The 62,414-nt window shown below is 44.6% G+C and overlaps 7 non-coding genes across 7 annotated transcripts; 3 read left to right on the top strand and 4 right to left on the bottom strand.

The window, feature by feature from the left end:
- Positions 1 to 10,182: 10,182 nt before the first annotated feature.
- TRNAW-CCA (transfer RNA tryptophan (anticodon CCA)) lies at positions 10,183 to 10,254 on the bottom strand. Its single transcript has one exon. It is a non-coding gene; the product is annotated as a tRNA-Trp (tRNA).
- A 21,283-nt stretch (positions 10,255 to 31,537) lies between these two features.
- TRNAR-UCU (transfer RNA arginine (anticodon UCU)) lies at positions 31,538 to 31,626 on the top strand. Its single transcript is given in 2 exon segments — positions 31,538 to 31,574; positions 31,591 to 31,626. It is a non-coding gene; the product is annotated as a tRNA-Arg (tRNA).
- A 670-nt stretch (positions 31,627 to 32,296) lies between these two features.
- On the bottom strand, positions 32,297 to 32,368 carry TRNAW-CCA (transfer RNA tryptophan (anticodon CCA)). Its single transcript has one exon. It is a non-coding gene; the product is annotated as a tRNA-Trp (tRNA).
- An 8,846-nt stretch (positions 32,369 to 41,214) lies between these two features.
- Positions 41,215 to 41,303, top strand: TRNAR-UCU (transfer RNA arginine (anticodon UCU)). The gene is given in 2 exon segments: positions 41,215 to 41,251; positions 41,268 to 41,303. It is a non-coding gene; the product is annotated as a tRNA-Arg (tRNA).
- Positions 41,304 to 41,973: 670 nt separating this feature from the next.
- Positions 41,974 to 42,045, bottom strand: TRNAW-CCA (transfer RNA tryptophan (anticodon CCA)). The gene has a single exon. It is a non-coding gene; the product is annotated as a tRNA-Trp (tRNA).
- An 8,845-nt stretch (positions 42,046 to 50,890) lies between these two features.
- Positions 50,891 to 50,979, top strand: TRNAR-UCU (transfer RNA arginine (anticodon UCU)). Its single transcript is given in 2 exon segments — positions 50,891 to 50,927; positions 50,944 to 50,979. It is a non-coding gene; the product is annotated as a tRNA-Arg (tRNA).
- Positions 50,980 to 51,648: 669 nt separating this feature from the next.
- Positions 51,649 to 51,720, bottom strand: TRNAW-CCA (transfer RNA tryptophan (anticodon CCA)). The gene has a single exon. It is a non-coding gene; the product is annotated as a tRNA-Trp (tRNA).
- Between the last annotated feature and the right edge of the window lie 10,694 nt (positions 51,721 to 62,414).

The following is a 62,414-nucleotide window of genomic DNA, read 5'->3' as shown; positions in this document are numbered from 1 at the left end:
TCTGTGGAGAGCCTTGGAAATCTGAAAGAAAAATTTGGCAACTGGAGATCAGAGCCATTGTGGGTTCCCCTGGCTCCGGTTCTGGGCCGCCCCCCCCCTTTTTGGAGGCAGTCACCAGGATGGGTTTGAACCAGGGGATTTTCTTGCTGTTGGTTCTGGGATGAGATGGTGGGCAGCGGTAGCTCAGTCTCCACATCTCCCCAGTCTGGATTTGCATCCCTAGGGACCCATTTTTCTTTGGGAGGAGTTCCCCCCTCTCTGAAGGAGAAGATCCTTTTCCTAGGATCCTCTGAGGATCCCTCTCCCTCAAATTGGAAGATCTGTACCTCCTCCTCAAACTGAGTCTGTTTGGGTCTTTTGTTTCTCCTACCCCCCCTCTGCTCCTTAGGAGGCAGACTTTCAGGGGCAAGAGATTTTGTTTCCGGTTCCTGGGTTTCCAGGGGCTGTTTACAAGTGAGGAAGGAAGCTTCCTCCAAGGCTTTACACCCCCCTTCCCTTTGTGCCTCCTCCCTGGGAACCAGTGAGTTATCGGGGTGCTGCCCCCGTCATTGTTCTGGGGCACCAGGTCCAGAGTTGGGTGCGTTCTGCGCCGGCATGCCGATCTGAGGGTTCTGCTGAGCCCTCAGTATGTGACCCAGATCCCGCGCCATGTTTTGAACCTGGCGCTCTAACTGGGAAACCCGCTCAGGCTGATACGGGGCCCTGTTTTCTCCCCTGGGCTGATCCCGGGAAGGGTAGCTGTCCCTCCTCTGGTAATACCCCGGGTTGGGAAGATTTGGGTACCCCTCCACCCTTGGCCTCCCCTCTCCCGGATTAGGTTGTCTGGGCTCAGAGAATTGGGGAAAGAAGGATGGATGATTTTGGGGTTGGAAATTGGGTGGATACCTGGGGAAAAAGTTCTGCCCAGGATTTGGAGAATTTCTGCCCTCCTGTGGGAAGTTGGGAGGGAAGTTCCCTGGGTTAGGTGCTTGGCTGGATCCCCCCCCTTGGGCTGGAGGAGTCCACACATAACCCAGGATGGGTCGATTTCCCTTGTAACGGGGACTTACATAATCAGGAGAGCGAGGGACCCCATTTGTGGGGCTGCCTCCTTGGCTCCCTGTCTGTGACTGACCCGAGGACCTTCTGGGCCTAGCATTATTAGGTGCAGGTAGGTTTTTAGGCCCCCCCATCTCCAAATCCAAAACGGGGGTGACCTTTACCTCTGCCACCTTGGCAGCAGCAGGGGTGCTGTTGGCTTTGGGGTTTTTCTGGGCATTACTTTTGCTATCTATCGGTATCTGCACCTCATAGATCCGGGTAGCCTGTTCAATGACCCAGTCTAAAGATCTTTTCTCGTGAAAATCCCTCACGAGCTGGGTCATGATATATTTGGGCAAGGCATGGAAAAACGTATTAATAAATTCCCTGCTATCCGTGCGCACCCTTCTTGTGGTCTGTGCAAAAGCACGCTTTAACTCCTGCACAAATTCTTGTGGGGCCTGATCCTCCCCACATTGCAAATTGTAGGCTGCCTTGCGAGCCTCTTGAGGATTTCTGTGAACAGAAAAAATGTTCGAAGATGGCCGCCTAATAGGTGGACCATCTTAAATGATTTTGGTCCTCCAGCCCCGCAAAGAAACTGGAGTATTCCGGGGAGAAGGTTCACTTTACATATTGAATACAGCTTTGGCTGTCCTTCAAATGGAAAGTCTCCATCATTTGTTCAAACAACTCTAAGTGCTCCCAAACAGAATACTTAGCGTTCTTATGGTAAGGCGTGATGACGCTCCTGATCGCCTTAATCTGCTTTAAGGGGTCCTTAAGCAAGGCCCTTTTTGCCTTATTGACCTTTTTGGTTTGGGTAACCCTTGTCCATTCGTCCTCGGACTCAGAGGCACTGCTCCCAGAGGTTCCCGTCTGTTCTTCCAGGTTTTCCCGGATTCTGCGAGCCTGGGAATGGCTGGCAGAATGTGGGGACCTGGTCTCCTGTGTCCTGCGCAGTTCAGAGGAGTCTTCAGATTCCTCCTTGCTGCCAGGATTTGATGGGTACCCCCTCCACTGACCTAACTGGGCAGAGGTTTTCAGGATGCCCTTAATGGGCCTACTCTCCTGGGGTTCCCCACTGAACTGTACTGTACTTGGGTGCCCATACCCGGATGCCCACCCCTCCATTCCTGAGTGGTACTGGCCTATGAGCCCCATACTTTTAGCTGGATAGTAATCTGCCATCCCTGTGGCCCTGTGCTCATGTGCGCCCGGGGACATGGGGGTGGTAGAGTCCAGGGACTGGGAGAGATGAAGGCCCCTGGTGTTAGGGCTCCTGAGATTATGGTCAGGAGTCTCTCTTTCCCAGCGGACCTCATCTCTATCCGCCCCTGCTCCCTGTTGCAATGCAAGAGCCTGCATTTGTGCTTTCAGTTCCTCAGTCAAGGCCTTACTAGACTCTATCAGTCTCTCCTGCATCGCTACCTGTTGTTGGAGCCTATCATTGTGTTGACAGAGGGCCTCATTTTCCCTCTGTGCTTCCTGGTTGGTCCTGGAGAACTGGGCCAGTCCTTGCTGCAGGAGGTTTACCTCCTGAGTCCCATCCCTACCGGCCTGCTCCTTTCTTGCCAGAGCATCTTCCACCCTTCTGGTGTGCTCTACCAAGTTCTGGTTTTCTTTTTGGAGGTCACCCAGCCCCTGGAGGGCCAGGTGATTTTCTTCCATTTTCCTTTTTAAATGGCAGACTTCCTGGCCTATGGTGTCTCTTTCCTGACTGAGAGCCTGCATCTGTGCTGCCAGGTCGTCCCTTTGCCTTTGGAAGGCACCAGCTTTCTGGCGCTCCTGATCAAACTCTGCCTGGGTATCCAGGTCTTTCAGAATTAGTTTGTTGCTCTCTGCCTTCACTCTATCTAGGTGGCCTTGCAGGGTGACTACCTGCTCAGCACATACCCTGTTGAAGTCCAGTTGTTGCTCCAGCTTTTTCTGGCTTTGCAGTAGGGAGTCCAAACCTTCTTGGTGTTCCTTCTGCAAGGCCAGAAATCTGGTATCCTGTTCTGACTTTTCCTTTTGCAGCACATCCATATCCTCCTTTATTTTAGTGATGTACTGCCTGGTCTCATTTTCTGACTCCTGGCTCCTGTGCAGCCTTTGCTCAGAAGAGTCCAGATCAGATTGGGCCTTCTCTAACGCCATCTGTTGTCTTTTTGCCAGATCATGGCCTTCAGCACATTTATTCTGTATGGCTCCCATATATAAATATAAATATGCCGCTATCCTAACAATCTTGTCGTGTTCATCTTTGGCCTTAGGAGCCATATATAGTTCACTCAGGGCCACATGTAATGGACCCTGATCTCTCCATAAGTCTGACCCTGTTTCAGTGACCTGTCGCGTGATGGCCTGCAACCAGGCATCCTGGCCCTGCTCAGCCCATTCACCTCTCACAAATAGTTTATGTAAGAAGTGCTCTCTGGCTATTTTCATATCTACCAAGGTCGTCATTCTAGAGATTGGTCTCTGTCCTGACTTACAGAAGTTTGTATTTTATTTTTGCAGAACAGAACTTTTCTTGGAGTGTCCCTTTTGAGGAATGCTTCACAGCGTAATGCAGCGTGGTGATCCGACTGGATATGTGTATCTGGTCAGCTGGCACGCTGTATTAAGCTGCACAAGTGGTATTCTAACCCAAACGTCCGGCCCGAGCCCCCAATTTGTAAGAGGATTCAATTCAACACTACAGCTAAGTCAACGCCTAGTCTATAATACTGAATGAAAACACTTATTGATATATCTTTATGTCCAGTTCATGCGTTCTGGATGACTACCCCTATATAACACCCCTCTCTTGGAATCCTCCTGACCCCACTGAGCCAAGAAGTAGTTCTGTTTTGCAAGTTAAAAGGTTTATTTGATAATTTAAACAATAGATATATATATCACACTTTATAATAAATTAATAATTGAATAGCACACTTAATCTGATATGATAAAGATTAACAACGGAGAATCTGGCACCAACACGCTTCTCTATAATCAATAAGGAGTTGACATGAAATGGATAAGGTAGCACACAGGTGAATAGGAACAAAAGAAGAAGGTGGTACAGAATGCTTTATGTAAGCTCAGGTGGATGCAATATTCAATGACTGCAGTACAGAAAATACTCAATATGATTTCAACCAAACAATGTAATCACTTTTCTCTGGCTATTCACTCCCCCCCTCTTTATGCAATGCAAGGAAATGGGAGGAAAGCACACAGTTCTCAGAAATGCAATCAATGTAATTCAGTTCAATCCCCCCCAAGCACGCTTAAAGAAAACAGATAGGAGTTTTGAAAACACAGGCCCAAATGCTTTTATATGTGCTAGCAATGGATGAGAAATATGCTGGAAATGCTTTTAATTCCCTTTCAGAGGTTCAGGGTGAGTGGTATCTAGTTAATATTAGTCCAGGCTCACTCTTGCAATGATTCAGGAATGATTAGCAGGTTAAACGAATTTCTTTCAGAGGAAAGCAAAAGCAGCTATCTTTTTGCAAGTGGAGAAATTTGCAAATCGCGGTAAAATTCGCGAATGCGTCTGGTGCGATTACAGAGGGACTACAAGGGCTAGCAATATCGTTATGGGGTCCTAGGGAAGCCTAGGATCTCAGCTTCCAGATGAAAGTTACTGCAAGTCTCTAGCACAAACGGTCACGGAGATATGAGCGATTAAATAAAGGTCGTTTTTCAGATTTGAAATTTTAAAGTTCAAAAAGACAAGTGCCGCTTGCAACTAGAAAATGACAGGTGACAGCTTTGCAAATGACAGGTGACAGTTAGGAGACAGTTCTACTTAGATTAAGCTAGATTGAATTATATTATTTTAACTAGGAGATTGGTTCTGCACAGTTTTCTAGGTACTCACACTATATTCTTGAGTGAAATGGGCCTCGCCATGGATCTGGTCAGGTTTTAGACGGGACTCTGGTCTCTGCACTTCACAGTGATCTGGGTCTGCTCTCTCTCTGGATTCTGAAGATTGAGGGATTTAAAGTCTGGATCTTTCTGCACAGCTTTCTCTGGAGATTGATGGAGGTAAAGTATGGATTTTCCCGGCAGAGCTTCCAGCTGCAAATGGATTTGAAAGTCCCTATCTGTCCTGTCTCTCTGCTTTTATGTGTTTTGAAAATGGGTGTGTGTGAGCAGCATCACTAGCCAGCCCCTCTCCACTTGCCATTGGCCCAATTCTCCCCTCTCCCATGATTGGGGAAAGAACTGTGAGTCAGAGCGATGTCATTTTATGGCTTGCAGAGAGTCCACTCCTCCTGTCAACTTGCACACAAATCTAGATTTGATAACAAAAGACATATTTGCACAGGTAAACATTGGTTTAAAATTACATGCACACATCACATATCACAGGAGATATACCCTGTCCAAACTTTGCTCTTCCTGGGGGCTTGCATTCAGAAATGGCAATATTTTGCACTTTTAACTGATTTTGCAATTTCTGACATTAACCCAAATTTACACACATGTGCGCAAGGAGTATGGACATTAATTGATGAAGTGTCAGATTTTTCACATGCACACATTTTGAGTAATATCCTCTTTTCCGCTAAAACCCCCATGAACATGCCACCGGTTCGAAAAACCTCTTAAAATGTGGGCAGAAAAATCACAAGAATTATGGTATCATTGATAAAATTTTCACATGTCCGCTCTATGAATGATCCTTCTTTTTAAAGTTATGTTCTGGCCCCCAAAGGGGTGTGGTTTCCCCCAGCACAAGGTTGAATTTCTGGTTTTTCCAGTTCTGCCAAGCCAGCTTGCTCTCACAGGCAGTGCCCCTCCCAGCTTCTGCCAAGAGGAAGCTGTTTTACGACCTCTGTAATAAACCATCTGCCTGGGTGAAGTGGGTTGCATTGTTCAGAGCTCCTGTGTTCTGTGGGGCTCCCCTTAATTCAATTATCAGGGAGATGGCATATCCTTAGTGTGGCCAGCAAAAGGCAGATAGGCCTGGGAACACAGCTGTGACTCAAGTTTCACTCCTGATGGGGGTAGTTGCCAGGCAGAATTCAGTTCCTTAAGCCAAGTTTCAGATAAAATGTCACTTTTTGTTCCCCAGTTTAAGTCAATACATTTTTTTACATATGCAGCTAGAATGCTGATTCTAAGTTCAAAACTATGACATTTAAACAATTGCAACCTATGTGACACTCAAAGTAGGTCACTCATTTCTTTTAAACATTTAGATTTGTAGTGTCTTTCAGTCCAAATTTACTTAAACTGCTGAAATCCACAGCTAAGCCAGTCTTGTTATAAACCTTCAAGTCACTTCAGAATATAACTTTACATTGTATCCACCTCTCAGTAAGTCTTTCTTTGGCTTGCCTTGGGTTCACTTATTCAGTTTTACACAAAAAAGTAAAATCTGGTGTTGTTTTAAAACGCCGGCTTTTGGATAGTGGTGAGTATTGGTACTGCACCCCCTTTTGGGATTTAAGAAAATGAATTCCCAACAGTTATGGGTTTGCTTTTGGCAATCAGCATTGCCACTCCCGATGGTTTCAAACTACTGTGTGGGTAGTCCAATGGTGGTTTTAGGCAGTGTCCTTCTGTGCCCATAACATCGGTAAAAATGAGTGGCAGCCTATTCTTCCTGCATTTCCCTGTACATTTTCTGGGAAACTCTGGCCATCATGATGTTTTCCATGTCAGTACTGCACAGTTTTGAGGTAGGGCTCGGATGCATGGGTAAATACATCCCACAGCACGCACCCATGCAGATACAGCAGAGTGCAAACATGGGACAGTTATTGATGCTTAGGGTAGGGGGTATCACTGACGCATGAGGAAGTCCTTTTATAGGCACGGGAATAAGCATGTATCCACAATAGGACAGCTCACAGGCTGACTTGATGTGTTCAGTACTATCAGTGACACCAAATCCTCAAGATATCGATATGAGATGTTATTTATAATGCGCTTAATACCCAGAGGTTTCTAAGCACGGACCCAGGGATCGAAGCTGTGTTGCTCCGTGTCGTCTTGCTTCCAAGGCAAGCACGTTGCCCCTGAGCTATCCTCCCGAGACAACAGGAACCATGGTTTGATGTTACCGTAGGAGGCAAATCTTGTTCTGTTTTAGTAGAGAATGCGCAAGACTTCTCTGGAGCTGCAAGTAGAGTTCCTTTTACTGATTAATTGCCAGTCTCTATAGGAGAATGTGATATGTTTATACCTTTATTGTATTCAAGGCAGACACCAGTTAATATTCTGGGTCGAGATTTAATGACAAAGCTGAATATGACGATTTCTTTTACTGATAAAGGTATAGTGTGTTCCATACCAGGGATATATTATTTAAACGTGGGCAAATGTATCATTCCATTTACAGGACGGATAGCTCTGTGAAGAATGTGAGGAATGCCGTTAGAGCCAGAACTCTTTCTTTATGGGGTACCCATTTTGTTAACGTGGCTACCCAGCTTAGTGGGAAGATTAGGAGGATACCTGATGAACTTTTGTTCAGGCCACAGATCCCCATGGACGAAGAGGGGGACAGATTTTTCCCTTACAGCTTCAGGCAGCCATAGTACGAGGGGAATTGGCCATGCTCGAAGGATTTGATGACAAGGGCAGGCCATAAAAAACAGTAATTGCCTTTGGGCAAGGGTATAGATTAACTGACGTCACAGGTCTGGGAGATTCAAAATGTTTTATGTTAATGTTATGTTATGTTGATTTATACCGCACACCGCTACCACCCAGGGGCAGTCAGTCTCCAGGTGCTCTTATTGAAATACTGGGTCAGCTCGCGTAAGCGAAATGGAAAGAGATTTGCTGCTGCTGGTGGGAGGGCAATGTTCAGAAAAAATTCTGAACTTTCAGAAACGTCCTTGTTTTGAAAAATGTTTCGAAAAAGCTTTGAATTAAGAACAGGTAAACACCAGGCAAGTAGAAAGATGCATGGAAAGGTGTCATTTTAGCAAGTTAACAGAGCAGGTGATTCACTTAAGTGGATGCCAGAGGAAAGAGGCAAGAACATTCCCAGAGAGAAAAATGCAATACAAGCTTTTAACTGATCAGCAGTTGCAATAGCACAGCTGTGACTGAACCTGGTGCGAGAGGCAGGTTGACATATTGCAACACAAAAAACATAAGTCCTTGAGTCCCTCCTTTTGCTTTGCCCTTCATGGATAATGCATTCAGTGCTTTATATAGAAGTGTTTCAAACATTTCGGATTTATATGAAAGAACAATATTTTGAAGTGAAAAAGAATGAAAATTACATTATTGTAAAGTATATCATGTTCAACAACGTGAGAGCATAGAAAGTAAGAAATAGCCATCAAGGCTTTTAAGAGGTCACGTGCTTAATCATCCCATCGATATTTGAGCGCAGGATTCAAAGAGCAGAGTGGTAACTGTTCCACCATAGACCCTGCGATTCACTCAACACATGCACCGAAGTAATGGAGCCATCATAACCAACATGACTTCCAATGTTGTACTTTGCCACAAGGCTTTCCTGTATTCAGATAAACTGTAGACTTCAAGCATGCAACATTGTTTTAGTTATGTTATTTACACTTATAAAACGCATTGGTCGCCCGAGGGCATCATGGCGCTACTCCTAGAAAGTACAATGTCCACTCAATGCAGCCGAGTCAGAAAAGAAACCATTGCCATGACGATGACATGTTGGAGGATTGCTTGAAAACGCCAGGCCAGATGCGGTTATAATGTGACCTGTTCAGAAAAGCCTCTTTTGGTTTGCTCGTCGGTTCTATGTTTTACTTTAGTGAAATACTGTTGTTCAGTTCTCACCATCTATGGAAAGAGTTTCACTGCTGCTGAAGGGAGGGAAAATGCCCAGAAACATTTTCTGAACTTTCAGAATCTTCCTCTTTTTCAAAAAAATGTTTAAGGAGCTCTGAGTTAAGAACATGCAAACCGCAGGGAAGCAGGAAGATTGGATGGGACAAGGCCTTGCACGTTAATAGGGCACGTGGGTGGCCTCGGCGGTGGCTGGGGGAAAGAAGCAAGAACATTCCCAGGGAGACATACCAGAGAGAGGCTTTTAAAGGATCAGCAGTGGCAATAGTACAGCTGTGACTGCACTCTGGGCCAGGAGCCAGGCTGACCTATTACAGACCAACCACTGTGTGTCAAAGGGCCCTTCCTGGAGTTTTGCCCATCACTGATCAGCCATCAAAGCATTTCTCTTGAGATTTTCCATAGTGTAGTAGGCAGTACTCTTGATAGGAGTATCCCCAAAACAGGCAACAAAATGCCACTCCTACTGATGTCGGGAGGTGGCAGGTTGACAAAGCACTGAAGTACATGGGATGCCACGCTAAAAAACGATATCAACTTTCAACATGTTTATAAAGCATTCCTAAACACATACACCGTGTCCATCCAGGCCGTATGTTGATAATCCTGATTATTTATGCCCATGCGGGTAGTTGGCTCTGTGGCGCAATGGATAGCGCGTTGGACTTCTTAGGGTGCTGTGAAGCAATTCAAAGGTTGTGGGTGCGAGTCCCACCAGAGTCGATGTATTTTGGAAATACGTATTTCAAACTGTACATTTCGTATACATGTTTGTACCAGTTGTGTTTTAAGAGTGTTACCCCGACCGTTATCATACTCTATTTGTGCAATCGGTTTATGACTTGTTTTTACTCAAGCCTCTGTCAAATTTAACCTGTTAGTAACTTGACCGCTGAAATGGCGTGCTTATTTGGCATTTGCAAAGCGCCAAACTGTGTGGGTTGCCTTAACACTAAGTGACCATTTGCTAGAACAAAACTGCGCCACTCTGGCTTTCTAGCGGGCGGTAGTCTGCAGTACAGCATACACAGCCATCATAATGACAGGGCAGTTGCAAGTTTAAGAGGCAGCCCTGAAGGTGTCCAGTTCTTTTTTTTTTTTTTTTTTAGCAATGCAGATAAACGCGATATGTGGGTTTGCAATGTGCTGTGTGTGACTAATCGGTGGAAGGTCATAATATTTGGCCTGTAAATCAGCAGACTACTAGTGTTTGTCTGCAAAAACGACATTTTTTTGTTGTTGTTGCAGAAAATAAGAATACATTGACCTAGGTGTTCTAAAAACATAATTTAAAAATTGAATTTCTAGAAAACGTGTACCACGATTGATTTTAAAGACAGTTCGGAAGCTAACAAACTTGCAATCCTTACTTTTGAAATAGAAAAGGCTAATTGACCCCGACGTGATTTGAACACGCAACCTTCTGATCTGGAGTCAGACGTGCTACCGTTGCGCCACGAGGTCGATGCAGCAAACGGTATCGCAGTCCAATAAGTCACTATAAAGGGAGTTGCTGTTTATCTTATCGTGTCTTTTTCTACACCATGCTTGCTGTTGAGTGCTTCTGTCCTTTCTTCCTTGCAAGGATTGGAACTGTCCAGTCGATATCAAAGCCTACTCTGGTCTTAATTTGAAGACTTCATGGAAGAATCCCGAGCAGGTGATGTGGTGAAATCCATATCACCCAGGGTGGTGAGGAATACTCTAGAGTGTCACCAGAGTAATACTGCTGCTTTTTGATCTCTTCCAAAAACTTTGGAGGAGAGCGCTTTTCTGGGTTATTTTAATGCGGCAGGCAGGTAAAGCCTACCCTCTTGCCAGAAAACCGCGCCAAGTCAGTCTCAGAGATTCCCACGTGATGCCACCATCCGTGCCTGCCCCCAGCAGCCCACCTGGGCCACTGTTACTCATACACCCTCTATACCCATCTGACGCACGCATAGACTGGTCTCCAGCTCTATTTGAACACTCACCCTCTACAGTACATAATTACCACTGTAATATAAATGAATACACAGTGACGATAGTGCAGCTCTAATAAACAGAAAGGGGCGGTGTAAAGGATGTCCAGCTGGGGCAGATGAAGTGTCTGATACGCACCCCCCGAACCCTCCTCGCAGGGACATTCTCTCCTCATTGTCATCCGCCAGAGCCGCACAGTTTAAGGGACTGGAAGCTGCATGTAGCCACAGCCATATAACCTGGGCCCAAGCTTTTACACGATGGATCTCATTTTCTCTCCTTGGCGCGCTTCATAAATGCGTAAATAAATAAATAAATGCCGCAGTTCATTACCTCTGTTGCTTTGTGTTTGTTTGCTGAAGTTTGTCCCATTCTCAAAACTAAACTCACAGTGTCTTTCTTTCCTTTCATTTTCAATTCCATTCTGTGGAATAGCACAGGATCATTTCAAAAGTTATCAGCCTTTTTTACTGCATTGTCTTTGGGAGCTGTGTATTCTCTCTAGTGCTGGTGTCTCCTCTAAAAGTGATCCATGCTTTTTTTTCCTAATACAGTTATTTTCCCTGATATATTGTCAGGTTCACTTATGAGCCTCGGTTGTTTCACAGAAAAGACAAACAATTGATAGGCTGACACTTTTTATGCGTGGGGAGATTTGTTGGGCGCTGAGTCTCCAAAAGGTATGTTGAATCATGTCCCCTGCTTAAACAATCAAATGTATTCCAAACATTTCTTTCCAATACACAATAATAAGTATTTGGGTGGGCAGCTTGGTGAGTTATACTTTTGTCAACCTGTTGCAGGCACAGATGTATATTTTGGAAACAGGAGAGCCTGATTCCTCACATAAAAAGATGGCATGATCTTGGGAAAATAAACGTTTTTCTCTCTGTGCCTAAGTCAAGCAAGCAACTGCCAAAACATCCACCTAAGCTCAAACAGTACAGTGCGGAATGGGTTAAGGGTACCACAGACAAAATGTTCATGCCATGGCCACAAGGGGGATCGCTGTCAAAAGTGGTTTTGCCACACATGACCACATACTTGCACGCTGCGTACACAGGGAAGAAATTGGAGAAAAGGTTAGCTAGCCTAGAGCTTTGGAAGATGTACCAGGAGGAACGAGAAGGTACACCTCCTGAGGATTGGATGCTTAATCAGTGCAGGGAGGAAGGTGTTGATCCTTCTGCTCCCCCACTGCGCCTGAAGGAAATGGCGATAGTACAAAAGATGAAGGATTGTATCCATTAAGGGAACTAAAAGCGGCAACAGGATACAGTAATCCGGGTTACATGTCTTTAGCAGTGACGAGAGTCCAGAAAGAGAAAGGACTAAAGGAAAGGAGGAGACCTTTAAGGTCTTACAAGACAAAGAGGAGAAAATCAAATGATCAAATGAATCCTTAGATATAGAACGGGAGATTAAGAGATGGAAAGGAGAAAATGATAAAGCTGACGAGGTTACGCTCGTACAGAGCGAATGGACAGGTATTGCCCCAGATGGACAAGGATAATTTAAGATGCAATCTCCCTAGTTTAACAGCGGCTGCGGGAAAATGAATTTATGAGCTAGAAAAGATGATAGGAGGAAATAGGCTGGCTATAGGGGACATTAGGGGTTTCCTAGCAGCCATTATTGCCGAAAGAGCTGATGACATTTGGACAAGAGCAGGTTATTCGAGTGTCACGGCACAGAACACAGCTCATGACCGAGCACCAAGTAATAATTGAAGGGCGGCTGTTTGGAAAGCATTCAGGGTACAGTATACTGATACGTCAGATATGGGTGCAATTATGGAACGTAAGATGAAAGATGACAAGGATCCGCTTGCTTACATTCAGCATTTTCAGGGATGGTGGCCTTTGGAAACTCGAGAGCCGTGGGGAAAATCAGTGCCAGTATTTTACCACATTTTGTGTCAGGGATTGCCAGAACAGGTACAGAGACAGCTTAAGAAACAAGTGGGAATGGAAGCAAAGCCCTGGGCAGAAATACAGTTGACTATCGTGCATCATTGCCGATTGCTGCAGGAGAAAAATAAGAAGAAGGAGGATACTTGGAAGCTTGAGGAGGCTGAGTTAGCCCTGAAGAAATAATCAAAATATGCCATAGAAGGAGCAGTACTGACAAGCAGAGAGGGGCTAGGAACACAGCAAGCTGTGGGTATGCCTCAGGCGAATAATCAATGCCAATCGGATCAACGAGGGAATGGGTCCGTGCCGAGAGGCAGAGGAACCGGTTTCAGAGGGAGAGGTGGTTTCCAGAATAATCAGGGTGATTTTCAAAATAACCAAGGTGGGTTTCAGAATATGCAGAATGACAATCAAAATATGCAATGAGGACAAATGAGAAGACTCCCTCCTTTATGTTGGACATGTGGTATGACAGGGCACATTGCGTGAACATGTGGGAGCCAAGGGTATGTACAGAATGGGCAATTCTCAAGAGGGGGGACAGCTTATCCTCCAGCATATAGCTCACAAAATAGGGACGGGTTTTCCCAAGATCAGACAGTGTATCAAGTGCAAGTGCCGCAAACGCAGCAGGCTTTGCAACCACAGCAAGCACCAGTGAATCCACCACAAGGACAGTCACAGCACTGTAAGAGGATTCAATTCAACACTACAGCTAAGTCAATGCCTAGTCTATAATACTGAATGAAAACACTTATTGATATATCTTTATGTCCAGTTCATGCGTTCTGGATGACTACCCCTATATAACACCCCTCTCTTGGAATCCTCCTGACCCCACTGAGCCAATAAGTAGTTCTGTTTTGCAAGTTAAAAGGTTTATTTGATAATTTAAACAATAGATATATATATCACACTTTATAATAAATTAATAATTGAATAGCACACTTAATCTGATATGATAAAGATTAACAACGGAGAATCTGGCACCAACACGCTTCTCTATAATCAATAAGGAGTTGACATGAAATGGATAAGGTAGCACACAGGTGAATAGGAACAAAAGAAGAAGGTGGTACAGAATGCTTTATGTAAGCTCAGGTGGATGCAATATTCAATGAATGCAGTACAGAAAATACTCAATATGATTTCAACCAAACAATGTAATCACTTTTCTCTGGCTATTCACTCCCCCCCTCTTTATGCAATGCAAGGAAATGGGAGGAAAGCACACAGTTCTCAGAAATGCAATCAATGTAATTCAGTTCAATCCCCCCCAAGCACGCTTAAAGAAAACAGATAGGAGTTTTGAAAACACAGGCCCAAATGCTTTTATTTGTGCTAGCAATGGATGAGAAATATGCTGGAAATGCTTTTAATTCCCTTTCAGAGGTTCAGGGTGAGTGGTATCTAGTTAATATTAGTCCAGGCTCACTCTTGCAATGATTCAGGAATGATTAGCAGGTTAAACGAATTTCTTTCAGAGGAAAGCAAAAGCAGCTATCTTTTTGCAAGTGGAGAAATTTGCAAATCGCGATAAAATTCGCGAATGCGTCTGGTGCGATTACAGAGGAACTACAAGGGCTAGCAATATCATTTTGGGGTCCTAGGAAAGCCTAGAATCTCAGCTTCCAGATGAAAGTTACTGCAAACGGTCACGGAGATATGAGCGATTAAATAAAGGTCGTTTTTCAGATTTGAAATTTTAAAGTTCAAAAAGACAAGTGCCGCTTGCAACTAGAAAATGACAGGTGACAGCTTTGCAAATGACAGGTGACAGTTAGGAGACAGTTCTACTTAGATTAAGCTAGATTGAATTATATTATTTTAACTAGGAGATTGGTTCTGCACAGTTTTCTAGGTACTCACACTATATTCTTGAGTGAAATGGGTCTCGCCATGGATCTGGTCAGGTTTTAGACGGGACTCTGGTCTCTGCACTTCACAGTGATCTGGGTCTGCTCTCTCTCTGGATTCTGAAGATTGAGGGATTTAAAGTCTGGATCTTTCTGCACAGCTTTCTCTGGAGATTGATGGAGGTAAAGTATGGATTTTCCCGGCAGAGCTTCCAGCTGCAAATGGATTTGAAAGTCCCTATCTGTCCTGTCTCTCTGCTTTTATGTGTTTTGAAAATGGGTGTGTGTGAGCAGCATCACTAGCCAGCCCCTCTCCACTTGCCATTGGCCCAATTCTCCCCTCTCCCATGATTGGGGAAAGAACTGTGAGTCAGAGCGATGTCATTTTATGGCTTGCAGAGAGTCCACTCCTCCTGTCAACTTGCACACAAATCTAGATTTGATAACAAAAGACATATTTGCACAGGTAAACATTGGTTTAAAATTACATGCACACATCACATATCACAGGAGATATACCCTGTCCAAACTTTGCTCTTCCTGGGGGCTTGCATTCAGAAATGGCAATATTTTGCACTTTTAACTGATTTTGCAATTTCTGACATTAACCCCAATTTACACACATGTGCGCAAGGAGTATGGACATTAATTGATGAAGTGTCAGATTTTTCACATGCACACATTTTGAGTAATATCCTCTTTTCCGCTAAAACCCCCCTGAACATGCCACCGGTTCGAAAAACCTCTTAAAATGTGGGCAGAAAAATCACAAGAATTATGGTATCATTGATAAAATTTTCACATGTCCGCTCTATGAATGATCCTTCTTTTTAAAGTTATGTTCTGGCCCCCAAAGGGGTGTGGTTTCCCCCAGCACAAGGTTGAATTTCTGGTTTTTCCAGTTCTGCCAAGCCAGCTTGCTCTCACAGGCAGTGCCCCTCCCAGCTTCTGCCAAGAGGAAGCTGTTTTACGACCTCTGCAATAAACCATCTGCCTGGGTGAAGGGGGTTGCATTGTTCAGAGCTCCTGTGTTCTGTGGGGCTCCCCTTAATTCATTATCAGGGAGATGGCATATCCTTAGTGTGGCCAGCAAAAGGCAGATAGGCCTGGGAACACAGCTGTGACTCAAGTTTCACTCCTGATGGGGGTAGTTGCCAGGCAGAATTCAGTTCCTTAAGCCAAGTTTCAGATAAAATGTCACTTTTTGTTCCCCAGTTTAAGTCAATACATTTTTTTACATATGCAGCTAGAATGCTGATTCTAAGTTCAAAACTATGACATTTAAACAATTGCAACCTATGTGACACTCAAAGTAGGTCACTCATTTCTTTTAAACATTTAGATTTGTAGTGTCTTTCAGTCCAGATTTACTTAAACTGCTGAAATCCACAGCTAAGCCAGTCTTGTTATAAACCTTCAAGTCACTTCAGAATATAACTTTACATTGTATCCACCTCTCAGTAAGTCTTTCTTTGGCTTGCCTTGGGTTCACTTATTCAGTTTTACACAAAAAAGTAAAATCTGGTGTTGTTTTAAAACGCCGGCTTTTGGATAGTGGTGAGTACTGGTACTGCACCCCTTTTTGGGATTTAAGAAAATGAATTCCCAACAGTTATGGGTTTGCTTTTGGCAATCAGCATTGCCACTCCCGATGGTTTCAAACTACTGTGTGGGTAGTCCAATGGTGGTTTTAGGCAGTGTCCTTCTGTGTCCATAACATCGGTAAAAATGAGTGGCAGCCTATTCTTCCTGCATTTCCCTGTACATTTTCTGGGAAACTCTGGCCATCATGATGTTTTCCATGTCAGTACTGCACAGTTTTGAGGTAGGGCTTGGATGCATGGGTAAATACATCCCACAAGCCCCCCTCTTGCGAAGGCCATTCGGTTTCACTGATGGGACTCGCAAGACCTGGGATGTTTCCTCATCTTCTTCCAATAGATGGCACAGTTCAGCATCTTTTTCTCCATCCGGTCGGATCGATCGGTTCTCCTCGCCGGTCCTGATGGGAATATTGGGCGGTACCCCGGGCCCGTTGCGTCTCTGCTCCCGGTCTCCGGATCATCCTCCTTGGCCCGTCTCCAGGTTTTCTTTCTCCTAGGGCGACAAAGGAAGAGCGGCAATACCTATTCATAGACATTTTTCCACCACTGTTGAGATAGTGGGGCAGCATATGCATTTCATCATAACAAACATTACATTCTTATTTTGAAAAAAAAAACAGTATAACTAAGAGACAGTTTCATGCAAATCACAATATTTTAGAGACTAGATGTGGTATGTTTTATGGTTGGAACTGAATTAATCTGAGACAGTACCCACTAGGATTCCAGAGGATTCCTCCAGTTGTTGCAGAGTGTGCCTGGGATGGCAACATTTCAACTGGTTTATGTGGACCCACTTGTCTTCCCCCGCTGCCAAAGGACCTTTGGGGATGTGGATTTTGTAGGCCACAGGGGAGATCTTGTCGATGATCTCAAAGGGTCCCTTCCATGTAGGCAAAAATTTGCGCTGCTTGGCCTGGTTCCTTTGGAAGTTGTATAGATAGACCCGGTCTCCCACCTGATATTCCTTCCTGGAAGTTTTCAGGTCATAATGGGTCTTCATGCTATCAGCCGATCTTTCCAGATTCCGCTGAGCGTAAGCAAAAGCATGTTGGAGGTGTTTCCTTAAATTCTCCACATACTCATGAGTAGTGGAGGCATTTATCAGTGTCTGCTCTTGGGTCCTGTAGAGCAAATGCTGCGGAAGCACCATCTTGCGCCCAGTCATCAACTCAAATGGTGACATTTTGGTTGCAGATGAAGGGGTAGATCTGATGGCCATTAGGACCAGAGGTAATCGGATATCCCAACTTGGCCCAGAATCTGCCACAAACTTCTTTAATATGCTCACAATTGTCCGGTTATATCTCTCTACTGCCCCAGAAGAAGCTGGCCTGTAAGCAATATGCAGCTTTCTCTTGACCCCCAGTATCTCCCACATCTTTGTCATTACTTCACTGGTGAAGTGGCTACCTCTGTCTGACTCAATCCTTTGAGGTAGACCAAAACGGGAAAAGATGTGGTTAATCATCAAGGCAGCTGCCGTTTCTGCCTTGCAGTTTGGGGCTGGGAGACATTCCACCCACTTGGTGAACAAGCATGTGACAGTCAACATGTACTTATTCCCCCTAGCAGAGCGAATCACGGGGCCTACAAAGTCGATTTGTAAATCTGACCATGGCAGTGTCATCCCCCGCTTTTGGAGAGGCGCGCGGTGCGTGAGGGATGATGGCTGAAATTGTGCACACACGAGACACCCCTTCAAGTATTGGTCGAGGTCCTGCCCCATGTGTGGCCAGTATGCAACCTCTCTTAAGATTTCCAGTGTTGTGTGAAACCCCCTATGACCGTCGGTGGCCGCATCATGGGCGTGACTTAACATCAGGCTTCGGAATGAGGTAGGAACCACCCACTGATCGTGGCCAGCTTTGGATTTCCTTACCAGCAAACCGTCTTGGATTCGGAACATTTTTGGACATTTCATCAACACTCTTAGGTCCTCTTTCCCAATGTAATCGGTATCCGTCAGGGGAAAGTTCTCAGGGTCCTCAAGGTGCTGGTAAAATTGACCAATTATTGGATCCCCCTTCTGAGCTGTAATCAAATCAGCATCAGGGGTCTCCTTACTCCATTGTGCAATTGAAAGGTCGTTGTGAGCATTTGTCTGGGACCTAGTGATAGCAGGGACCTGGATTTCCCCCAACAGGGACTCAATCTCAATTAGATCCCCTTGGATGGCCCCGGTTTTGGCCAGCTGATCAGCTAAGTCATTTCCAGTTTTGTCTGGTCCCTCTACTTTGGAATGACCCTTGATCTTTTTCCAATAGATGGTCATCTCATTCGAGGTGACCAGATCATCAATGTTTTGAATCAACTTCCCATGTTTCAAGGGTTTGTTGTTAGCACATAACATGCCTCTGGTTTTCCAATTAACCAGGTGCTCCACGAACCCGTTCCGTACATAATCCGAATCTGTGATTGTGACCAGTTCGCGGAGTTGATGCTGGACAGCAGTGAGGATGGCCTGATGCACAGCCATCAATTCTGCCACCTGACTACTTCGGGGACCAATTTTGTATCCAGCGGAGGGTTCTGGGGACTCATTCACCCATGCATTCCCTACGCCGGCCACCAGTTCTTTCTCCCCGTTGTTGTCAACATGGTAAGAGCATCCATCCACATAGACAGTGGGCATTCCCTCACACTTGTCCTCTTCAAAGACTTTGTGTGGGGAATTAAGGTATGCCTCCATGTTGTCCTTGATTTTTAGACTTTCGTCCTCGAGACAGTTTTCTCTGGCACAATCATGCAAGTCAGCCAGACCTTGCGCAAGGTGACTCTTCTTGTTTTGGCCATATCTGACCTCCACAGGAAAGCCTTGCATTGACAGAATCCAGGAAGTAATTCGGGAATTACTCACATTTCCGGCCCGGATTCTGTCACTTTGGAGATATTGCAGAGGCTGGTGTGGAGTCTCCACTATGATGTGTTCCCCCTGGATAAACGGGCGGTAATTCTTCAATGCCCACACCGTTGCCAGGAGTGCCTTCTCACAATCGTTGAATTTTTCCTCCACAGAGGATAAAGTTTTGCTCGCATAGGAGATTACTTTATTGACCTTGTCATGCTTTTGGTATAATACTGCCGTCAAGCACGTATTAGAGAACCCTGTCTCCAGGAAGAACTCCTTGTTTCTGACAGGGTAAGCTAGGCAGGGCGCTTGTGAGAGGCTTCTTTTGAGTTGTCTTACTGCCTCGGCTTGTTCTGGACCCCATTCCCACTTGACCCCCCCCTTCAGGAGATGAATCAGGGGTCTGGTGATCTCTGCGTAGCCCTCAATGAACTTTCTTCTGTAATTAGTCAGTCCAAGGAGGCTCCTTAGTTCCCGCAGAGTTGTGGGGTCTTTCAGTTTCTGAAGTGCTTCCACTTTCTTTTCCTGGGGACAGAGACCCTGAGGAGTAATCTCATGCCCCAAAAAATTAACACGGGTTCTACACCACTGTGCTTTTTGAAAGGAAAGTTTTGCTCCGGCGGCCCTCAACTGTGTCAGAACATAACGGATCTCCGCTATGTGTTCCTCAACAGTTGCGCTTTTGATGAGGACATCATCTACATAAGCCAGGTTACCCCTCGCACCCAGGTCGGGCATGGCCTTATGTAGGAAAATATTGAACTCATTACCGGAGTTGAGGTATCCGAAAGGAGTCCGGGTCCATGTGTACTGCTGGCCCCCAAAGGTAAAAGCCAGTATGTATTGGTCCTCCCTGCTGACAGGCACAGTCCAGTATCCATTGGTCAGGTCTATTGCAGTGAATACCTGTGACCCCTGGATCTGGGCCAGCCCTTGGTCAATGTAGGGCAGAGGCCATCGGGAAGTATGGACCCGTTTGTTGAGCTCCCTAAGGTCAGCGCAGAGTCTCCACTGGCCGTTTGGCTTCAATATTCCCAGCACCGGATTATTGAAGGTGCTGTGGACTGGACGGATTATTCCCCGGGACTCAAGGTTCTTAATTATTTCAGTAAGGGACTCCATTGATGCGAGAGGCAAGCGGTATTGCTTCACAAACACAGGAGTCATGCCAGGGTCCGTGGGGATTGTTGTTGTGTGGATGTCAGTGCGACCACAGTCATATGAGTCTACCGCAAAGAGATCTTGGAAATCCAAGAAAACTTGTTTCAACTTTTGCTTTTGTTCCAGGGTCACACAGGCATCAGCTAGGTTGACTCTCTCTTCCACCATCTGCCTGAAGCCTGGAAAAACTTCTGGTTTGGCTATTTCAGCGGCCTCCTCCAGCTGGGTGGAGAAGTCCCTGGTCAGAGTGCTGATTTGGACTGGAGGCTTCAGGTGGGAAAGGCAGCCCTCATGGACCTGGAAAATCACCTCATCCCTCCTGAAGTCACAAGTCACATCTTCCTTACCATAGGGGCAGGAAGTGTACACCAGGAAGTTCCCCCCATGCCGGGTAAAAATCCTGTCTGGTGTTGTATTGTCATCACTGTCACTGTCAAAACAGTCCTTGGGGATTGGTCCTAACAGTTCATTTACTAAGTCGATGGAAAAATGTCGGTCATCAACCGCCATTCCAATAATGGTGCCTGCGGCTAGAGCAATACTCTTTAAGTCGCTGTTATCCACCTCTATTAGAATGGTGTCATGTTCTATGTTGACTAATGGAGTTGGGTTTACCCCCAACCCTTGCTGTTGGAGAGAAGCGTTTAGATGTATGTAAGCATCAGGGTTTTTCAAATGTTGTCCTCTTTTAACTTTCACTTCCAGGGAGAATTGTCGGGTCCTTTCTGGGATGGTGACCTCCTCTTTAATCTGGATTTCAACTGCATAAGGTAGCAATTGAGCTGACCTAAATGCTTTTTCTGGATCATCAAAGCCCATGGGATTATCCGCTAATCGGGACCAAGCTTTGAAGTTTATTAGGTCCAAACTAATGGCAAAGCGATTGAGAATGTCACTGCCTAAGTAAAAGGCGGCAGGGACGTCTCGCACGACCCAACAATTGTGGACTATGCTCTTGTTGCCAATGGAGATTTTGAGCATACACCTGCTTGGCAGGAGATGTTTGGAATTAGGCGCTTCCAGGTCCATTTCCCATTTGTCTATCAGTTTGAATGTGGGAATGGCTGGATCTTTTGGGAGTTGGCGGAACATGGCTTCGCTGATGAAGCTCTTACCGTTGTTCACACACACTCGAGCGAGAACAGAGTCCTTCCCATCATTTAACTGAACAGGGATGAACAACTGCTCTCCAATTTGCTGAATATCAGCCAGGCTCTGAGCTGATTTCACATCTTTCTGGACTATAGGAGTGGGAGTTTCTGATTGTGGATTAGTATAGAATCTCAGAGTGTTTCCTTCCAGCGTGGAGTACCACTTTAGACTGGAAGGAAGGTTGATTTTCAGAAATAGAGAGGACCCCCCATCACCAGTCTGTTGTCCTACTGCTATTACTGTCACGTCTGGAATTTGGCTATTCTGGAAGTGAAATTCTACTTGGTCAGATTTTTGTTCAACCATGTGGCAGGTGCCGTTTAAACTAACATGGTTGACACTCTGTTTTAATTTTATGGGTCGGCTAGTCTGGGTCCAGAGGACCTTGTTTACGCAATCTATTAGGGGTGACAACCTTCTCAGGAGGTCATTCCCTAGTAAACAAAGGGTGCCCTCTGGAGTCACAACTATGACTGGGTGTTTCAACTTGTGTCGCCCGATCTTAATGTCCAAGTCTGCAGTCCCCTCAACGGGAATTTCCTTCCCGTCAAAGTTCTGCAGTTGTCCAGGAAGAGAGGTGAGAGGAATTTGGTAATTCTCTCCCCTTCCTGCATTCAGTTCGTCAAAGGCCCTTCTGGACAGAAGGGTAGCTTGAGATCCAGTGTCCACCAGTGCCAAGATTGTACCCTGCCCCTGTACTTGTACCGGGGCATAATATCTTCCCTCCTTCTCCTCAAGGGGGCACAGATAATGTACATTTTTGGACAACTGGTGGGCTAATTTTCTGGTTTTGGACATCGCTAGCGAAGAGATTTGGGCAGAATTCTGTGGAGAGCCTTGGAAATCTGAAAGAAAAATTTGGCAACTGGAGATCAGAGCCATTGTGGGTTCCCCTGGCTCCGGTTCTGGGCCGCCCCCCCCCCTTTTTGGAGGCAGTCACCAGGATGGGTTTGAACCAGGGGATTTTCTTGCTGTTGGTTCTGGGATGAGATGGTGGGCAGCGGTAGCTCAGTCTCCACATCTCCCCAGTCTGGATTTGCATCCCTAGGGACCCATTTTTCTTTGGGAGGAGTTCCCCCCTCTCTGAAGGAGAAGATCCTTTTCCTAGGATCCTCTGAGGATCCCTCTCCCTCAAATTGGAAGATCTGTACCTCCTCCTCAAACTGAGTCTGTTTGGGTCTTTTGTTTCTCCTACCCCCCCTCTGCTCCTTAGGAGGCAGACTTTCAGGGGCAAGAGATTTTGTTTCCGGTTCCTGGGTTTCCAGGGGCTGTTTACAAGTGAGGAAGGAAGCTTCCTCCAAGGCTTTACACCCCCCTTCCCTTTGTGCCTCCTCCCTGGGAACCAGTGAGTTATCGGGGTGCTGCCCCCGTCATTGTTCTGGGGCACCAGGTCCAGAGTTGGGTGCGTTCTGCGCCAGCATGCCGATCTGAGGGTTCTGCTGAGCCCTCAGTATGTGACCCAGATCCCGCGCCATGTTTTGAACCTGGCGCTCTAACTGGGAAACCCGCTCAGGCTGATACGGGGCCCTGTTTTCTCCCCTGGGCTGATCCCGGGAAGGGTAGCTGTCCCTCCTCTGGTAATACCCCGGGTTGGGAAGATTTGGGTACCCCTCCACCCTTGGCCTCCCCTCTCCCGGATTAGGTTGTCTGGGCTCAGAGAATTGGGGAAAGAAGGATGGATGATTTTGGGGTTGGAAATTGGGTGGATACCTGGGGAAAAAGTTCTGCCCAGGATTTGGAGAATTTCTGCCCTCCTGTGGGAAGTTGGGAGGGAAGTTCCCTGGGTTAGGTGCTTGGCTGGATCCCCCCCCTTGGGCTGGAGGAGTCCACACATAACCCAGGATGGGTCGATTTCCCTTGTAACGGGGACTTACATAATCAGGAGAGCGAGGGACCCCATTTGTGGGGCTGCCTCCTTGGCTCCCTGTCTGTGACTGACCCGAGGACCTTCTGGGCCTAGCATTATTAGGTGCAGGTAGGTTTTTAGGCCCCCCCATCTCCAAATCCAAAACGGGGGTGACCTTTACCTCTGCCACCTTGGCAGCAGCAGGGGTGCTGTTGGCTTTGGGGTTTTTCTGGGCTTTACTTTTGCTATCTATCGGTTTCTGCACCTCATAGATCCGGGTAGCCTGTTCAATGACCCAGTCTAAAGATCTTTTCTCATGAAAATCCCTCACGAGCTGGGTCATGATATATTTGGGCAAGGCATGGAAAAACGTATTAATAAATTCCCTGCTATCCGTGCGCACCCTTCTTGTGGTCTGTGCAAAAGCACGCTTTAACACCTGCACAAATTCTTGTGGGGCCTGATCCTCCCCACATTGCAAATTGTAGGCTGCCTTGCGAGCCTCTTGAGGATTTCTGTGAACAGAAAAATGTTTCAAGATGGCCGCCTTATAGGTGGACCATCTTAAATGATTTTGGTCCTCCAGCCCCGCAAAGAAACTGGAGTATTCCGGGGAGAAGGTTCACTTTACATATTGAATACAGCTTTGGCTGTCCTTCAAATGGAAAGTCTCCATCATTTGTTCAAACAACTCTAAGTGCTCCCAAACAGAATACTTAGCGTTCTTATGGTAAGGCGTGATGACGCTCCTGATCGCCTTAATCTGCTTTAAGGGGTCCTTAAGCAAGGCCCTTTTTGCCTTATTGACCTTTTTGGTTTGGGTAACCCTTGTCCATTCGTCCTCGGACTCAGAGGCACTGCTCCCAGAGGTTCCCGTCTGTTCTTCCAGGTTTTCCCGGATTCTGCGAGCCTGGGAATGGCTGGCAGAATGTGGGGACCTGGTCTCCTGTGTCCTGCGCAGTTCAGAGGAGTCTTCAGATTCCTCCTTGCTGCCAGGATTTGATGGGTACCCCCTCCACTGACCTAACTGGGCAGAGGTTTTCAGGATGCCCTTAATGGGCCTACTCTCCTGGGGTTCCCCACTGAACTGTACTGTACTTGGGTGCCCATACCCGGATGCCCACCCCTCCATTCCTGAGTGGTACTGGCCTATGAGCCCCATACTTTTAGCTGGATAGTAATCTGCCATCCCTGTGGCCCTGTGCTCATGTGCGCCCGGGGACATGGGGGTGGTAGAGTCCAGGGACTGGGAGAGATGAAGGCCCCTGGTGTTAGGGCTCCTGAGGTTATGGTCAGGAGTCTCTCTTTCCCAGCGGACCTCATCTCTATCCGCCCCTGCTCCCTGTTGCAATGCAAGAGCCTGCATTTGTGCTTTCAGTTCCTCAGTCAAGGCCTTACTAGACTCTATCAGTCTCTCCTGCATCGCTACCTGTTGTTGGAGCCTATCATTGTGTTGACAGAGGGCCTCATTTTCCCTCTGTGCTTCCTGGTTGGTCCTGGAGAACTGGGCCAGTCTTTGCTGCAGGAGGTTTACCTCCTGAGTCCCATCCCTACCGGCCTGCTCCTTTCTTGCCAGAGCATCTTCCACCCTTCTGGTGTGCTCTACCAAGTTCTGGTTTTCTTTTTGGAGGTCACCCAGCCCCTGGAGGGCCAGGTGATTTTCTTCCATTTTCCTTTTTAAATGGCAGACTTCCTGGCCTATGGTGTCTCTTTCCTGACTGAGAGCCTGCATCTGTGCTGCCAGGTCGTCCCTTTGCCTTTGGAAGGCACCAGCTTTCTGGCGCTCCTGATCAAACTCTGCCTGGGTATCCAGGTCTTTCAGAATTAGTTTGTTGCTCTCTGCCTTCACTCTATCTAGGTGGCCTTGCAGGGTGACTACCTGCTCAGCACATACCCTGTTGAAGTCCAGTTGTTGCTCCAGCTTTTTCTGGCTTTGCAGTAGGGAGTCCAAACCTTCTTGGTGTTCCTTCTGCAAGGCCAGAAATCTGGTATCCTGTTCTGACTTTTCCTTTTGCAGCACATCCATATCCTCCGTTATTTTAGTGATGTACTGCCTGGTCTCATTTTCTGACTCCTGGCTCCTGTGCAGCCTTTGCTCAGAAGAGTCCAGATCAGATTGGGCCTTCTCTAACGCCATCTGTTGTCTTTTTGCCAGATCATGGCCTTCAGCACATTTATTCTGTATGGCTCCCATATATAAATATAAATATGCCGCTATCCTAACAATCTTGTCGTGTTCATCTTTGGCCTTAGGAGCCATATATAGTTCACTCAGGGCCACATGTAATGGACCCTGATCTCTCCATAAGTCTGACCCTGTTTCAGTGACCTGTCGCGTGATGGCCTGCAACCAGGCATCCTGGCCCTGCTCAGCCCATTCACCTCTCACAAATAGTTTATGTAAGAAGTGCTCTCTGGCTATTTTCATATCTACCAAGGTCGTCATTCTAGAGATTGGTCTCTGTCCTGACTTACAGAAGTTTGTATTTTATTTTTGCAGAACAGAACTTTTCTTGGAGTGTCCCTTTTGAGGAATGCTTCACAGCGTAATGCAGCGTGGTGATCCGACTGGATATGTGTATCTGGTCAGCTGGCACGCTGTATTAAGCTGCACAAGTGGTATTCTAACCCAAACGTCCGGCCCGAGCCCCCAATTTGTAAGAGGATTCAATTCAACACTACAGCTAAGTCAACGCCTAGTCTATAATACTGAATGAAAACCCTTATTGATATATCTTTATGTCCAGTTCATGCGTTCTGGATGACTACCCCTATATAACACCCCTCTCTTGGAATCCTCCTGACCCCACTGAGCCAAGAAGTAGTTCTGTTTTGCAAGTTAAAAGGTTTATTTGATAATTTAAACAATAGATATATATATCACACTTTATAATAAATTAATAATTGAATAGCACACTTAATCTGATATGATAAAGATTAACAACGGAGAATCTGGCACCAACACGCTTCTCTATAATCAATAAGGAGTTGACATGAAATGGATAAGGTAGCACACAGGTGAATAGGAACAAAAGAAGAAGGTGGTACAGAATGCTTTATGTAAGCTCAGGTGGATGCAATATTCAATGAATGCAGTACAGAAAATACTCAATATGATTTCAACCAAACAATGTAATCACTTTTCTCTGGCTATTCACTCCCCCCCTCTTTATGCAATGCAAGGAAATGGGAGGAAAGCACACAGTTCTCAGAAATGCAATCAATGTAATTCAGTTCAATCCCCCCCAAGCACGCTTAAAGAAAACAGATAGGAGTTTTGAAAACACAGGCCCAAATGCTTTTATTTGTGCTAGCAATGGATGAGAAATATGCTGGAAATGCTTTTAATTCCCTTTCAGAGGTTCAGGGTGAGTGGTATCTAGTTAATATTAGTCCAGGCTCACTCTTGCAATGATTCAGGAATGATTAGCAGGTTAAACGAATTTCTTTCAGAGGAAAGCAAAAGCAGCTATCTTTTTGCAAGTGGAGAAATTTGCAAATCGCTGTAAAATTCGCGAATGCGTCTGGTGCGATTACAGAGGAACTACAAGGGCTAGCAATATCGTTTTGGGGTCCTAGGAAAGCCTAGGATCTCAGCTTCCAGATGAAAGTTACTGCATGTCTCTAGCACAAACGGTCACGGAGATATGAGCGATTAAATAAAGGTCGTTTTTCAGATTTGAAATTTTAAAGTTCAAAAAGACAAGTGCCGCTTGCAACTAGAAAATGACAGGTGACAGCTTTGCAAATGACAGGTGACAGTTAGGAGACAGTTCTACTTAGATTAAGCTAGATTGAATTATATTATTTTAACGAGGAGATTGGTTCTGCACAGTTTTCTAGGTACTCACACTATATTCTTGAGTGAAATGGGCCTCGCCATGGATCTGGTCAGGTTTTAGACGGGACACTGGTCTCTGCACTTCACAGTGATCTGGGTCTGCTCTCTCTCTGGATTCTGAAGATTGAGGGATTTAAAGTCTGGATCTTTCTGCACAGCTTTCTCTGGAGATTGATGGAGGTAAAGTATGGATTTTCCCGGCAGAGCTTCCAGCTGCAAATGGATTTGAAAGTCCCTATCTGTCCTGTCTCTCTGCTTTTATGTGTTTTGAAAATGGGTGTGTGTGAGCAGCATCACTAGCCAGCCCCTCTCCACTTGCCATTGGCCCAATTCTCCCCTCTCCCATGATTGGGGAAAGAACTGTGAGTCAGAGCGATGTCATTTTATGGCTTGCAGAGAGTCCACTCCTCCTGTCAACTTGCACACAAATCTAGATTTGATAACAAAAGACATATTTGCACAGGTAAACATTGGTTTAAAATTACATGCACACATCACATATCACAGGAGATATACCCTGTCCAAACTTTGCTCTTCCTGGGGGCTTGCATTCAGAAATGGCAATATTTTGCACTTTTAACTGATTTTGCAATTTCTGACATTAACCCAAATTTACACACATGTGCGCAAGGAGTATGGACATTAATTGATGAAGTGTCAGATTTTTCACATGCACACATTTTGAGTAATATCCTCTTTTCCGCTAAAACCCCCCTGAACATGCCACCGGTTCGAAAAACCTCTTAAAATGTGGGCAGAAAAATCACAAGAATTATGGTATCATTGATAAAATTTTCACATGCCGCTCTATGAATGATCCTTCTTTTTAAAGTTATGTTCTGGCCCCCAAAGGGGTGTGGTTTCCCCCAGCACAAGGTTGAATTTCTGGTTTTTCCAGTTCTGCCAAGCCAGCTTGCTCTCACAGGCAGTGCCCCTCCCAGCTTCTGCCAAGAGGAAGCTGTTTTACGACCTCTGTAATAAACCATCTGCCTGGGTGAAGTGGGTTGCATTGTTCAGAGCTCCTGTGTTCTGTGGGGCTCCCCTTAATTCAATTATCAGGGAGATGGCATATCCTTAGTGTGGCCAGCAAAAGGCAGATAGGCCTGGGAACACAGCTGTGACTCAAGTTTCACTCCTGATGGGGGTAGTTGCCAGGCAGAATTCAGTTCCTTAAGCCAAGTTTCAGATAAAATGTCACTTTTTGTTCCCCAGTTTAAGTCAATACATTTTTTTACATATGCAGCTAGAATGCTGATTCTAAGTTCAAAACTATGACATTTAAACAATTGCAACCTATGTGACACTCAAAGTAGGTCACTCATTTCTTTTAAACATTTAGATTTGTAGTGTCTTTCAGTCCAAATTTACTTAAACTGCTGAAATCCACAGCTAAGCCAGTCTTGTTATAAACCTTCAAGTCACTTCAGAATATAACTTTACATTGTATCCACCTCTCAGTAAGTCTTTCTTTGGCTTGCCTTGGGTTCACTTATTCAGTTTTACACAAAAAAGTAAAATCTGGTGTTGTTTTAAAACGCCGGCTTTTGGATAGTGGTGAGTACTGGTACTGCACCCCTTTTTGGGATTTAAGAAAATGAATTCCCAACAGTTATGGGTTTGCTTTTGGCAATCAGCATTGCCACTCCCGATGGTTTCAAACTACTGTGTGGGTAGTCCAATGGTGGTTTTAGGCAGTGTCCTTCTGTGCCCATAACATCGGTAAAAATGAGTGGCAGCCTATTCTTCCTGCATTTCCCTGTACATTTTCTGGGAAACTCTGGCCATCATGATGTTTTCCATGTCAGTACTGCACAGTTTTGAGGTAGGGCTCGGATGCATGGGTAAATACATCCCACAGCACGCACCCATGCAGATACAGCAGAGTGCAAACATGGGACAGTTATTGATGCTTAGGGTAGGGGGTGTCACTGACGCATGAGGAAGTCCTTTTATAGGCACGGGAATAAGCATGTATCCACAATAGGACAGCTCACAGGCTGACTTGATGTGTTCAGTACTATCAGTGACACCAAATCCTCAAGATATCGATATGAGATGTTATTTATAATGCGCTTAATACCCAGAGGTTTCTAAGCACGGACCCAGGGATCGAAGCTGTGTTGCTCCGTGTCGTCTTGCTTCCAAGGCAAGCACGTTGCCCCTGAGCTATCCTCCCGAGACAACAAGAACCATGGTTTGATGTTACCGTAGGAGGCAAATCTTGTTCTGTTTTAGTAGAGAATGCGCAAGACTTCTCTGGAGCTGCAAGTAGAGTTCCTTTTACTGATTAATTGCCAGTCTCTATAGGAGAATGTGATATGTTTTATACCTTTATTGTATTCAAGGCAGACACCAGTTAATATTCTGGGTCGAGATTTAATGACAAAGCTGAATATGACGATTTCTTTTACTGATAAAGGTATAGTGTGTTCCATACCAGGGATATATTATTTAAACGTGGGCAAATGTATCATTCCATTTACAGGACGGATAGCTCTGTGAAGAATGTGAGGAATGCCGTTAGAGCCAGAACTCTTTCTTTATGGGGTACCCATTTTGTTAACGTGGCTACCCAGCTTAGTGGGAAGATTAGGAGGATACCTGATGAACTTTTGTTCAGGCCACAGATCCCCATGGACGAAGAGGGGGACAGATTTTTCCCTTACAGCTTCAGGCAGCCATAGTACGAGGGGAATTGGCCATGCTCGAAGGATTTGATGACAAGGGCAGGCCATAAAAAACAGTAATTGCCTTTGGGCAAGGGTATAGATTAACTGACGTCACAGGTCTGGGAGATTCAAAATGTTTTATGTTAATGTTATGTTATGTTGATTTATACCGCACACCGCTACCACCCAGGGGCAGTCAGTCTCCAGGTGCTCTTATTGAAATACTGGGTCAGCTCGCGTAAGCGAAATGGAAAGAGATTTGCTGCTGCTGGTGGGAGGGCAATGTCCAGAAAAAATTCTGAACTTTCAGAAACGTCCTTCTTTTGAAAAATGTTTCGAAAAAGCTTTGAATTAAGAACAGGTAAACACCACGCAAGTAGAAAGATGCATGGAAAGGTGTCATTTTAGCAAGTTAACAGAGCAGGTGATTCACTTAAGTGGATGCCAGAGGAAAGAGGCAAGAACATTCCCACAGAGAAAAATGCAATACAAGCTTTTAACTGATCAGCAGTTGCAATAGCAGAGCTGTGACTGAACCTGGTGCGAGAGACAGGTTGACATATTGCAACACAAAAAACATAAGTCCTTGAGTCCCTCCTTTCGCTTTGCCCTTCATGGATAATGCATTCATTGCTTTATATAGAAGTGTTTCAAACATTTCGAATTTATATGAAAGAACAATATTTTGAAGTGAAAAAGAATGAAAATTACATTATTGTAAAGTATATCATGTTCAACAACGTGAGAGCATAGAAAGTAAGAAATAGCCATCAAGGCTTTTAAGAGGTCACGTGCTTAATCATCCCACCGATATTTGAGCGCAGGATTCAAAGAGCAGAGTGGTAACTGTTCCACCATAGACCCTGCGATTCACTCAACACATGCACCGAAGTAATGGAGCCATCATAACCAACATGACTTCCAATGTTGTACTTTGCCACAAGGCTTTCCTGTATTCAGATAAACTGTAGACTTCAAGCATGCAACATTGTTTTAGTTATGTTATTTACACTTATAAAACGCATTGGTCGCCCGAGGGCATCATGGCGCTACTCCTAGAAAGTACAATGTCCACTCAATGCAGCCGAGTCAGAAAAGAAACCATTGCCATGACGATGACATGTTGGAGGATTGCTTGAAAACGCCAGGCCAGATGCGGTTATAATGTGACCTGTTCAGAAAAGCCTCTTTTGGTTTGCTCGTCGGTTCTATGTTTTACTTTAGTGAAATACTGTTGTTCAGTTCTCACCATCTATGGAAAGAGTTTCACTGCTGCTGAAGGGAGGGAAAATGCCTAGAAACATTTTCTGAACTTTCAGAATCTTCCTCTTTTTCAAAAAAATGTTTAAGGAGCTCTGAGTTAAGAACATGCAAACCGCAGGGAAGCAGGAAGATTGGATGGGACAAGGCCTTGCACGTTAATAGGGCACGTGGGTGGCCTCGGCGGTGGCTGGGGGAAAGAAGCAAGAACATTCCCAGGGAGACATACCAGAGAGAGGCTTTTAAAGGATCAGCAGTGGCAATAGTACAGCTGTGACTGCACTCTGGGCCAGGAGCCAGGCTGACCTATTACAGACCAACCACTGTGTGTCAAAGGGCCCTTCCTGGAGTTTTGCCCATCACTGATCAGCCATCAAAGCATTTCTCTTGAGATTTTCCATAGTGTAGTAGGCAGTACTCTTGATAGGAGTATCCCCAAAACAGGCAACAAAATGCCACTCCTACTGATGTCGGGAGGTGGCAGGTTGACAAAGCACTGAAGTACATGGGATGCCACGCTAAAAAACGATATCAACTTTCAACATGTTTATAAAGCATTCCTAAACACATACACCGTGTCCATCCAGGCCGTATGTTGATAATCCTGATTATTTATGCCCATGCGGGTAGTTGGCTCTGTGGCGCAATGGATAGCGCGTTGGACTTCTAAGGGTGCTGTGAAGTAATTCAAAGGTTGTGGGTTCGAGTCCCACCAGAGTCGATGTGTTTTGGAAATACGTATTTCAAACTGTACATTTCGTATACATGTTTGTACCAGTTGTGTTTTAAGAGTGTTACCCCGACCGTTATCATACTCTATTTGTGCAATCGGTTTATGACTTGTTTTTACTCAAGCCTCTGTCAAATTTAACCTGTTAGTAACTTGACCGCTGAAATGGCGTGCTTATTTGGCATTTGCAAAGCGCCAAACTGTGTGGGTTGCCTTAACACTAAGTGACCATTTGCTAGAACAAAACTGCGCCACTCTGGCTTTCTAGCGGGCGGTAGTCTGCAGTACAGCATACACAGCCATCATAATGACAGGGCAGTTGCAACTTTAAGAGGCAGCCCTGAAGGTGTCCAGTTCTTTTTTTTTTTTTTTTTTTAGCAATGCAGGTAAACGCGATATGTGGGTTTGCAATGTGCTGTGTGTGACTAATCGGTGGAAGGTCATAATATTTGGCCTGTAAATCAGCAGACTACTAGTGTTTGTCTGCAAAAACGACATTTTTTTGTTGTTGTTGCAGAAAATAAGAATACATTGACCTAGGTGTTCTAAAAACATAATTTAAAAATTGAATTTCTAGAAAACGTGTACCACGATTGATTTTAAAGACAGTTCGGAAGCTAACAAACTTGCAATCCTTACTTTTGAAATAGAAAAGGCTAATTGACCCCGACGTGATTTGAACACGCAACCTTCTGATCTGGAGTCAGACGCGCTACCGTTGCGCCACGAGGTCGATGCAGCAAACGGTGTCGCAGTCCAATAAGTCACTATAAAGGGAGTTGCTGTTTATCTTATCGTGTGTTTTTCTACACCATGCTTGCTGTTGAGTGCTTCTGTCCTTTCTTCCTTGCAAGGATTGGAACTGTCCAGTCGATATCAAAGCCTACTCTGGTCTTAATTTGAAGACTTCATGGAAGAATCCCGAGCAGGTGATGTGGTGAAATCCATATCACCCAGGGTGGTGAGGAATACTCTAGAGTGTCACCAGAGTAATACTGCTGCTTTTTGATCTCTTCCAAAAACTTTGGAGGAGAGCGCTTTTCTGGGTTATTTTAATGCGGCAGGCAGGTAAAGCCTACCCTCTTGCCAGAAAACCGCGCCAAGTCAGCCTCAGAGATTCCCACATGATGCCACCATCCGTGCCTGCCCCCAGCAGCCCACCTGGGCCACTGTTACTCATACACCCTCTATACCCATCTGACGCACGCATAGACTGGTCTCCAGCTCTATTTGAACACTCACCCTCTACAGTACATAATTACCACTGTAATATAAATGAATACACAGTGACGATAGTGCAGCTCTAATAAACAGAAAGGGGCGGTGTAAAGGATGTCCAGCTGGGGCAGATGAAGTGTCTGATACGCACCCCCCGAACCCTCCTCGCAGGGACATTCTCTCCTCATTGTCATCCGCCAGAGCCGCACAGTTTAAGGGACTGGAAGCTGCATGTAGCCACAGCCATATAACCTGGGCCCAAGCTTTTACACGATGGATCTCATTTTCTCTCCTTGGCGCGCTTCATAAATGCGTAAATAAATAAATAAATGCCGCAGTTCATTACCTCTGTTGCTTTGTGTTTGTTTGCTGAAGTTTGTCCCATTCTCAAAACTAAACTCACAGTGTCTTTCTTTCCTTTCATTTTCAATTCCATTCTGTGGAATAGCACAGGATCATTTCAAAAGTTATCAGCCTTTTTTACTGCATTGTCTTTGGGAGCTGTGTATTCTCTCTAGTGCTGGTGTCTCCTCTAAAAGTGATCCATGCTTTTTTTTCCTAATACAGTTATTTTCCCTGATATATTGTCAGGTTCACTTATGAGCCTCGGTTGTTTCACAGAAAAGACAAACGATTGATAGGCTGACACTTTTTATGCGTGGGGAGATTTGTTGGGCGCTGAGTCTCCAAAAGGTATGTTGAATCATGTCCCCTGCTTAAACAATCAAATGTATTCCAAACATTTCTTTCCAATACACAATAATAAGTATTTGGGTGGGCAGCTTGGTGAGTTATACTTTTGTCAACCTGTTGCAGGCACAGATGTATATTTTGGAAACAGGAGAGCCTGATTCCTCACATAAAAAGATGGCATGATCTTGGGAAAATAAACGTTTTTCTCTCTGTGCCTAAGTCAAGCAAGCAACTGCCAAAACATCCACCTAAGCTCAAACAGTACAGTGCGGAATGGGTTAAGGGTACCACAGACAAAATGTTCATGCCATGGCCACAAGGGGGATCGCTGTCAAAAGTGGTTTTGCCACACATGACCACATACTTGCACGCTGCGTACACAGGGAAGAAATTGGAGAAAAGGTTAGCTAGCCTAGAGCTTTGGAAGATGTACCAGGAGGAACGAGAAGGTACACCTCCTGAGGATTGGATGCTTAATCAGTGCAGGGAGGAAGGTGTTGATCCTTCTGCTCCCCCACTGCGCCTGAAGGAAATGTCGATAGTACAAAAGATGAAGGATTGTATCCATTAAGGGAACTAAAAGCGGCAACAGGATACAGTAATCCGGGTTACATGTCTTTAGCAGTGACGAGAGTCCAGAAAGAGAAAGGACTAAAGGAAAGGAGGAGACCTTTAAGGTCTTACAAGACAAAGAGGAGAAAATCAAATGATCAAATGAATCCTTAGATATAGAACGGAGATTAAGAGATGGAAAGGAGAAAATGATAAAGCTGACGAGGTTACGCTCGTACAGAGCGAATGGACAGGTATTGCCCCAGATGGACAAGGATAATTTAAGATGCAATCTCCCTAGTTTAACAGCGGCTGCGGGAAAATGAATTTATGAGCTAGAAAAGATGATAGGAGGAAATAGGCTGGCTATAGGGGACATTAGGGGTTTCCTAGCAGCCATTATTGCCGAAAGAGCTGATGACATTTGGACAAGAGCAGGTTATTCGAGTGTCACGGCACAGAACACAGCTCATGACCGAGCACCAAGTAATAATTGAAGGGCGGCTGTTTGGAAAGCATTCAGGGTACAGTATACTGATACGTCAGATATGGGTGCAATTATGGAACGTAAGATGAAAGATGACAAGGATCCGCTTGCTTACATTCAGCATTTTCAGGGATGGTGGCCTTTGGAAACTCGAGAGCCGTGGGGAAAATCAGTGCCAGTATTTTACCACATTTTGTGTCAGGGATTGCCAGAACAGGTACAGAGACAGCTTAAGAAACAAGTGGGAATGGAAGCAAAGCCCTGGGCAGAAATACAGTTGACTATCGTGCATCATTGCCGATTGCTGCAGGAGAAAAATAAGAAGAAGGAGGATACTTGGAAGCTTGAGGAGGCTGAGTTAGCCCTGAAGAAATAATCAAAATATGCCATAGAAGGAGCAGTACTGACAAGCAGAGAGGGGCTAGGAACACAGCAAGCTGTGGGTATGCCTCAGGCGAATAATCAATGCCAATCGGATCAACGAGGGAATGGGTCCGTGCCGAGAGGCAGAGGAACCGGTTTCAGAGGGAGAGGTGGTTTCCAGAATAATCAGGGTGATTTTCAAAATAACCAAGGTGGGTTTCAGAATATGCAGAATGACAATCAAAATATGCAATGAGGACAAATGAGAAGACTCCCTCCTTTATGTTGGACATGTGGTATGACAGGGCACATTGCGTGAACATGTGGGAGCCAAGGGTATGTACAGAATGGGCAATTCTCAAGAGGGGGGACAGCTTATCCTCCAGCATATAGCTCACAAAATAGGGACGGGTTTTCCCAAGATCAGACAGTGTATCAAGTGCAAGTGCCGCAAACGCAGCAGGCTTTGCAACCACAGCAAGCACCAGTGAATCCACCACAAGGACAGTCACAGCACTGTAAGAGGATTCAATTCAACACTACAGCTAAGTCAACGCCTAGTCTATAATACTGAATGAAAACCCTTATTGATATATCTTTATGTCCAGTTCATGCGTTCTGGATGACTACCCCTATATAACACCCCTCTCTTGGAATCCTCCTGACCCCACTGAGCCAAGAAGTAGTTCTGTTTTGCAAGTTAAAAGGTTTATTTGATAATTTAAACAATAGATATATATATATCACACTTTATAATAAATTAATAATTGAATAGCACACTTAATCTGATATGATAAAGATTAACAACGGAGAATCTGGCACCAACACGCTTCTCTATAATCAATAAGGAGTTGACATGAAATGGATAAGGTAGCACACAGGTGAATAGGAACAAAAGAAGAAGGTGGTACAGAATGCTTTATGTAAGCTCAGGTGGATGCAATATTCAATGAATGCAGTACAGAAAATACTCAATATGATTTCAACCAAACAATGTAATCACTTTTCTCTGGCTATTCACTCCCCCCCTCTTTATGCAATGCAAGGAAATGGGAGGAAAGCACACAGTTCTCAGAAATGCAATCAATGTAATTCAGTTCAATCCCCCCCAAGCACGCTTAAAGAAAACAGATAGGAGTTTTGAAAACACAGGCCCAAATGCTTTTATTTGTGCTAGCAATGGATGAGAAATATGCTGGAAATGCTTTTAATTCCCTTTCAGAGGTTCAGGGTGAGTGGTATCTAGTTAATATTAGTCCAGGCTCACTCTTGCAATGATTCAGGAATGATTAGCAGGTTAAACGAATTTCTTTCAGAGGAAAGCAAAAGCAGCTATCTTTTTGCAAGTGGAGAAATTTGCAAATCGCGGTAAAATTCGCGAATGCGTCTGGTGCGATTACAGAGGAACTACAAGGGCTAGCAATATCGTTTTGGGGTCCTAGGAAAGCCTAGGATCTCAGCTTCCAGATGAAAGTTACTGCATGTCTCTAGCACAAACGGTCACGGAGATATGAGCGATTAAATAAAGGTCGTTTTTCAGATTTGAAATTTTAAAGTTCAAAAAGACAAGTGCCGCTTGCAACTAGAAAATGACAGGTGACAGCTTTGCAAATGACAGGTGACAGTTAGGAGACAGTTCTACTTAGATTAAGCTAGATTGAATTATATTATTTTAACGAGGAGATTGGTTCTGCACAGTTTTCTAGGTACTCACACTATATTCTTGAGTGAAATGGGCCTCGCCATGGATCTGGTCAGGTTTTAGTCGGGACACTGGTCTCTGCACTTCACAGTGATCTGGGTCTGCTCTCTCTCTGGATTCTGAAGATTGAGGGATTTAAAGTCTGGATCTTTCTGCACAGCTTTCTCTGGAGATTGATGGAGGTAAAGTATGGATTTTCCCGGCAGAGCTTCCAGCTGCAAATGGATTTGAAAGTCCCTATCTGTCCTGTCTCTCTGCTTTTATGTGTTTTGAAAATGGGTGTGTGTGAGCAGCATCACTAGCCAGCCCCTCTCCACTTGCCATTGGCCCAATTCTCCCCTCTCCCATGATTGGGGAAAGAACTGTGAGTCAGAGCGATGTCATTTTATGGCTTGCAGAGAGTCCACTCCTCCTGTCAACTTGCACACAAATCTAGATTTGATAACAAAAGACATATTTGCACAGGTAAACATTGGTTTAAAATTACATGCACACATCACATATCACAGGAGATATACCCTGTCCAAACTTTGCTCTTCCTGGGGGCTTGCATTCAGAAATGGCAATATTTTGCACTTTTAACTGATTTTGCAATTTCTGACATTAACCCAAATTTACACACATGTGCGCAAGGAGTATGGACATTAATTGATGAAGTGTCAGATTTTTCACATGCACACATTTTGAGTAATATCCTCTTTTCCGCTAAAACCCCCCTGAACATGCCACCGGTTCGAAAAACCTCTTAAAATGTGGGCAGAAAAATCACAAGAATTATGGTATCATTGATAAAAATTTTCACATGCCGCTCTATGAATGATCCTTCTTTTTAAAGTTATGTTCTGGCCCCCAAAGGGGTGTGGTTTCCCCCAGCACAAGGTTGAATTTCTGGTTTTTCCAGTTCTGCCAAGCCAGCTTGCTCTCACAGGCAGTGCCCCTCCCAGCTTCTGCCAAGAGGAAGCTGTTTTACGACCTCTGTAATAAACCATCTGCCTGGGTGAAGTGGGTTGCATTGTTCAGAGCTCCTGTGTTCTGTGGGGCTCCCCTTAATTCAATTATCAGGGAGATGGCATATCCTTAGTGTGGCCAGCAAAAGGCAGATAGGCCTGGGAACACAGCTGTGACTCAAGTTTCACTCCTGATGGGGGTAGTTGCCAGGCAGAATTCAGTTCCTTAAGCCAAGTTTCAGATAAAATGTCACTTTTTGTTCCCCAGTTTAAGTCAATACATTTTTTTACATATGCAGCTAGAATGCTGATTCTAAGTTCAAAACTATGACATTTAAACAATTGCAACCTATGTGACACTCAAAGTAGGTCACTCATTTCTTTTAAACATTTAGATTTGTAGTGTCTTTCAGTCCAAATTTACTTAAACTGCTGAAATCCACAGCTAAGCCAGTCTTGTTATAAACCTTCAAGTCACTTCAGAATATAACTTTACATTGTATCCACCTCTCAGTAAGTCTTTCTTTGGCTTGCCTTGGGTTCACTTATTCAGTTTTACACAAAAAAGTAAAATCTGGTGTTGTTTTAAAACGCCGGCTTTTGGATAGTGGTGAGTACTGGTACTGCACCCCTTTTTGGGATTTAAGAAAATGAATTCCCAACAGTTATGGGTTTGCTTTTGGCAATCAGCATTGCCACTCCCGATGGTTTCAAACTACTGTGTGGGTAGTCCAATGGTGGTTTTAGGCAGTGTCCTTCTGTGCCCATAACATCGGTAAAAATGAGTGGCAGCCTATTCTTCCTGCATTTCCCTGTACATTTTCTGGGAAACTCTGGCCATCATGATGTTTTCCATGTCAGTACTGCACAGTTTTGAGGTAGGGCTCGGATGCATGGGTAAATACATCCCACAGCACGCACCCATGCAGATACAGCAGAGTGCAAACATGGGACAGTTATTGATGCTTAGGGTAGGGGGTGTCACTGACGCATGAGGAAGTCCTTTTATAGGCACGGGAATAAGCATGTATCCACAATAGGACAGCTCACAGGCTGACTTGATGTGTTCAGTACTATCAGTGACACCAAATCCTCAAGATATCGATATGAGATGTTATTTATAATGCGCTTAATACCCAGAGGTTTCTAAGCACGGACCCAGGGATCGAAGCTGTGTTGCTCCGTGTCGTCTTGCTTCCAAGGCAAGCACGTTGCCCCTGAGCTATCCTCCCGAGACAACAAGAACCATGGTTTGATGTTACCGTAGGAGGCAAATCTTGTTCTGTTTTAGTAGAGAATGCGCAAGACTTCTCTGGAGCTGCAAGTAGAGTTCCTTTTACTGATTAATTGCCAGTCTCTATAGGAGAATGTGATATGTTTTATACCTTTATTGTATTCAAGGCAGACACCAGTTAATATTCTGGGTCGAGATTTAATGACAAAGCTGAATATGACGATTTCTTTTACTGATAAAGGTATAGTGTGTTCCATACCAGGGATATATTATTTAAACGTGGGCAAATGTATCATTCCATTTACAGGACGGATAGCTCTGTGAAGAATGTGAGGAATGCCGTTAGAGCCAGAACTCTTTCTTTATGGGGTACCCATTTTGTTAACGTGGCTACCCAGCTTAGTGGGAAGATTAGGAGGATACCTGATGAACTTTTGTTCTGGCCACAGATCCCCATGGACGAAGAGGGGGACAGATTTTTCCCTTACAGCTTCAGGCAGCCATAGTACGAGGGGAATTGGCCATGCTCGAAGGATTTGATGACAAGGGCAGGCCATAAAAAACAGTAATTGCCTTTGGGCAAGGGTATAGATTAACTGACGTCACAGGTCTGGGAGATTCAAAATGTTTTATGTTAATGTTATGTTATGTTGATTTATACCGCACACCGCTACCACCCAGGGGCAGTCAGTCTCCAGGTGCTCTTATTGAAATACTGGGTCAGCTCGCGTAAGCGAAATGGAAAGAGATTTGCTGCTGCTGGTGGGAGGGCAATGTCCAGAAAAAATTCTGAACTTTCAGAAACGTCCTTCTTTTGAAAAATGTTTCGAAAAAGCTTTGAATTAAGAACAGGTAAACACCACGCAAGTAGAAAGATGCATGGAAAGGTGTCATTTTAGCAAGATAACAGAGCAGGTGATTCACTTAAGTGGATGCCAGAGGAAAGAGGCAAGAACATTCCCACAGAGAAAAATGCAATACAAGCTTTTAACTGATCAGCAGTTGCAATAGCAGAGCTGTGACTGAACCTGGTGCGAGAGACAGGTTGACATATTGCAACACAAAAAACATAAGTCCTTGAGTCCCTCCTTTCGCTTTGCCCTTCATGGATAATGCATTCAGTGCTTTATATAGAAGTGTTTCAAACATTTCGAATTTATATGAAAGAACAATATTTTGAAGTGAAAAAGAATGAAAATTACATTATTGTAAAGTATATCATGTTCAACAACGTGAGAGCATAGAAAGTAAGAAATAGCCATCAAGGCTTTTAAGAGGTCACGTGCTTAATCATCCCACCGATATTTGAGCGCAGGATTCAAAGAGCAGAGTGGTAACTGTTCCACCATAGACCCTGCGATTCACTCAACACATGCACCGAAGTAATGGAGCCATCATAACCAACATGACTTCCAATGTTGTACTTTGCCACAAGGCTTTCCTGTATTCAGATAAACTGTAGACTTCAAGCATGCAACATTGTTTTAGTTATGTTATTTACACTTATAAAACGCATTGGTCGCCCGAGGGCATCATGGCGCTACTCCTAGAAAGTACAATGTCCACTCAATGCAGCCGAGTCAGAAAAGAAACCATTGCCATGACGATGACATGTTGGAGGATTGCTTGAAAACGCCAGGCCAGATGCGGTTATAATGTGACCTGTTCAGAAAAGCCTCTTTTGGTTTGCTCGTCGGTTCTATGTTTTACTTTAGTGAAATACTGTTGTTCAGTTCTCACCATCTATGGAAAGAGTTTCACTGCTGCTGAAGGGAGGGAAAATGCCTAGAAACATTTTCTGAACTTTCAGAATCTTCCTCTTTTTCAAAAAAATGTTTAAGGAGCTCTGAGTTAAGAACATGCAAACCGCAGGGAAGCAGGAAGATTGGATGGGACAAGGCCTTGCACGTTAATAGGGCACGTGGGTGGCCTCGGCGGTGGCTGGGGGAAAGAAGCAAGAACATTCCCAGGGAGACATACCAGAGAGAGGCTTTTAAAGGATCAGCAGTGGCAATAGTACAGCTGTGACTGCACTCTGGGCCAGGAGCCAGGCTGACCTATTACAGACCAACCACTGTGTGTCAAAGGGTCGTTCCTGGAGTTTTGCCCATCACTGATCAGCCATCAAAGCATTTCTCTTGAGATTTTCCATAGTGTAGTAGGCAGTACTCTTGATAGGAGTATCCCCAAAACAGGCAACAAAATGCCACTCCTACTGATGTCGGGAGGTGGCAGGTTGACAAAGCACTGAAGTACATGGGATGCCACGCTAAAAAACGATATCAACTTTCAACATGTTTATAAAGCATTCCTAAACACATACACCGTGTCCATCCAGGCCGTATGTTGATAATCCTGATTATTCATGCCCATGCGGGTAGTTGGCTCTGTGGCGCAATGGATAGCGCGTTGGACTTCTAAGGGTGCTGTGAAGTAATTCAAAGGTTGTGGGTTCGAGTCCCACCAGAGTCGATGTGTTTTGGAAATACGTATTTCAAACTGTACATTTCGTATACATGTTTGTACCAGTTGTGTTTTAAGAGTGTTACCCCGACCGTTATCATACTCTATTTGTGCAATCGGTTTATGACTTGTTTTTACTCAAGCCTCTGTCAAATTTAACCTGTTAGTAACTTGACCGCTGAAATGGCGTGCTTATTTGGCATTTGCAAAGCGCCAAACTGTGTGGGTTGCCTTAACACTAAGTGACCATTTGCTAGAACAAAACTGCGCCACTCTGGCTTTCTAGCGGGCGGTAGTCTGCAGTACAGCATACACAGCCATCATAATGACAGGGCAGTTGCAACTTTAAGAGGCAGCCCTGAAGGTGTCCAGTTCTTTTTTTTTTTTTTTTTTTAGCAATGCAGGTAAACGCGATATGTGGGTTTGCAATGTGCTGTGTGTGACTAATCGGTGGAAGGTCATAATATTTGGCCTGTAAATCAGCAGACTACTAGTGTTTGTCTGCAAAAACGACATTTTTTTGTTGTTGTTGCAGAAAATAAGAATACATTGACCTAGGTGTTCTAAAAACATAATTTAAAAATTGAATTTCTAGAAAACGTGTACCACGATTGATTTTAAAGACAGTTCGGAAGCTAACAAACTTGCAATCCTTACTTTTGAAATAGAAAAGGCTAATTGACCCCGACGTGATTTGAACACGCAACCTTCTGATCTGGAGTCAGACGCGCTACCGTTGCGCCACGAGGTCGATGCAGCAAACGGTGTCGCAGTCCAATAAGTCACTATAAAGGGAGTTGCTGTTTATCTTATCGTGTGTTTTTCTACACCATGCTTGCTGTTGAGTGCTTCTGTCCTTTCTTCCTTGCAAGGATTGGAACTGTCCAGTCGATATCAAAGCCTACTCTGGTCTTAATTTGAAGACTTCATGGAAGAATCCCGAGCAGGTGATGTGGTGAAATCCATATCACCCAGGGTGGTGAGGAATACTCTAGAGTGTCACCAGAGTAATACTGCTGCTTTTTGATCTCTTCCAAAAACTTTGGAGGAGAGCGCTTTTCTGGGTTATTTTAATGCGGCAGGCAGGTAAAGCCTACCCTCTTGCCAGAAAACCGCGCCAAGTCAGCCTCAGAGATTCCCACATGATGCCACCATCCGTGCCTGCCCCCAGCAGCCCACCTGGGCCACTGTTACTCATACACCCTCTATACCCATCTGACGCACGCATAGACTGGTCTCCAGCTCTATTTGAACACTCACCCTCTACAGTACATAATTACCACTGTAATATAAATGAATACACAGTGACGATAGTGCAGCTCTAATAAACAGAAAGGGGCGGTGTAAAGGATGTCCAGCTGGGGCAGATGAAGTGTCTGATACGCACCCCCCGAACCCTCCTCGCAGGGACATTCTCTCCTCATTGTCATCCGCCAGAGCCGCACAGTTTAAGGGACTGGAAGCTGCATGTAGCCACAGCCATATAACCTGGGCCCAAGCTTTTACACGATGGATCTCATTTTCTCTCCTTGGCGCGCTTCATAAATGCGTAAATAAATAAATAAATGCCGCAGTTCATTACCTCTGTTGCTTTGTGTTTGTTTGCTGAAGTTTGTCCCATTCTCAAAACTAAACTCACAGTGTCTTTCTTTCCTTTCATTTTCAATTCCATTCTGTGGAATAGCACAGGATCATTTCAAAAGTTATCAGCCTTTTTTACTGCATTGTCTTTGGGAGCTGTGTATTCTCTCTAGTGCTGGTGTCTCCTCTAAAAGTGATCCATGCTTTTTTTTCCTAATACAGTTATTTTCCCTGATATATTGTCAGGTTCACTTATGAGCCTCGGTTGTTTCACAGAAAAGACAAACGATTGATAGGCTGACACTTTTTATGCGTGGGGAGATTTGTTGGGCGCTGAGTCTCCAAAAGGTATGTTGAATCATGTCCCCTGCTTAAACAATCAAATGTATTCCAAACATTTCTTTCCAATACACAATAATAAGTATTTGGGTGGGCAGCTTGGTGAGTTATACTTTTGTCAACCTGTTGCAGGCACAGATGTATATTTTGGAAACAGGAGAGCCTGATTCCTCACATAAAAAGATGGCATGATCTTGGGAAAATAAACGTTTTTCTCTCTGTGCCTAAGTCAAGCAAGCAACTGCCAAAACATCCACCTAAGCTCAAACAGTACAGTGCGGAATGGGTTAAGGGTACCACAGACAAAATGTTCATGCCATGGCCACAAGGGGGATCGCTGTCAAAAGTGGTTTTGCCACACATGACCACATACTTGCACGCTGCGTACACAGGGAAGAAATTGGAGAAAAGGTTAGCTAGCCTAGAGCTTTGGAAGATGTACCAGGAGGAACGAGAAGGTACACCTCCTGAGGATTGGATGCTTAATCAGTGCAGGGAGGAAGGTGTTGATCCTTCTGCTCCCCCACTGCGCCTGAAGGAAATGTCGATAGTACAAAAGATGAAGGATTGTATCCATTAAGGGAACTAAAAGCGGCAACAGGATACAGTAATCCGGGTTACATGTCTTTAGCAGTGACGAGAGTCCAGAAAGAGAAAGGACTAAAGGAAAGGAGGAGACCTTTAAGGTCTTACAAGACAAAGAGGAGAAAATCAAATGATCAAATGAATCCTTAGATATAGAACGGAGATTAAGAGATGGAAAGGAGAAAATGATAAAGCTGACGAGGTTACGCTCGTACAGAGCGAATGGACAGGTATTGCCCCAGATGGACAAGGATAATTTAAGATGCAATCTCCCTAGTTTAACAGCGGCTGCGGGAAAATGAATTTATGAGCTAGAAAAGATGATAGGAGGAAATAGGCTGGCTATAGGGGACATTAGGGGTTTCCTAGCAGCCATTATTGCCGAAAGAGCTGATGACATTTGGACAAGAGCAGGTTATTCGAGTGTCACGGCACAGAACACAGCTCATGACCGAGCACCAAGTAATAATTGAAGGGCGGCTGTTTGGAAAGCATTCAGGGTACAGTATACTGATACGTCAGATATGGGTGCAATTATGGAACGTAAGATGAAAGATGACAAGGATCCGCTTGCTTACATTCAGCATTTTCAGGGATGGTGGCCTTTGGAAACTCGAGAGCCGTGGGGAAAATCAGTGCCAGTATTTTACCACATTTTGTGTCAGGGATTGCCAGAACAGGTACAGAGACAGCTTAAGAAACAAGTGGGAATGGAAGCAAAGCCCTGGGCAGAAATACAGTTGACTATCGTGCATCATTGCCGATTGCTGCAGGAGAAAAATAAGAAGAAGGAGGATACTTGGAAGCTTGAGGAGGCTGAGTTAGCCCTGAAGAAATAATCAAAATATGCCATAGAAGGAGCAGTACTGACAAGCAGAGAGGGGCTAGGAACACAGCAAGCTGTGGGTATGCCTCAGGCGAATAATCAATGCCAATCGGATCAACGAGGGAATGGGTCCGTGCCGAGAGGCAGAGGAACCGGTTTCAGAGGGAGAGGTGGTTTCCAGAATAATCAGGGTGATTTTCAAAATAACCAAGGTGGGTTTCAGAATATGCAGAATGACAATCAAAATATGCAATGAGGACAAATGAGAAGACTCCCTCCTTTATGTTGGACATGTGGTATGACAGGGCACATTGCGTGAACATGTGGGAGCCAAGGGTATGTACAGAATGGGCAATTCTCAAGAGGGGGGACAGCTTATCCTCCAGCATATAGCTCACAAAATAGGGACGGGTTTTCCCAAGATCAGACAGTGTATCAAGTGCAAGTGCCGCAAACGCAGCAGGCTTTGCAACCACAGCAAGCACCAGTGAATCCACCACAAGGACAGTCACAGCACTGTAAGAGGATTCAATTCAACACTACAGCTAAGTCAACGCCTAGTCTATAATACTGAATGAAAACCCTTATTGATATATCTTTATGTCCAGTTCATGCGTTCTGGATGACTACCCCTATATAACACCCCTCTCTTGGAATCCTCCTGACCCCACTGAGCCAAGAAGTAGTTCTGTTTTGCAAGTTAAAAGGTTTATTTGATAATTTAAACAATAGATATATATATATCACACTTTATAATAAATTAATAATTGAATAGCACACTTAATCTGATATGATAAAGATTAACAACGGAGAATCTGGCACCAACACGCTTCTCTATAATCAATAAGGAGTTGACATGAAATGGATAAGGTAGCACACAGGTGAATAGGAACAAAAGAAGAAGGTGGTACAGAATGCTTTATGTAAGCTCAGGTGGATGCAATATTCAATGAATGCAGTACAGAAAATACTCAATATGATTTCAACCAAACAATGTAATCACTTTTCTCTGGCTATTCACTCCCCCCCTCTTTATGCAATGCAAGGAAATGGGAGGAAAGCACACAGTTCTCAGAAATGCAATCAATGTAATTCAGTTCAATCCCCCCCAAGCACGCTTAAAGAAAACAGATAGGAGTTTTGAAAACACAGGCCCAAATGCTTTTATTTGTGCTAGCAATGGATGAGAAATATGCTGGAAATGCTTTTAATTCCCTTTCAGAGGTTCAGGGTGAGTGGTATCTAGTTAATATTAGTCCAGGCTCACTCTTGCAATGATTCAGGAATGATTAGCAGGTTAAACGAATTTCTTTCAGAGGAAAGCAAAAGCAGCTATCTTTTTGCAAGTGGAGAAATTTGCAAATCGCGGTAAAATTCGCGAATGCGTCTGGTGCGATTACAGAGGAACTACAAGGGCTAGCAATATCTTTTTGGGGTCCTAGGAAAGCCTAGGATCTCAGCTTCCAGATGAAAGTTACTGCATGTCTCTAGCACAAACGGTCACGGAGATATGAGCGATTAAATAAAGGTCGTTTTTCAGATTTGAAATTTTAAAGTTCAAAAAGACAAGTGCCGCTTGCAACTAGAAAATGACAGGTGACAGCTTTGCAAATGACAGGTGACAGTTAGGAGACAGTTCTACTTAGATTAAGCTAGATTGAATTATATTATTTTAACGAGGAGATTGGTTCTGCACAGTTTTCTAGGTACTCACACTATATTCTTGAGTGAAATGGGCCTCGCCATGGATCTGGTCAGGTTTTAGACGGGACACTGGTCTCTGCACTTCACAGTGATCTGGGTCTGCTCTCTCTCTGGATTCTGAAGATTGAGGGATTTAAAGTCTGGATCTTTCTGCACAGCTTTCTCTGGAGATTGATGGAGGTAAAGTATGGATTTTCCCGGCAGAGCTTCCAGCTGCAAATGGATTTGAAAGTCCCTATCTGTCCTGTCTCTCTGCTTTTATGTGTTTTGAAAATGGGTGTGTGTGAGCAGCATCACTAGCCAGCCCCTCTCCACTTGCCATTGGCCCAATTCTCCCCTCTCCCATGATTGGGGAAAGAACTGTGAGTCAGAGCGATGTCATTTTATGGCTTGCAGAGAGTCCACTCCTCCTGTCAACTTGCACACAAATCTAGATTTGATAACAAAAGACATATTTGCACAGGTAAACATTGGTTTAAAATTACATGCACACATCACATATCACAGGAGATATACCCTGTCCAAACTTTGCTCTTCCTGGGGGCTTGCATTCAGAAATGGCAATATTTTGCACTTTTAACTGATTTTGCAATTTCTGACATTAACCCAAATGTACACACATGTGCGCAAGGAGTATGGACATTAATTGATGAAGTGTCAGATTTTTCACATGCACACATTTTGAGTAATATCCTCTTTTCCGCTAAAACCCCCCTGAACATGCCACCGGTTCGAAAAACCTCTTAAAATGTGGGCAGAAAAATCACAAGAATTATGGTATCATTGATAAAATTTTCACATGCCGCTCTATGAATGATCCTTCTTTTTAAAGTTATGTTCTGGCCCCCAAAGGGGTGTGGTTTCCCCCAGCACAAGGTTGAATTTCTGGTTTTTCCAGTTCTGCCAAGCCAGCTTGCTCTCACAGGCAGTGCCCCTCCCAGCTTCTGCCAAGAGGAAGCTGTTTTACGACCTCTGTAATAAACCATCTGCCTGGGTGAAGTGGGTTGCATTGTTCAGAGCTCCTGTGTTCTGTGGGGCTCCCCTTAATTCAATTATCAGGGAGATGGCATATCCTTAGTGTGGCCAGCAAAAGGCAGATAGGCCTGGGAACACAGCTGTGACTCAAGTTTCACTCCTGATGGGGGTAGTTGCCAGGCAGAATTCAGTTCCTTAAGCCAAGTTTCAGATAAAATGTCACTTTTTGTTCCCCAGTTTAAGTCAATACATTTTTTTACATATGCAGCTAGAATGCTGATTCTAAGTTCAAAACTATGACATTTAAACAATTGCAACCTATGTGACACTCAAAGTAGGTCACTCATTTCTTTTAAACATTTAGATTTGTAGTGTCTTTCAGTCCAAATTTACTTAAACTGCTGAAATCCACAGCTAAGCCAGTCTTGTTATAAACCTTCAAGTCACTTCAGAATATAACTTTACATTGTATCCACCTCTCAGTAAGTCTTTCTTTGGCTTGCCTTGGGTTCACTTATTCAGTTTTACACAAAAAAGTAAAATCTGGTGTTGTTTTAAAACGCCGGCTTTTGGATAGTGGTGAGTACTGGTACTGCACCCCTTTTTGGGATTTAAGAAAATGAATTCCCAACAGTTATGGGTTTGCTTTTGGCAATCAGCATTGCCACTCCCGATGGTTTCAAACTACTGTGTGGGTAGTCCAATGGTGGTTTTAGGCAGTGTCCTTCTGTGCCCATAACATCGGTAAAAATGAGTGGCAGCCTATTCTTCCTGCATTTCCCTGTACATTTTCTGGGAAACTCTGGCCATCATGATGTTTTCCATGTCAGTACTGCACAGTTTTGAGGTAGGGCTCGGATGCATGGGTAAATACATCCCACAGCATGCACCCATGCAGATACAGCAGAGTGCAAACATGGGACAGTTATTGATGCTTAGGGTAGGGGGTGTCACTGACGCATGAGGAAGTCCTTTTATAGGCACGGGAATAAGCATGTATCCACAATAGGACAGCTCACAGGCTGACTTGATGTGTTCAGTACTATCAGTGACACCAAATCCTCAAGATATCGATATGAGATGTTATTTATAATGCGCTTAATACCCAGAGGTTTCTAAGCACGGACCCAGGGATCGAAGCTGTGTTGCTCCTTGTCGTCTTGCTTCCAAGGCAAGCACGTTGCCCCTGAGCTATCCTCCCGAGACAACAAGAACCATGGTTTGATGTTACCGTAGGAGGCAAATCTTGTTCTGTTTTAGTAGAGAATGCGCAAGACTTCTCTGGAGCTGCAAGTAGAGTTCCTTTTACTGATTAATTGCCAGTCTCTATAGGAGAATGTGATATGTTTTATACCTTTATTGTATTCAAGGCAGACACCAGTTAATATTCTGGGTCGAGATTTAATGACAAAGCTGAATATGACGATTTCTTTTACTGATAAAGGTATAGTGTGTTCCATACCAGGGATATATTATTTAAACGTGGGCAAATGTATCATTCCATTTACAGGACGGATAGCTCTGTGAAGAATGTGAGGAATGCCATTAGAGCCAGAACTCTTTCTTTATGGGGTACCCATTTTGTTAACGTGGCTACCCAGCTTAGTGGGAAGATTAGGAGGATACCTGATGAACTTTTGTTCAGGCCACAGATCCCCATGGACGAAGAGGGGGACAGATTTTTCCCTTACAGCTTCAGGCAGCCATAGTACGAGGGGAATTGGCCATGCTCGAAGGATTTGATGACAAGGGCAGGCCATAAAAAACAGTAATTGCCTTTGGGCAAGGGTATAGATTAACTGACGTCACAGGTCTGGGAGATTCAAAATGTTTTATGTTAATGTTATGTTATGTTGATTTATACCGCACACCGCTACCACCCAGGGGCAGTCAGTCTCCAGGTGCTCTTATTGAAATACTGGGTCAGCTCGCGTAAGCGAAATGGAAAGAGATTTGCTGCTGCTGGTGGGAGGGCAATGTCCAGAAAAAATTCTGAACTTTCAGAAACGTCCTTCTTTTGAAAAATGTTTCGAAAAAGCTTTGAATTAAGAACAGGTAAACACCACGCAAGTAGAAAGATGCATGGAAAGGTGTCATTTTAGCAAGTTAACAGAGCAGGTGATTCACTTAAGTGGATGCCAGAGGAAAGAGGCAAGAACATTCCCACAGAGAAAAATGCAATACAAGCTTTTAACTGATCAGCAGTTGCAATAGCAGAGCTGTGACTGAACCTGGTGCGAGAGACAGGTTGACATATTGCAACACAAAAAACATAAGTCCTTGAGTCCCTCCTTTCGCTTTGCCCTTCATGGATAATGCATTCAGTGCTTTATATAGAAGTGTTTCAAACATTTCGAATTTATATGAAAGAACAATATTTTGAAGTGAAAAAGAATGAAAATTACATTATTGTAAAGTATATCATGTTCAACAACGTGAGAGCATAGAAAGTAAGAAATAGCCATCAAGGCTTTTAAGAGGTCACGTGCTTAATCATCCCACCGATATTTGAGCGCAGGATTCAAAGAGCAGAGTGGTAACTGTTCCACCATAGACCCTGCGATTCACTCAACACATGCACCGAAGTAATGGAGCCATCATAACCAACATGACTTCCAATGTTGTACTTTGCCACGAGGCTTTCCTGTATTCAGATAAACTGTAGACTTCAAGCATGCAACATTGTTTTAGTTATGTTATTTACACTTATAAAACGCATTGGTCGCCCGAGGGCATCATGGCGCTACTCCTAGAAAGTACAATGTCCACTCAATGCAGCCGAGTCAGAAAAGAAACCATTGCCATGACGATGACATGTTGGAGGATTGCTTGAAAACGCCAGGCCAGATGCGGTTATAATGTGACCTGTTCAGAAAAGCCTCTTTTGGTTTGCTCGTCGGTTCTATGTTTTACTTTAGTGAAATACTGTTGTTCAGTTCTCACCATCTATGGAAAGAGTTTCACTGCTGCTGAAGGGAGGGAAAATGCCTAGAAACATTTTCTGAACTTTCAGAATCTTCCTCTTTTTCAAAAAAATGTTTAAGGAGCTCTGAGTTAAGAACATGCAAACCGCAGGGAAGCAGGAAGATTGGATGGGACAAGGCCTTGCACGTTAATAGGGCACGTGGGTGGCCTCGGCGGTGGCTGGGGGAAAGAAGCAAGAACATTCCCAGGGAGACATACCAGAGAGAGGCTTTTAAAGGATCAGCAGTGGCAATAGTACAGCTGTGACTGCACTCTGGGCCAGGAGCCAGGCTGACCTATTACAGACCAACCACTGTGTGTCAAAGGGCCCTTCCTGGAGTTTTGCCCATCACTGATCAGCCATCAAAGCATTTCTCTTGAGATTTTCCATAGTGTAGTAGGCAGTACTCTTGATAGGAGTATCCCCAAAACAGGCAACAAAATGCCACTCCTACTGATGTCGGGAGGTGGCAGGTTGACAAAGCACTGAAGTACATGGGATGCCACGCTAAAAAACGATATCAACTTTCAACATGTTTATAAAGCATTCCTAAACACATACACCGTGTCCATCCAGGCCGTATGTTGATAATCCTGATTATTTATGCCCATGCGGGTAGTTGGCTCTGTGGCGCAATGGATAGCGCGTTGGACTTCTAAGGGTGCTGTGAAGCAATTCAAAGGTTGTGGGTTCGAGTCCCACCAGAGTCGATGTATTTTGGAAATACGTATTTCAAACTGTACATTTCGTATACATGTTTGTACCAGTTGTGTTTTAAGAGTGTTACCCTGACCGTTATCATACTCTATTTGTGCAATCGGTTTATGACTTGTTTTTACTCAAGCCTCTGTCAAATTTAACCTGTTAGTAACTTGACCGCTGAAATGGCGTGCTTATTTGGCATTTGCAAAGCGCCAAACTGTGTGGGTTGCCTTAACACTAAGTGACCATTTGCTAGAACAAAACTGCGCCACTCTGGCTTTCTAGCGGGCGGTAGTCTGCAGTACACATACACAGCCATCATAATGACAGGGCAGTTGCAACTTTAAGAGGCAGCCCTGAAGGTGTCCAGTTCTTTTTTTTTTTTTTTTTTTAGCAATGCAGGTAAACGCGATATGTGGGTTTGCAATGTGCTGTGTGTGACTAATCGGTGGAAGGTCATAATATTTGGCCTGTAAATCAGCAGACTACTAGTGTTTGTCTGCAAAAACGACATTTTTTTGTTGTTGTTGCAGAAAATAAGAATACATTGACCTAGGTGTTCTAAAAACATAATTTAAAAATTGAATTTCTAGAAAACGTGTACCACGATTGATTTTAAAGACAGTTCGGAAGCTAACAAACTTGCAATCCTTACTTTTGAAATAGAAAAGGCTAATTGACCCCGACGTGATTTGAACACGCAACCTTCTGATCTGGAGTCAGACGCGCTACCGTTGCGCCACGAGGTCGATGCAGCAAACGGTGTCGCAGTCCAATAAGTCACTATAAAGGGAGTTGCTGTTTATCTTATCGTGTGTTTTTCTACACCATGCTTGCTGTTGAGTGCTTCTGTCCTTTCTTCCTTGCAAGGATTGGAACTGTCCAGTCGATATCAAAGCCTACTCTGGTCTTAATTTGAAGACTTCATGGAAGAATCCCGAGCAGGTGATGTGGTGAAATCCATATCACCCAGGGTGGTGAGGAATACTCTAGAGTGTCACCAGAGTAATACTGCTGCTTTTTGATCTCTTCCAAAAACTTTGGAGGAGAGCGCTTTTCTGGGTTATTTTAATGCGGCAGGCAGGTAAAGCCTACCCTCTTGCCAGAAAACCGCGCCAAGTCAGCCTCAGAGATTCCCACATGATGCCACCATCCGTGCCTGCCCCCAGCAGCCCACCTGGGCCACTGTTACTCATACACCCTCTATACCCATCTGACGCACGCATAGACTGGTCTCCAGCTCTATTTGAACACTCACCCTCTACAGTACATAATTACCACTGTAATATAAATGAATACGCAGTGACGATAGTGCAGCTCTAATAAACAGAAAGGGGCGGTGTAAAGGATGTCCAGCTGGGGCAGATGAAGTGTCTGATACGCACCCCCCGAACCCTCCTCGCAGGGACATTCTCTCCTCATTGTCATCCGCCAGAGCCGCACAGTTTAAGGGACTGGAAGCTGCATGTAGCCACAGCCATATAACCTGGGCCCAAGCTTTTACACGATGGATCTCATTTTCTCTCCTTGGCGCGCTTCATAAATGCGTAAATAAATAAATAAATGCCGCAGTTCATTACCTCTGTTGCTTTGTGTTTGTTTGCTGAAGTTTGTCCCATTCTCAAAACTAAACTCACAGTGTCTTTCTTTCCTTTCATTTTCAATTCCGTTCTGTGGAATAGCACAGGATCATTTCAAAAGTTATCAGCCTTTTTTACTGCATTGTCTTTGGGAGCTGTGTATTCTCTCTAGTGCTGGTGTCTCCTCTAAAAGTGATCCATGCTTTTTTTTCCTAATACAGTTATTTTCCCTGATATATTGTCAGGTTCACTTATGAGCCTCGGTTGTTTCACAGAAAAGACAAACGATTGATAGGCTGACACTTTTTATGCGTGGGGAGATTTGTTGGGCGCTGAGTCTCCAAAAGGTATGTTGAATCATGTCCCCTGCTTAAACAATCAAATGTATTCCAAACATTTCTTTCCAATACACAATAATAAGTATTTGGGTGGGCAGCTTGGTGAGTTATACTTTTGTCAACCTGTTGCAGGCACAGATGTATATTTTGGAAACAGGAGAGCCTGATTCCTCACATAAAAAGATGGCATGATCTTGGGAAAATAAACGTTTTTCTCTCTGTGCCTAAGTCAAGCAAGCAACTGCCAAAACATCCACCTAAGCTCAAACAGTACAGTGCGGAATGGGTTAAGGGTACCACAGACAAAATGTTCATGCCATGGCCACAAGGGGGATCGCTGTCAAAAGTGGTTTTGCCACACATGACCACATACTTGCACGCTGCGTACACAGGGAAGAAATTGGAGAAAAGGTTAGCTAGCCTAGAGCTTTGGAAGATGTACCAGGAGGAACGAGAAGGTACACCTCCTGAGGATTGGATGCTTAATCAATGCAGGGAGGAAGGTGTTGATCCTTCTGCTCCCCCACTGCGCCTGAAGGAAATGGCGATAGTACAAAAGATGAAGGATTGTATCCATTAAGGGAACTAAAAGCGGCAACAGGATACAGTAATCCGGGTTACATGTCTTTAGCAGTGACGAGAGTCCAGAAAGAGAAAGGACTAAAGGAAAGGAGGAGACCTTTAAGGTCTTACAAGACAAAGAGGAGAAAATCAAATGATCAAATGAATCCTTAGATATAGAAAGGGAGATTAAGAGATGGAAAGGAGAAAATGATAAAGCTGACGAGGTTACGCTCGTACAGAGCGAATGGACAGGTATTGCCCCAGATGGACAAGGATAATTTAAGATGCAATCTCCCTAGTTTAACAGCGGCTGCGGGAAAATGAATTTATGAGCTAGAAAAGATGATAGGAGGAAATAGGCTGGCTATAGGGGACATTAGGGGTTTCCTAGCAGCCATTATTGCCGAAAGAGCTGATGACATTTGGACAAGAGCAGGTTATTCGAGTGTCACGGCACAGAACACAGCTCATGACCGAGCACCAAGTAATAATTGAAGGGCGGCTGTTTGGAAAGCATTCAGGGTACAGTATACTGATACGTCAGATATGGGTGCAATTATGGCACGTAAGATGAAAGATGACAAGGATCCGCTTGCTTACATTCAGCATTTTCAGGGATGGTGGCCTTTGGAAACTCGAGAGCCGTGGGGAAAATCAGTGCCAGTATTTTACCACATTTTGTGTCAGGGATTGCCAGAACAGGTACAGAGACAGCTTAAGAAACAAGTGGGAATGGAAGCAAAGCCCTGGGCAGAAATACAGTTGACTATCGTGCATCATTGCCGATTGCTGCAGGAGAAAAATAAGAAGAAGGAGGATACTTGGAAGCTTGAGGAGGCTGAGTTAGCCCTGAAGAAATAATCAAAATATGCCATAGAAGGAGCAGTACTGACAAGCAGAGAGGGGCTAGGAACACAGCAAGCTGTGGGTATGCCTCAGGCGAATAATCAATGCCAATCGGATCAACGAGGGAATGGGTCCGTGCCGAGAGGCAGAGGAACCGGTTTCAGAGGGAGAGGTGGTTTCCAGAATAATCAGGGTGATTTTCAAAATAACCAAGGTGGGTTTCAGAATATGCAGAATGACAATCAAAATATGCAATGAGGACAAATGAGAAGACTCCCTCCTTTATGTTGGACATGTGGTATGACAGGGCACATTGCGTGAACATGTGGGAGCCAAGGGTATGTACAGAATGGGCAATTCTCAAGAGGGGGGACAGCTTATCCTCCAGCATATAGCTCACAAAATAGGGACGGGTTTTCCCAAGATCAGACAGTGTATCAAGTGCAAGTGCCGCAAACGCAGCAGGCTTTGCAACCACAGCAAGCACCAGTGAATCCACCACAAGGACAGTCACAGCACTGTAAGAGGATTCAATTCAACACTACAGCTAAGTCAACGCCTAGTCTATAATACTGAATGAAAACCCTTATTGATATATCTTTATGTCCAGTTCATGCGTTCTGGATGACTACCCCTATATAACACCCCTCTCTTGGAATCCTCCTGACCCCACTGAGCCAAGAAGTAGTTCTGTTTTGCAAGTTAAAAGGTTTATTTGATAATTTAAACAATAGATATATATATCATACTTTATAATAAATTAATAATTGAATAGCACACTTAATCTGATATGATAAAGATTAACAACGGAGAATCTGGCACCAACACGCTTCTCTATAATCAATAAGGAGTTGACATGAAATGGATAAGGTAGCACACAGGTGAATAGGAACAAAAGAAGAAGGTGGTACAGAATGCTTTATGTAAGCTCAGGTGGATGCAATATTCAATGAATGCAGTACAGAAAATACTCAATATGATTTCAACCAAACAATGTAATCACTTTTCTCTGGCTATTCACTCCCCCCCTATGCAATGCAAGGAAATGGGAGGAAAGCACACAGTTCTCAGAAATGCAATCAATGTAATTCAGTTCAATCCCCCCCAAGCACGCTTAAAGAAAACAGATAGGAGTTTTTAAAACACAGGCCCAAATGCTTTTATTTGTGCTAGCAATGGATGAGAAATATGCTGGAAATGCTTTTAATTCCCTTTCAGAGGTTCAGGGTGAGTGGTATGTAGTTAATATTAGTCCAGGCTCACTCTTGCAATGATTCAGGAATGATTAGCAGGTTAAACGAATTTCTTTCAGAGGAAAGCAAAAGCAGCTATCTTTTTGCAAGTGGAGAAATTTGCAAATCGCGGTAAAATTCGCGAATGCGTCTGGTGTGATTACAGAGGAACTACAAGGGCTAGCAATATCGTTTTGGGGTCCTAGAAAAGCCTAGGATCTCAGCTTCCAGATGAAAGTTACTGCAAGTCTCTAGCACAAACGGTCATGGAGATATGAGCGATTAAATAAAGGTCGTTTTTCAGATTTGAAATTTTAAAGTTCAAAAAGACAAGTGCCGCTTGCAACTAGAAAATGACAGGTGACAGCTTTGCAAATGACAGGTGACAGTTAGGAGACAGTTCTACTTAGATTAAGCTAGATTGAATTATATTATTTTAACTAGGAGATTGGTTCTGCACAGTTTTTTAGGTACTCACACTATATTCTTGAGTGAAATGGGCCTCGCCATGGATCTGGTCAGGTTTTAGACGGGACTCTGGTCTCTGCACTTCACAGTGATCTGGGTCTGCTCTCTCTCTGGATTCTGAAGATTGAGGGATTTAAAGTCTGGATCTTTCTGCACAGCTTTCTCTGGAGATTGATGGAGGTAAAGTATGGATTTTCCCGGCAGAGCTTCCAGCTGCAAATGGATTTGAAAGTCCCTATCTGTCCTGTCTCTCTCTGCTTTTATGTGTTTTGAAAATGGGTGTGTGTGAGCAGCATCACTAGCCAGCCCTTCTCCACTTGCCATTGGCCCAATTCTCCCCTCTCCCATGATTGGGGAAAGAACTGTGAGTCAGAGCGATGTCATTTTATGGCTTGCAGAGAGTCCACTCCTCCTGTCAACTTGCACACAAATCTAGATTTGATAAGAAAAGACATATTTGCACAGGTAAACATTGGTTTAAAATTACATGCACACATCACATATCACAGGAGATATACCCTGTCCAAACTTTGCTCTTCCTGGGGGCTTGCATTCAGAAATGGCAATATTTTGCACTTTTAACTGATTTTGCAATTTCTGACAGTAACCCAAATGTACACACATGTGCGCAAGGAGTATGGACATTAATTGATGAAGTGTCAGATTTTTCACATGCACACATTTTGAGTAATATCCTCTTTTCCGCTAAAACCCCCCTGAACATGCCACTGGTTCGAAAAACCTCTTAAAATGTGGGCAGAAAAATCACAAGAATTATGGTATCATTGATAAAATTTTCACATGTCCGCTCTATGAATGATCCTTCTTTTTAAAGTTATGTTCTGGCCCCCAAAGGGGTGTGGTTTCCCCCAGCACAAGGTTGAATTTCTGGTTTTTCCAGTTCTGCCAAGCCAGCTTGCTCTCACAGGCAGTGCCCCTCCCAGCTTCTGCCAAGAGGAAGCTGTTTTACGACCTCTGTAATAAACCATCTGCCTGGGTGAAGGGGGTTGCATTGTTCAGAGCTCCTGTGTTCTGTGGGGCTCCCCTTAATTCAATTATCAGGGAGATGGCATATCCTTAGTGTGGCCAGCAAAAGGCAGATAGGCCTGGGAACACAGCTGTGACTCAAGTTTCACTCCTGATGGGGGTAGTTGCCAGGCAGAATTCAGTTCCTTAAGCCAAGTTTCAGATAAAATGTCACTTTTTGTTCCCCAGTTTAAGTCAATACATTTTTTTACATATGCAGCTAGAATGCTGATTCTAAGTTCAAAACTATGACATTTAAACAATTGCAACCTATGTGACACTCAAAGTAGGTCACTCATTTCTTTTAAACATTTAGATTTGTAGTGTCTTTCAGTCCAAATTTACTTAAACTGCTGAAATCCACAGCTAAGCCAGTCTTGTTATAAACCTTCAAGTCACTTCAGAATATAACTTTACATTGTATCCACCTCTCAGTAAGTCTTTCTTTGGCTTGCCTTGGGTTCACTTATTCAGTTTTACACAAAAAAGTAAAATCTGGTGTTGTTTTAAAACGCCGGCTTTTGGATAGTGGTGAGTACTGGTACTGCACCCCTTTTTGGGATTTAAGAAAATGAATTCCCAACAGTTATGGGTTTGCTTTTGGCAATCAGCATTGCCACTCCCGATGGTTTCAAACTACTGTGTGGGTAGTCCAATGGTGGTTTTAGGCAGTGTCCTTCTGTGCCCATAACATCGGTAAAAATGAGTGGCAGCCTATTCTTCCTGCATTTCCCTGTACATTTTCTGGGAAACTCTGGCCATCATGATGTTTTCCATGTCAGTACTGCACAGTTTTGAGGTAGGGCTCGGATGCATGGGTAAATACATCCCACAAGCCCCCCTCTTGCGATGGCCATTCGGTTTCACTGATGGGACTCGCAAGACCTGGGATGTTTCCTCATCTTCTTCCAATAGATGGCACAGTTCAGCATCTTTTTCTCCATCCGGTCGGATCGATCTGTTCTCCTCGCCGGTCCTGATGGGAATATTGGGCGGTACCCCGGGCCCGTTGCGTCTCTGCTCCCGGTCTCCGGATCGTCCTCCTTGGCCCGTCTCCAGGTTTTCTTTCTCCTAGGGCGACAAAGGAAGAGCGGCAATACCTATTCATAGCCATTTTTCCACCACTGTTGAGATAGTGGGGCAGCATATGCATTTCATCATAACAAACATTACATTCTTATTTTGAAAAAAAAAAACAGTATAACTAAGAGACAGTTTCATGCAAATCACAATATTTTAGAGACTAGATGTGGTATGTTTTATGGTTGGAACTGAATTAATCTGAGACAGTACCCACTAGGATTCCAGAGGATTCCTCCAGTTGTTGCAGAGTGTGCCTGGGATGGCAACATTTCAACTGGTTTATGTGGACCCACTTGTCTTCCCCCGCTGCCAAAGGACCTTTGGGGATGTGGATTTTGTAGGCCACAGGGGAGATCTTGTCGATGATCTCAAAGGGTCCCTTCCATGTAGGCAAAAATTTGCGCTGCTTGGCCTTGTTCCTTTGGAAGTTGTATAGATAGACCCGGTCTCCCACCTGATATTCCTTCCTGGAAGTTTTCAGGTCATAATGGGTCTTCATGCTATCAGCCGATCTTTCCAGATTCCGCTGAGCGTAAGCAAAAGCATGTTGGAGGTGTTTCCTTAAATTCTCCACATACTCATGAGTAGTGGAGGCATTTATCAGTGTCTGCTCTTGGGTCCTGTAGAGCAAATGCTGCGGAAGCACCATCTTGCGCCCAGTCATCAACTCAAATGGTGACATTTTGGTTGCAGATGAAGGGGTAGATCTGATGGCCATTAGGACCAGAGGTAATCGGATATCCCAACTTGGCCCAGAATCTGCCACAAACTTCTTTAATATGCTCACAATTGTCCGGTTATATCTCTCTACTGCCCCAGAAGAAGCTGGCCTGTAAGCAATATGCAGCTTTCTCTTGACCCCCAGTATCTCCCACATCTTTGTCATTACTTCACTGGTGAAGTGGCTACCTCTGTCTGACTCAATCCTTTGAGGTAGACCAAAACGGGAAAAGATGTGGTTAATCATCAAGGCAGCTGCCGTTTCTGCCTTGCAGTTTGGGGCTGGGAGACATTCCACCCACTTGGTGAACAAGCATGTGACAGTCAACATGTACTTATTCCCACTAGCAGAGCGAATCACGTGGCCTACAAAGTCGATTTGTAAATCTGACCATGGCAGTGTCATCCCCCGCTTTTGGAGAGGCGCGCGGTGCGTGAGGGATGATGGCTGAAATTGTGCACACACGAGACACCCCTTCAAGTATTGGTCGAGGTCCTGCCCCATGTGTGGCCAGTATGCAACCTCTCTTAAGATTTCCAGTGTTGTGTGAAACCCCCTATGACCGGCGGTGGCCGCATCATGGGCGTGACTTAACATCAGGCTTCGGAATGAGGTAGGAACCACCCACTGATCGTGGCCAGCTTTGGATTTCCTTACCAGCAAACCGTCTTGGATTCGGAACATTTTTGGACATTTCATCAACACTCTTAGGTCCTCTTTCCCAATGTAATCGGTATCCGTCAGGGGAAAGTTCTCAGGGTCCTCAAGGTGCTGGTAAAATTGACCAATTATTGGATCCCCCTTCTGAGCTGTAATCAAATCAGCATCAGGGGTCTCCTTACTCCATTGTGCAATTGAAAGGTCGTTGTGAGCATTTGTCTGGGACCTAGTGATAGCAGGGACCGGGATTTACCCCAACAGGGACTCAATCTCAATTAGATCCCCTTGGATGGCCCCGGTTTTGGCCAGCTGATCAGCTAAGTCATTTCCAGTTTTGTCTGGTCCCTCTACTTTGGAATGACCCTTGATCTTTTTCCAATAGATGGTCATCTCATTCGAGGTGACCAGATCATCAATGTTTTGAATCAACTTCCCATGTTTCAAGGGTTTGTTGTTAGCACATAACATGCCTCTGGTTTTCCAATTAACCAGGTGCTCCACGAACCCGTTCCGTACATAATCCGAATCTGTGATTATGACCAGTTCGCGGAGTTGATGCTGGACAGCAGTGAGGATGGCCTGATGCACAGCCATCAATTCTGCCACCTGACTACTTCGGGGACCAATTTTGTATCCAGCGGAGGGTTCTGGGGACTCATTCACCCATGCATTCCCTACGCCGGCCACCAGTTCTTTCTCCCCGTTGTTGTCACCATGGTAAGAGCATCCATCCACATAGACAGTGGGCATTCCCTCACACTTGTCCTCTTCAAAGACTTTGTGTGGGGAATTAAGGTATGCCTCCATGTTGTCCTTGATTTTTAGACTTTCGTCCTCGAGACAGTTTTCTCTGGCACAATCATGCAAGTCAGCCAGACCTTGCGCGAGGTGACTCTTCTTGTTTTGGCCATATCTGACCTCCACAGGAAAGCCTTGCATTGACAGAATCCAGGAAGTAATTCGGGAATTACTCACATTTCCGGCCCGGATTCTGTCACTTTGGAGATATTGCAGAGGCTGGTGTGGAGTCTCCACTATGATGTGTTCCCCCTGGATAAACGGGCGGTAATTCTTCAATGCCCACACCGTTGCCAGGAGTGCCTTCTCACAATCGTTGAATTTTTCCTCCACAGAGGATAAAGTTTTGCTCGCATAGGAGATTACTTTATTGACCTTGTCATGCTTTTGGTATAATACTGCCGTCAAGCACGTATTAGAGAACCCTGTCTCCAGGAAGAACTCCTTGTTTCTGACAGGGTAAGCTAGGCAGGGCGCTTGTGAGAGGCTTCTTTTGAGTTGTCTTACTGCCTCGGCTTGTTCTGGACCCCATTCCCACTTGACCCCCCCCCTTCAGGAGATGAATCAGGGGTCTGGTGATCTCTGCGTAGCCCTCAATGAACTTTCTTCTGTAATTAGTCAGTCCAAGGAGGCTCCTTAGTTCCCGCAGAGTTGTGGGGTCTTTCAGTTTCTGAAGTGCTTCCACTTTCTTTTCCTGGGGACAGAGACCCTGAGGAGTAATCTCATGCCCCAAAAAATTAACACGGGTTCTACACCACTGTGCTTTTTGAAAGGAAAGTTTTGCTCCGGCGGCCCTCAACTGTGTCAGAACATAACGGATCTCCGCTATGTGTTCCTCAACAGTTGCGCTTTTGATGAGGACATCATCTACATAAGCCAGGTTACCCCTCGCACCCAGGTCGGACATGGCCTTATGTAAGAAAATATTGAACTCATTACCGGAGTTGAGGTATCCGAAAGGAGTCCGGGTCCATGTGTACTGCTGGCCCCCAAAGGTAAAAGCCAGTTTGTATTGGTCCTCCCTGCTGACAGGCACAGTGCAGGATCCATTGGTCAGGTCTATTGCAGTGAATACCTGTGACCCCTGGATCTGGGCCAGCCCTTGGTCAATGTAGGGCAGAGGCCATCGGGAAGTATGGACCCGTTTGTTGAGCTCCCTAAGGTCAGCGCAGAGTCTCCACTGGCCGTTTGGATTCAATATTCCCAGCACCGGATTATTGAAGGTGCTGTGGACTGGACGGATTATTCCCCGGGACTCAAGGTTCTTAATTATTTCAGTAAGGGACTCCATTGATGCGAGAGGCAAGCGGTATTGCTTCACAAACACAGGAGTCATGCCAGGGTCCGTGGGGATTGTTGTTGTGTGGATGTCAGTGCGACCACAGTCATATGAGTCTACCGCAAAGAGATCTTGGAAATCCAAGAAAACTTGTTTCAACTTTTGCTTTTGTTCCAGAGTCACACAGGCATCAGCTAGGTTGACTCTCTCTTCCACCATCTGCCTGAAGCCTGGAAAGACTTCTGGTTTGGCTATTTCAGCGGCCTCCTCCAGCTGGGTGGAGAAGTCCCTGGTCAGAGTGCTGATTTGGACTGGAGGCTTCAGGTGGGAAAGGCAGCCCTCATGGACCTGGAAAATCACCTCATCCCTCCTGAAGTCACAAGTCACATCTTCCTTACCATAGGGGCAGGAAGTGTACACCAGGAAGTTCCCCCCATGCCGGGTAAAAATCCTGTCTGGTGTTGTATTGTCATCACTGTCACTGTCAAAACAGTCCTTGGGGATTGGTCCTAACAGTTCATTTACTAAGTCGATGGAAAAATGTCGGTCATCAACCGCCATTCCAATAATGGTGCCTGCGGCTAGAGTAATACTCTTTAAGTCGCTGTTATCCACCTCTATTAGAATGGTGTCATGTTCTATGTTGACTATTGGAGTTGGGTTTACCCCCAACCCTTGCTGTTGGAGAGAAGCGTTTAGATGTATGTAAGCATCAGGGTTTTTCAAATGTTGTCCTCTTTTAACTTTCACTTCCAGGGAGAATTGTCAGGTCCTTTCTGGGATGGTGACCTCCTCTTTAATCTGGATTTCAACTGCATAAGGCAGCAATTGAGCTGACCTAAATGCTT

This window comes from Ambystoma mexicanum (assembly GCF_040938575.1).
Source record: "Ambystoma mexicanum isolate Mex_15411 chromosome 12 unlocalized genomic scaffold, UKY_AmexF1_1 Mex_chr12_unloc.2, whole genome shotgun sequence".
In the NCBI taxonomy this organism is placed as follows: Eukaryota; Metazoa; Chordata; class Amphibia; order Caudata; family Ambystomatidae; genus Ambystoma; species Ambystoma mexicanum.
The sequence above is the reverse complement of the archived record's forward strand: the minus strand, read 5'-3'. Positions and strand labels throughout refer to the sequence as shown.